Here is a 72,089-nt window from a genome sequence, read left to right on the forward strand (position 1 = left end):
TGGCTTGGGTTGTTTGTTTTTTTTTGATATTGAACTGCATTCTCCTTTTGCTATGTAAGTGTTTACTGAATGACAGATAGATAGATGGTAGATAGATCAATATAGATATATCTAAAATAAACTAATCAAAATCAGATTAAAATAGCTCACTGTTACGTGATGGAAATTGAGCCTTGTATTTCTGAATGAACCTTGAATGAAACTTGAATGAAACTAAATGCATATGAAAAATGCATATAGTCCTGCTTGGAATAACAAAAATTAATCTGTTTTAACTATTGAGTACATTGAATTAGTATGCAATTTCAAGCCTAATTCAATAGATAATTATTATAAAACTTTTTGAAAAATCTATATAAATATTTACACAACTATCAAGAAAAAAACTGCATAGTAGGTAAATTTTGTTTTGAACAATAATATCATATAATAGTTTTTCAGTAAAATTTACAAAAGTGTCTGGTTCTCATTCAAACAGAGTGCAAAGAATTATTGATGACATGAGTAGAAACAAATATCATTTATCATTCTAAAATAATATTCATTCAGAATACAAATTTTTAAAAATTAAAGTTAATTCCTCTGTACAATTTTCAGCAACTAAAAAGCAAGGGAACACACAAATCTTGTGGCAAAATTAAGTAAGTTTCAAAGATAGGATAGGTCCATCTGTTTAAGTGAAGTAATTTCATATTTACAGGACACCACGTCTTATGGATATTAAATATTATGAAAGATCATTTTATTTATAAATGAACAATTTATAGCAGTGCAAAAGGAGCTCTGAGCCTATGCCTTTTATTATCTCCATCAAATTCTCAAAAATGATCAAAATTTAATATCAGTGATATAAATCATGGTAAGATTCCATTCATACAACAGAAGATTCAAATACATTTTGCAGTTGTATTGTGTGGGTAAATCTGGGTTAATTTAAGTGCTAATGAAACCATGACTAACTAGATGTGAGAAATAAGTCCAAAACCACATAAATTTCAGGATGCCTAAGTCAATCCGTGCTTATTTAGGCAACAGGAGATATTACTGTTCTAAGGAGAAGGAGGATAGTGTGTGTGATCACACAGGTACACCTAAAACTCCAAAGAATGGAAAAGCCCTTTGTATTCACATGTCTGTACATAGAGATTTACCTCATTGATTTTAGTGGCTTCAAAGTATGACATGGTAAGTTTATATTAAAACCATTTCCTTATTTAGAAACAATTTTTTTTCAGTAGATTATATTCGTAGAGGAAATTGAAACTAAAAGAACATCCTTGAAATTTTACTCTATGTAAGCAGTTAAGATTTGTTTATAAGAAGGAATTGTAGACTCTACTGCCTGGGTTTGAAAACTGTCTTTGCCACTTAAGAGTTGTGAATTTCTGGGCAAATTACCTAAGTTCTTTGCCTCAGTTTTCTTACCTATAAAATGAGAATAATAATATTGATATCTAAATAACAGAGTGCATATGAGAAATAAATACATAAATACATGTAAGGTTCATAGATAATAAATACTATGTGATGATTTGCTATTTTTATTATACATTATATATTTGCATTTATTTGACATGCCCAGAATGATTGTCTTTTGTAAACTAGGTTTTGTGCTACATTGTGGGACATAATGAGATTTGCTAGTTGCCTCCTAAGCTTTTTTTCTCCCTTTCCACTCAGCCAAATGATTTTGGTAGGATTACCTCACTCCAAGAATAAGAATGGACCTTGATTCACTTTAAAATACTCAAGTCCATGATCACAGCATTTTTTCAGTTTATTCATGGTCTACTTCAGGTCAGTGGGATGTGCTATGTGTTAACTGATGGTTTCAGAGAATGAAGCTCACTGTCTTTCTCCAGTTAGACGTAAATGACCAAGCCTTTTGCAATCAGTAGCCTTCATGTAACACTAAAGAAGATAGTCTTCAAATGATAATGCTGCGCTTACTGTGGAAGTCAGAAGGAGGAGATGAAAAAATCCTAACAAATTCATTTGCTAATATTGGTAACATAGTTCGAACTTATAAATGATAAGAATAAAAATAAATTTTTAAGCTAAAATTATATTCAGTTCAAATGAATAAGATACATTTGAAAACGTCAAGATATGTGGTGGTCAGATCAGCTCTACATCTTCTAGGAATATTTTTCTGGAATAATCAGGCACAAAGAATAAATATCCAAAGACATCCAACTTGGAAAGTGGACAGCAAAGTCCCAGCAAATAAGATTGGAATGCCGTTGGTCTCAGTTGTCTTCTCTTCTTAATTTTCTCTGAAAACTCTCTCACTTGACTTTTTCTTTTCTTTTTTTTTTCTTTTTTTCTTTTTATGGTGAGAACACCAGTTCTACTCTCAGCAAATTTCAATCATGCAGTACAATACATTATTATCAACTATCCTCACCATATTATACGTAGATCCTCTGACATTATTCATCTTATAACTGAAAGTTTGTACCCTCTTATTAGCCTCTCACTATTTCCACACAGCCCTCAGTCTCTGACAACTATCATTCTATCCTCTGATTCTGTAAGTTTGACTTTTTTTATTCTACATATAAGTGATAGCATGCATTATTTGTCTTTCTCTGTCTAGCTTATTTCACTCAGCACAATTCCCTCCGGGTTCATCCTTGTTGTCACAAATGGTAGGATATCCTTCATTTTAAGTGTAATAATAGTCCATTGTGTATGTATACCACATTTTCTTTATACATTCATCTTTTAAAAGACATTTCAATTGCTTCCATACCTTGGCTATTATGAATAGTACTGCAATGAACATGGGAGTACAGCTATCTCTTCAAGATAGTGGTTTAAATTCCTTTGGATATATATTCAGAAATGGGATTGCTGGACCACATGGTAATTCTATTTTTAATTTTTTGAGGAAATTCATACTGTTTTCCATAGTGGCTATACAAGTTTACATTCTCATCAACAGTGTACAAGGATTTTCTTTTCTCTATAACCTCATCAAAATTTGTTATCTCTTGTCTTTTTGACAAGACATACTAATAGGTGTGAGGTGATACTTCATTTTGGCTTTGATTTCAATTTTCCTGATGATTAATGATGTTGAGCACCTTTTCATATATATTTTGGCCACCCTTATGTCTTCTTTGGAAAAATGTCTTCTCAGATGCTTTGCCCAATTTTTTGCTATTGAGTTGTTTGAGTTACTTATATATTTTAGATATTAACCCCTTTTGGGATATGTGATTTACAAATATTTTCTCCCATTTCATAGGTTGCCTTATCATTTTGTTGGTTTCCTTTGCTATGCAGAAGCATTTTTGTTTAATGTAGTCCAATTTGTTTATTTTTGCTTTTGTTGTCTTTGCTTTTGGTGTCAAATCCACAATCATTGCCAAGACCAATGTCAAGGAGTATGCTCTTTGTTTTCTTCTAGGAATATTATGGTTTCAAGTCTTATTTTTAAGTCTTCAATCATTTTGAATTGATGTTTGTATATGATGTATGATAGGGATTCAGTTTCATTCTTTTACATGTGGATATACAGTTTTTGCAGCACCATTTATTTAAGAGACTATTCTTTCCCCATAGTAAATTCTAGGCTTTTTGTCAAAAATTAATTGATCAAATATGAATGGGTTTATTTCTTGGTTCTCTATTCTATCCCATTGGTCTGTGTGTTCTGTCTCAATTATTGTAACTTTGTAATATAGTTTAAAATCATGAAGTGTGATACCACCAGCTTTGTCATTTCTCAAGATCATTTTGACTATTCTGGGTCTTTGGTGATTCCATACAAAATTTAGGATTGATTTTCCTATTTCTGTAAAAATTGCTATTGGAATTTTGATAGGGATTGGAATTGAATCTGTAGATTGCTTTGGGTAGTATGGAAATTTTAACAATATTAATTCTTTCAGTCTATGAATATGGAATATCTGTCCATTTATTTGTTTTTTCTTCAGTTTCTTTCAACAGTGTTTTATAGTTTTCAGTGCACAGATATTTCACTTCTTTGGTTAAAGTTACTCCTAAGCATTTTATTCTTTTTGATGATATTATGAATGGGATTGTTTTCTGACAGTTCATTGTTAGTGTAAAGAAACCCAACTATCCTTTGTATATTGATTTTGTGTCCTGCAAATTTACTAAATTTATTAGTTCTAACAAGTTTTTTTGGAATCTTTACGATTTTCTATATATGTTATCAGTTCATCTTCAAATAGAGAGAATTTTACTTCTTCCTCTACAATCTGGATGCCTTTCATGTCTTTCTCTTGCTTAATTGCTCTGGCTAGGACTTCCAGTGCTATGTTAAGTAAAAGTGTCAAAAGTGAGCCTCCTTGCCTTGTCTTTGACTTAAATGAAAAGCTTTCAACTTCTCATCTTTGAATATAATGTTAGTTGTGGCTTCTTATGTGGTCTTTGTTACGTTAAGGTACGATTCTTCTGTATCCAGCTTGTTGAGAGTTTTAATCATAAAAAGATATTAAATTTTATCAAATGCTTTTTCTGCATCTGTTGAGAAGGTCATATGATTTTTAGCCTTCATTTTTTTAATATGGTGTATGAGGTTAATTGATTTGTGTATGTTAAAACACCCTTGTATCTATGGAATAAATCTTATTTAATTATAGTGTATGATCCTTTTAATGTACCGCTGAGTTTGGTTTGCCAATATTTTTGCATCTGTGTTCATCAGAGATAATTGTCTGTAATTCTCTTTCTTTCTTTCTTTCTTTTTTTTTTTTTTTTTTTTTTAAGTGTTTTTATGTGTCTTTGGCTTCAGTGTAATGCTGGCCTGGCCTCCTAAAATGAGTTGGTAGTGTGGCTTCCTATTCTATTTTTGGGAATACTTCAAAAAGCAGTGGCATTAATTTTTCTTTAAGTGTTTGGGAGACTTTACTAGTGAAAACTGTCTGTCCGTAGATTTTCCTTTGTTGGGAGGCTTTTTGATTACTGGTTTAATCTCCTATTACTGTTTTAATTTCCTTAACAGTAATGGGTCTGTTCATATTTTCTACTTCTTCATGATTTGATCTTGGTAAATTGTATGTTTCTAAGAATTTAACTTATTTTTCTAGTTTATCTAATTTGTTGGCATATAATTTGTTCATATAGCATCTTATGATTTTCAGTATTTCTGTGTTATGAGTTAAAATGTCTCTTCTTTCATTCCTGATTTATTTATTTGAGATTTCCCTCTTTTTTTTCTTTGTCTAGCTTAAGGTTTTCAAGTTTGTTTATCTCTTCAAAAAGACAACTTAGTTTCACTGATTTTTTTCTACAGTTTTTAAGTCTCTATTTTATTTTTTTCTGTTCTGGTCTTTGTTATTTCTTTTTCTATTTACTTGAGGTGTAAAGGTAAGTCATTTATTTGAGATTTTTTTTTAATGTAGGTATTTTTTACTATAAACTTCCAGCTTAGGACTATTTTTGCTGTATTCCAAAAGTTTAGTATGCTGTATTTCTATTTGCATTTTCTTAAGATGTTTTTCTTTATACTTCAAGTTTTTCTTTGACATATTGGTTTTTCAGGAGCACACATTTAATCTCCACACATTTGTGAATTTTCCAGTTTTCTTCTTGTACTTGATTTCTGCTTTCATATTGTTGTGGTCAGAAAAGATTCTTGATATGATTTCAGTCTTTTAAAATTTACTAAGACATTTTTTGTGCCCTAACATAATGATCTATCCTAGAGAATATTCATGTGCTCTTGAGGATAATGTATATTCTGATGTTGTTCTATGGAAAGTATGCACATGTTTGTTAGGTTTGGGGTTCCCATCTGATTGTATGGTGCTGTGCTGCAGGTGGTATTTATGGCAAGAGTGTGTCTCAACCTTTCCTACCTATTTGGATGTGGGTGGTCTCTAAATGCTATGTCTGAGAGAAGGTCTGATCATGTAAATGACAAGTGCACAGAAAGTTTTACTTTAGACTATTTGGCAAGGGAATAGTGTACCAAGCTGTCATCTAATCCAAGGGTCCTCCCTTCCCCTCAAACCATAAGATAAAATAATGAAATTATCACAGGTTTCTGTACATGATTTTAGGGTTAAGAGAAGAATCAGATTGGAGGGCATACCATTTCTTAACAGAAATTCTTCAAGTCTGTTTTCTGATAATTGCCTCAGGGTCAAAATAAGAACAGTGAAACTGCATTGTTGTATCACCATCAAATATCTCCTATGGTGATTTCAATATGAAAGCGTCAGGAGACACTCTGAGCTAGTGCTATAGGCCAAATTGTTGTGTCTCTCCAAAATTCATATGCTGAAATCTTAGTCCCCAGTGTAACAGTATTTGGAGATGAGGACTTTGGGAAGTGATTAGGTCATGAGGGTGGGGAGCTCATTAATAGGATTAGTGCCCTTATACAAGAGACCCCCAAAGAGCTACCCCTTCTACCATGTGAAGACACAGTGAGAAGAAAGATTGTTTATAAACTAGGAAACAGGCTCTCCCTCACCACACACTGAATGTGACGGTGCCTTTATCTTGGACTTCCCAGATTTCAGAGCTGTGTTTACTGTTAAGCCACTCAGGTTATGGGTATTTTTTTATAGCAGCTAGAATGTACTCAAGACAGATGATAGAAAATGAAATATTTGAGGAACGAGGTGATATAGCCATATAGTACAAGAGTTTGATGGAAGAGAAAATAACATAGGTGAAAGGTGAGATGCAAGCAGTATGAATATTTATGCCATAAATAGTGGTGAATTACAGTATCCAGTTCTAAAACTAGGGATACTGGAAAATCATTTCTGAGGGAAAAAAAACAATTAATTCAATTTACTTTATGTTCTGATCAGAGATGTCATATAGCACTCCAATGCCTAAATCCAAGATATATAATTGTTTAGCTCATGAGAAATGGAGATAGATTTGAAATGTAGAATTGTAGTTATTAGCATATAGAACATGGAGTCAGGGAGTGGATCACCCTGACAGGAAGAGTAGGTGCAGAGAGAAGAGAAATGAAATAAAGGCAAAAATCCTGGCAAAGTCAACTTTTAACATTTCAGTGCAGCTTGTGACCTTCAGAAAGACTGAGAAGAAATAGCCAGGGAAGTAGGAGAATAGTGTCAAGTGAGTCAAGAGAAGAGAGAACTCTAGGTGGGGAAGCAATACTAAACAATGAAAAATACAACTGAGTTGCAATAAGAAAAAAATGTGCATGCTTATAAGATTTAGAAACAAAAGTGTCATTAGTGACCTTGGCAACTAAAGTTCAATAGATGGATAGGACTGAAGTAATAATTCAACGAGTAAAGAAAAGGTAGGTGTTGAATACAGATGCTTAAGTAAATGCATATAAAAGCATTTTAGAGAAAATGTGCTTGAATATGCTGAAGCAGGTGGAGATAATAAAAAGGGAGCAAGAGATCTAGTCTAAACAACAAAGAAATGGATCCATTTTAGAAAAGGAGTTGACACCATTCAGTGGGTGCATGGAAAATATATCAGAGAGGAAAGGAAATCTGGGAGGTCCACCAAATATTTTCTAATTTGTCTGTGAGAAAGTCACTAAATCTTATTTTATGACTGAATAGATTAAAGATTATGGAATATACATTTTAGTCAATTTCCATCTATAGAAATAATTTATATTATCTTAATAATATAAATTCATTTTGCATTAATACTTTTATTAATATAAATTCTATATAACTTATAATTATTAAAATAATATGGCTTATGTTATAGGAATTGTCTAATTAAAAGAACATTTGAGTAAACAATTCACTTCATCTCCTGACATGACTACATAAGAGTTTGCTTTTCCTGATATGAGAAAATCAAGCTTTTACTCTTTTCTTCTTCTTTTTTTTGTTCCCAACAAATCAAAGTATTAAACTACAGCAGTTGGCTTATAGAAGCTCAGGTCAGAGGAAAGTGGATTGCTCTGGATTGCTGATGTTTCAAAAGTTTTTTTCAGTCTTTGAGAGATAAGGAAATGATCTCAAATAAAACTTTTCACAACCCTATTGTACTTTATCTTCTAAGTAGAGCCCCTTGTCAGCCTTTGATCCTACTCCACTAAAGTTTCCAGTAATTCAGTTGTCCCAGAGAGATATGTTCTACAGCATTTCTGTAATTGCAAACCAGCTGGTAGAACTTCAAGAGACCAACAAAAATATCATAAAAGACTATTTTAAAAACTATTAGTTGCTAAATTACACTCGTTTCCCTCACCATTTGAAGTATTCTGCACATTAAATATGTCTGAGATTACCTAATTAAAATACAGAAGAAAAAATGTCCTTGCAATTTACCTTTAAGCAAAAGCATATTTTTATAATAACCCTGCAGCTGCATTTTTCTCTCTAGTGCTTTTTCCTAACAAGATGTATGCCATATTCAGTAATCCTTTCACCTGTAGGTCTATTGGGCACTGCTAATAATAACTAGAACTTTTCTATTTGTAGAGAAAGTAGCCCAGTGGAAATGGGGTCAGGAAAATCTCTTTTTCAATGGATGCACAGCTTTCTGTAGAAAAGGAAGGAATGTATGTAAGGTTGTCTTCCCAATATATAGAAACATAATTTCTAACAATTTAAATTCAATAATTTTTATACAAATAAATATATTTTATAACTTTACAATTACATTATGGAGAATCATGTTTCAAACAATATTTAGATATAAAGGTTTGTTTAAAATATGTGTGGTAATTTCTTTATTAACATCATGTAAAGGATCTTTAATTTTATGCTTTTACTTAAGTCAAACTTTTCTTTCCTCACTGAAGTTTTAAGTTAATGTTACGTTAATAGCAGTTAGAATATAGTATGATTTTAACCTGAGGGAGGATGGGGTACAATTTGATATAATTTGATACTCTGATGATATTTCTCTGTAAAATTTTCTGATGATATTTTTTTTTTCAACTTAAAAAAATGTTTTAAACATTTCATAATGCAAATGTACGACATTGGTGCGAATTTCAGGGTCTGATGAACAATTAGGTCTGAACTAAAAGGACTGATCAAGTCAAGCTCAACCTCAGAAACTTTCGTCTATTTGAAGCATTATTCTTCCCATCTCTATATATTTACATATGTACTATGTAAACATACATTTTTGACAAATATAATTTTAGCTAAGTCACATTCTTAAAAATTCAGGTAACTCTTGCTCAATTAAGTGGACAGTTTAACAGTTTTATGAGAAATTTGAGCAATGCAAATAAAATTTCTTTGTCCTTAAATATACTTTTTCTTAAAGGCAGATTTCTTTCACATGCATTTGTCAGATGATTTCTCAATTTCTTCCTTGGATATTCTTTAAGAGTACTGAAATGTTAGCTTTGGAGATAAGCAATTTGTGTCATAAAAAGGACTGGAAAAACTAATAATTTACTTCAACAAGAACAAAAATTAATTTTTAGCACACATTTTATTATGATGCTTAGATTAACATCCATCATAACTCTGTTGGCCAAATATGAGTAAATAGGGGTCAAGAATATAAATATAGAAGTTAAATAGCTCTAGATTCCAATTCAACCTCACACAGAAAACATAGCTTACTACAGAACCTCTCACATGATATGAAAAATTGTATGGTGATTATTTTCCAAATCAATGATGAATGAAAAGGTGAAGAGGTTATGATCTTTGTTATCATTGAGCTCAGGAAATTAAAACTACATATGTGAGCCAAAGTTATTAGTTGAGCTATTTTTGATTACCTTTTATAGGCAACCAAAGATTTCTAATGTCATTAGACAACTAAAATTGCAAATGTGTCTCTGTGCCCTGTTTAGCATCTTGTACAAATAAATGAGGGAAAATTTGGAGCATCCACCAAGTTCCTCTCTTCTCTCTCGCTTTTCTTTTAATTTTGTTTTTCTTTTTCTTTCTTTCTTGACTCTTTCTTTTTTCCTTTTAATTTTGAGACTACCATGAAAATGAAAGGGTTATGGCTTTTTACAACACCCCCTTGAGAATATGGTCATGGAGTAAAAAGGACTAACCTGTGGTCCTTGAAGAGATAAAAACAAAAACAGATGGATTCAGAAAATAGTAATACAGACAACCCTCTGTATATGCAGGTTCTGCATTGTGGATTCATCCAACCAAGTATCAAAAATATTTTTAAAAATTCCAGAAATTTCCAAAAGGCAAAACTTGAATTTACAACTATTTATATAGCATTTACATGGTATTAAATATTATAAGTAATATAGAGATGATTTAAAGTATATGGGAGGATATGTGTAAATTACATGCAAATACTAAGACTTTTTATATGAGGGAATTAAGCATCCACAGATTTTGGTGTCTAAGAGGGAATGCTGAAACCAGTCCCCCATGTATGCTGAGAAACGACTGTAAAGTTCCATTTGGGATAAGTGGTCTTACTTCTCTCGCATATTTCAAAGAGATCTTGAGCACATTCTTTGGAAGATACATGATTAAATATCTTATTTTTTGAATTTTTATCAAATAACCTGCTATGAACTTTGCAGTAGATGGGGGATTTTGTGTGTGTGTGTTTGTGAAACAATGAATTTTACCATTAAAGAAGAATTCAAGGATAAAGACCTAATTTGGAATGTAAATATAAGCACATAGACAGAATGTTAAATGATCAGTTTATTACAAAATCTACTGGGTAGTTATAATGATGCCAACAAGAATAACTGCTTGGATAGCTACTACAAGGAGATCCACCATTCATTGTATCAATGATTTTTTGCTGGTCTGTTAGATTTCGTCACATAAATTTAATTTCAGAGCAGGTGGGTTTGAGTGGGTATCTATTCAGTTTCAGGCTAGAGACATTAACCTTCCTCTAAGTGTTCAAAATATGTGTGTATTTTTTAGCATTTGTACTTACATAGACCTTTCTTCATACCTCAAATATTATAGTCAACACCTAGATTTCATTTGTATTTTTCTTCTCCTTTCCCTTGCCCTTTCTCTTCCTCTTCCACCTCCTCCTCCTCCTCCTCCTATGTCACTTCCTCTCCCTCTCTCTCGGGAGTGAGTCTGGTAAGGATAAGGGACTGAGCAGAGATAGAATTTGTGCACAGTGCTGGGTATGCTGAAAATAAGACCAGTGACAGAATATGTTAAGAGCTAAAAACTTTAGTCAACTTTAATGCATTTTGCCTCTATATTAAGAGGAATGAGAAGCTCTGATGGCTTTAAGCTGGGAGAGTAAAGTACTCTGACTTGTATTTCAAGAGATCTTTCATACAGTAAAGAAAATGAGCACCAGACAGAGAGGCAGAGCAGACTAGTGTAGACTAGTTAGGAGGTTATTTTTGTGGTCCAGGAGACTGATGATAGCTTGTTCAGAGGTATAAATATAAGTTGTATAAGTGAAGAAAAGTAAAAGATGAAAAATGTTCATCATAAAAGCCATTGCTATTTGCTGATAAACTGAAAAAGGGCCAGACATAAGGAGTTTTATTTAAGAATGTTGCCATTTGGCTCCTTCAGGCTCAAGCCTACTAGAAAAGGGAATTTAATACTATCCTTTCAACATTCATGAGAAGGACTTCAGTGTTCAAAATTCAGGCATCTCTATGTTGTTAAAATTGTGTTTTATATTTTTATATAGTCTTAACTTCTCATTACAAAGCCTCATGGGATCTATTACAAAATAGCGTTGATAAGACATGATTTGGCAGGTGAAATTAACATCAACATTTAGTGATTAGATATGGATTCAAATTAGTAAGTGCTTCAAGGATGATCCCTCGACATGTGACCTCACCAGTAGAGTGGAAGACCAAGATTAAAGAGATTTTATGTTTATTTTAGAGTCCTTAAGATGCTTTTGAAGCATGTGATATGACCTTATTATGGGAAAACATGAACTCTCTTTCATCAAGCTTTCATATGAAACAACCAAAAATATATCACTTCAGGATTCTGTTCATCCCTTCATTCATTTCTAAGAGAAGAGGTATGATTTAACTGATTTATGCGTTTGTGAAAAAGAAAAAGTATAGATTACAAACATTACATGTCCTCTTTTGCATATATCTGCCTGCAGAAGTGTTGAATTCTGGTCTACTTTCCCAGCCTGCTGACAAGGGCCAGCCTCTCTGTGGTGCAGCACATGGTTTTCCTTACATAGTCATGTTTGAGTATTTAAAAGTGTCTTGTACACTGATCAAGAATGAGTAACACTACTACTTGCCCATGTCCTCCATGCTAGATTTTCCTTTTTTTTAAATTTTGAAATATTTCAAACATATAGAAAGGTTGAAAGAAGTGTATGAAGAATGCTCATATATCCACTATCTAGATGCAACAAATGCAAGGGTGGTTTAATATTAGCTTATGACTCAACAATGTTGCTTAGAGGTAACTACCCAAAATAAATGAGTATATGTGGCCAAAAACAGATATGCATAAGAATGTACATACGAATTCTATCTGTAATTTCCCCAAACTACTACAACACAATTATCCATCAAAAAGATAATTAATAAACATATTTCATTTTATTTGCTCAATGAAATACCACACAGAAAAGCAAACTACTGATACATACAATAGCGTGAAAAAAAACTTATAGACCTAACTTTGAGCAAAAGAAGCCAACTTCAAAAGAGTACATACACTATGATTTTATTTACATAAAATTTTAGAAGAGGCAAAACTAATCAAGGTGATAGAAGAGTGGTTTACATTGAGAAGGGCAGATGATGGGACGGGACACAAGTTAACCTTCTTTCATTTGTGTAAAAATGCTATAGATTTCCCTGTTTACACTGTGGTAACTTTCTTTGATTTTTTATCACTCAGTTCATTTTATGCACTTTATGCACATGACCACATCAATAAGCAAGTTAAGAGAAAGAGGAAGAAAGGAAATATAAGAAAATGTCTGACACATTGCAAAATAACCCATAAAATTTGACATTTCTTATGTAATCTTCATTTGGTTCGGGACCTAATTATTATGGGATATGTGGTATCTTGACTTTTGTTCTTTGCTTCAGCTTCTGGTAAGCAGTCCACCCTCTTACCCTTTTCCCACAAATAAAAACCAATTTGATTTTAGGCAGGAGAGAACTTTGTTAAACTCAAAATATAATGAGACAATAGTGTAAAAGCTGCTGCATTTCAATATTAAGCTGATAATATGCCCTTTGGCCTAGTATTTTAAAAAGGCTACAGCCAGAATCAGTTCTAAATGAAAATTGGTAAACAGATCACTGACAGTTTACTTTGTTTTCAGCAGAATCTGCAGACCAAGATAGATTTTGCAGTGAAAAGTGAGTTAAGTTCCATGTGTACCACAGAGCCCTAATGCATAAGGTTTGATTTCAGTTATTGTTGCCAGACTTGGGTAGACAGCATAAAAATTCATACAACAATTTCAGTAATTGCATTCAAGGCAATTGAACTGGAAGGATTAACTTCTCTAGAGGCATTTCCATATATCGGGTCTCATTTGGCTCTGGATAGGTTCATTTTATAAACTGAAAAATGTATGAAGGTAATAAAAATGCCTGGGCCAAGAGTACTCTGTCTCCAGGAATAAAGGATGCTCAGGACATCAAGAAGAACCTGTTATTATTAGTCATATGTTTGGGAGGAATAACCTAGGACCTAGGTCCAAATGGTAAACAAAGTGACAATAACAACAATAACAAAGAGACAAATAGGAAATAGTAAATGCTTTTTTTCATTTATCATGCTTCCATGTAAAGTAATCACAATAAAATAGCACTCCTGGACGTATAAACTTCCTAATTTACTCTTTCACAGGAAAGAAAGAGAGACTTGTCTAAATTTTGAGTAGCTTATGATCCAGATTTCAAAGATACTTGTTAAAGAGGAGGATCCATTTGCAAAACTCAAGATCATTTGCCTATATATCTAATCTTGTTCCTACAACCTGGCATGGTCAGAAATAAAGATGACATTTAAATTTCCATTTACCTGGATTTTTATCTATTTATTAATTTATTCACAACTCAATGGCTACAAAAGGGATATTCTTTTTCTTATCCTTTGAAAACCATAACAGAGGATATAACTAAAAAAGTGAATATGGGAATCTGGACTCAAAAGGAGAAGCTCAGAGTAACAATGTACATTTTTTCAATAACCACAAAATTATAGTCAATAAACAGAATGCTGTAAGGTTCAGAGTGAGAAGGGAAAAGCCTTGGATGATTCCAACTTTTAAATACCATTAAAATTAATCTGTTCAATAAATGGGAAATAGAAGCACTGCTTAAAGAGTAGGTAGAAAATGAGAATAGAGTCTGCTCTCCATATCTGTGGGTTCTGCATCCAACAATTCATGGAAGCAGAACCCACAGATACAGAGTATTGAGAGTACTATGTCATTTTACGTAAGGGACTTGAGCACCTGCAGATTTTGATGCCAAGGGAAGACATACTATTTTGTCCCTGAATTGAGAGAATGTGACAGTGTCAAGGAGGGAAAGATTACCATTGTGTTCATTCTGCTGAGAGGTCAAATAAGATGGCTCTGTTATGCATTAGAATTTGAACTTTATTGTTACATTAGTGAGTGCTCATTTGGGGGAAAGTTGTTGGTAGTCATTGGATAGATTTATTTGAGAAGTTAGTGGAAATGAGGAGATGGAGATAGCCAGTACAGAAAACTCCCTTAATAAGTTTGACTGTATTTTTACATTCCACATATAAGTAAAATCATACTGTATTTGTCTTTCTCCATCTGACTTTAATTTAACATAATACGCTAAAGGTCCATCAATGTTGTTGCAAATGGCAAGACTTCACCTTTTTTTCTGGATGAGTAATATTCCATTGTATATACATACACCACATCTTCTTTATCTGTTTATCTGTTGGTGGGCACTTGGATTGTTTCCATATCTTGGCTATTGTAAATGCTACAATGAACACACACCAATAAAAAGCAAACCAAAAAAACAAAAATAAATGAACAAATTAAACCAAACAAAACCAAACACAAAGATATTGAGAACAAAGTAGTGGTTACCAGAGGGGAAAGGGGTGGTAAAAAGGTGAAGGGGATCAACTACATGGTAACAGATGGAAACTAAATTTTTGGTGGTAAGCATGCTGTTTTATATACAGAAGTAGAACTATAATGTTGTACAGATGAAACATACACAAGGTTGTAAACCAATGTTACCTCAATAAAAATAAATTTAAATACTTTTTAGGGACTTCCCTGGCAGTCCAGTCGTTAGAACTCTGAGCTTCCACTGCAGGCAGCATGGATTCGATCCCTGGACATGGAACTCAGATCCCACATGCCATGTGTCACACGGCCAAAACATCTTAAATTAAAAAATGTGTGATTGTAAAGGGAGGAAAGAATGAAATTAATTTAAATGAAATTTAGATGAATTGGGATATGGTAACAGAGATTGCAATTTTTTTTTTTAATGGAGAAACATGAACGTGTTTACTAACCAATGAAAAGGATTCAATAGGAAGGAAATAGTTGAATATACAGGTAATAAAAAGGACACTTTAATCATTAGGCACAACTTTGCCTTTAGACTTCTCAGTATCTTTAAGCAAGTTCATAAATATCACGGAAAAAGTAAAGTATTATTTAATAGACATCTTCAAATTTTTAGTCTTCTTAAAACACAAGATTGCTTTTTCATTAAAATATTAAATATTAAAAAATATTCTAGAATTACTTGGGTAAATATATGGATTTTCTTCTTGGGTCTGATAAAATTCTGTAGTGTTGATATTTATAGCATGGACTTTAGACTCAAGCAGGCTGGATTTGGTTCCTTATAGTACTTAGTAGCTGCATGACCTTGAGGTCTTTACTTGTCTGTGTCTGATCCCATCTAGTCCAAACACTTCACTATGAAGATATTTACTTTCTGTTTACTAACACTCTTTGTCCAGCTTTATGGGTAGTTTTTCTTCTTTTTATCTCCTTGATTAAAAAAATTTTCTATAACAGTTTCCCTATCATTTCTACCAGATAGTGTTGCCTTATAATTATTTTGTTTGATAAATATAGTAACAAAACATTTTTATAGATATGTGTGCATTACTCACTATAATTTCTTCCCATAATTTTATTCTTATAAAAACTTCCTCATCCCAGTGAATCTCTTATATATTCTTGAAACAATTAAACACTGAAATTTATTCTGACATTGATCTCATGATTAATTTTGCCACGTATTGGTGGTTTGAGAACTCAGATGTTTATTTAGCTTAGAAAAATGTTAATTTACTATGTTCCTGATCCATGTATTTCTGTACCTTTTAAAAATTAAAAGAATAATCATAAAATGTACATAAGGAATAAAGAATGAGAACACAGAGAGTACACAGTACTCAAAATCCACCTCAAGCAAAAGAACATTTCCATTGTTTTTGAGGTCTCTATGTGTCCCTTTAAATACTATTAAAATCTTCTACCTTCAAACGTATTTTCTATCCAGAATTTTGTTTGTAAAATTCCCTTGTTGCTTTTGACAATTTTATAACCCGAGTTGGAATCCCTAAATATGTGTACTTTTACATAGTTTAGAATTTTGAGATTGGAATGTACTACACATATTTTTCAATACCTTTTGTTTTTTTACATATCGCATTACTAAAATTCAATTATATAACTGCATGTAACTATAATTGATTTTTACTGTTATAATGTACATTATGTTTATATTGCATTATGACTGTACTACAATTTATTGATCCATTGATTATCAGGGAACACTGGTAGAAATTTGAGTTGTACCTTTTTGTTTGTTTGTTTCTCTGCAAACAATTCATGCTTTACATGCCTGCTTTTACATGTTTATGGGTGAACATATGTAAGGTATGCTATAAGATATACACCTAGAAGTAAATTGCTGTATTTGAATTTTCAACTTTATTAGGTAAATCAATCTTTCCTCAAAGTAGTGGCCATTTATATTTTCATCTGAAGGGCTTGAAAATAGAAGTATAAAGACAATTCTTTCAAGAGATATTTTCATTAAAAAATGGAACAAATATGCATGGTAGCAGCTGGTCAAAAAATAAAATTATGAAAACTTTTTTTTAAACTTTGTATATGATAGAAGAAATAATGCCAAGTACATAAGCTAATTCAACCCCTCCACACCCCCCCCCCCAGAGCTTTTAACATGATGATAAAGGAGTAAAGGTAAAAAATATTTCTGGCTTATTGATCTTTTATAGATGAAAGGGTTATAGTTTAGTGAATACCTGGTGGGACTAGCTCTAGTTAAGAGTATGGACATTTCACCCAGAGTAAGAGGATGGAAAATAGAGTGTGTGGATACAGATTCTGCTTAGGTGGGTAGAAATCACAGAAGAGGTCTGTAGAATTCAATCGACTCCTTCTTCTTGGCCCCAGTTAAGTAGTAAGCAAGATCATTAGCTGAAATTTTATAGGCCTGTTTTCTTTAAGTTAAAATAAAACAGTATCAGTGATTAATCTCCTTAACTTTTACTTTTGCTATGATTAACTTTATCACCAAATCTCAGCTCCCTCTTTAGTTTCTCGGAGATAACTACGAATGTGTCTGGTTTCTTATCAGCCACCATGAAAAAAAAATTACCAACATGTAGGAATATAAGTATGTGTTATGTGTCTCTATATACAATATTTTTATATAACACTTTAAAATATTTATAATTGAGATTCTATGAGTAACATTCTTCCATTTATTAATGTTATACAAATGTGTGTGTGTATGTGTGTGTGTGAAGATGTCACTGAGTCCAAGCACATACTTCTTACTGCATGACAGGCCAATAAATCCAGAGATAAGTCCTTGGGGCAAGGAACTGTGACTTTATTCAGAAAGCCAGCAGACCGAGAAGATGGAGGACTAGTGTCCCAAAGAACAGTCCTACCTGAGTTAGAATTCAGGCTTCTTTTATATTAAAAGGAGAGGGAGTGTGGCTGGTTGTTACAAACTTCTTGGTAACAGAATCCTTTGTTCTTGCAACTGTCCACATAAGTCTGGTTACAATGTTCCTTATAAAACTCCAACAAGACAATTGTTATTTTCTGTTCCACAATTTTTTATTATACCTTTAAAGGTCAAGCCTGGGAGACAGAGCCTTGAGAATGTTATCATATGTATTTTAGGCTACCGGCAACATTCTTTTACAAAGGTGCCCCAACATGACTAAACACAGGCAACACAGCACAAGGGTTAGAGCTAAAGGAATAGAGCCAATATGGAGTCAGGTTTGTTCTTCTCTATTACAAACATAGCACAATGGTTGAGAGCAATTAAGATCCAAACTGCTTGGATCTGGATTTCAGCTCCAACTTTTAATAATTCTGTGACCCTAGCCATGTTTCATAAACTCTTCCTGATGAAGTTTTCTCATCTATAAGTGAGGATAGAAGTGTACCTATCTCATAAGGTTATCAGTATTAAATACGTTAATATTTGTAAAGTGCTTAGAAGAATGTCTAACAAATATTAGATACTATATAAGTAATTATTAAATAAATATACAAATGTATGAATATTGCTGCATGCAATTTCTGGTTATTAATTTAACTGCAATATAGTATTCCATCATAGGTATGTATTTAACCTTTCCCCTTTGATGGCTGTTCAAGTAATTTCTTATTACATTTCTCTACAAACAGAAGTATATAAAAATTTCTCTTGCTTGTCCCTTTCTATACCTGTGCTAGTTTTTACTTAGACTCAATATCAGAAATTAGAACTGCCTAAGTAACTATATTGGATGAATATTTCCAGTTTTAATAAAGATTTGATCTTAGTGTAATTGTTTTAATATGTGTACTTTCTTGCAATGCGGACACTTTTCATGACATTCTCACTAATATAGGATATTGTCAAACAAACTTTTGCCATCCTATGCCAGCTTAATTCATATAAATATGTTCTTATCATAACATACATTCTCCTGATTACCACTTAGATAGATTACTTCATTTAATGAATATCTATGTAGTCTATATCATTTGCCAGATATTATTCTAGGCACTGTGTGTACAGCAGTGACAGAACTTTCACTGAACATTTAGGGCTCATTTTTTACCTCTGTGGATGGTGGAAAGGAGTTGAAATTGGTGATTATTTTACGAGTGTGCAGATAATTGTTTTATATATTTATTTTCCATTATCATTTCCTCTTACATGAATTGTCTAATCATATATTTTGCCATTTCCACTATTGATTTTTTATGGGTATGTAGGATTTTATTACTATTATTTTTAAATCTGTAAACTATGTGCCAATATTTTTTGCTCATTTTAGTTAAAATATCATTCTCAGTTTGTTGTTTTACTCATTTTCACTTGTGTTTTAACTTTGTTTATCATGCTTTTAAAAACTTTTTGTTTTGAGGTATTGTATTATAGATTCACATAAAGTTGTAAAATATAGAAGACATCTTATGTAACCTCCAGCCAGTTTCTTCCAATAATAACAACTTGTATAACTGTAGTTCAGGAAATTAATATTGATATTGTCCATCAATCTTATTCACATTTTGCACATTTTATCTCAAATCAGTTGTTTGTATGAGTGTGTATTTAATTCCACAATTTCTTTTTTCACTTGTGCACATTCATGAAACCACCACTATAGTGAAAATACAGACAGTATCATCACAGGGATCCCTTATGCTGCCCTTTTATGGGCAGGCCCACCTGCCTTCCTCCCCTCTTCCCTAATGCCTGCCAACAATTGATCTGTTCTGTATCTTTATAATTTTATAACATTAAAATGTTACATAAATAAAACCATAAGGTACGTAAACTTTTGAGACAGACTTTTTAAAATCAGTATCCTCTTTCACTGATTTTCCCCTTGTTGTCCTGTTTACAATTCTATTGAGTATTTAAAGATGTATCCTACTTTTTTTCCCTTCTACTTGCTTTCCTTTGTGTTTGTTCTTTTTTTTTGTTGTCTGCTGAAGTTGGAAGTTAAATTATTAATTTGAGAACATTCCTCTTATCAAACATAAGAACTTAATGCTATAAATATCCTTCTCAGTGTTGCTTTAAGTTGGGTCACATATATTTTTGACATGCTACATTTTCATTTTCATTCAATTCTACGAATGTTTTGTTTCCTTTCAAATTTCATCTCTGATTTATGGATTATTTAGCAGTGTGGTTTTAAATTGCCAAATACTTAGGGATGTTACTTATGTGTTTCTGTTATTTATTTCTAGTTTGATTCCATTAGGAACAAAAAAAATATACTCCACATAATATTGTTTCTTTTAAATTTACTGAGGTTATATTATTTCTCAGGATATGAAGTAGTTTGACAAAGGTTTTATTTTTTTAAAATGTGTCTTCCTGCTGAATAGAGTGTTCTATATATGTCAATTAAATCCTGTAGGTTGACTATGTTTTTCAGATCTCTATATTCGTGCTGATTTTCTGTCTCATAGTAATCTCAGTTGCAGAGAGTAGGGTATGGAAGTCTACAAATATAATTGTGCATCTGTCAATTTTTTATCAACTCTTTCAGTTTTTTGCTTTATATATTTTGAGGATCTGTTGTTTACTGCTTACCCATGTCAGATTATTATGTGTTCCTGGTGGATTGATAATGTAATGTCCCTTTTTGCTTGTAGTAATTTTCTTTGCCCTGAAGTCTACTTTATCTGATATTAATATAGTCATTTGTGTTTTCTCTTGCAATTAATGTTTTCATGGTATATCATTTTCATTCTTTTATGTTAAACCTACATACGTTGTTAAATTTGAAATGATCTTGTAAGCAACAAGATGATGTGGGTTTTTGTTTGTTTATTTTTTAACCCATTCTGTCCATCTCTGCCTTTTAATTGCTATTTGGTCCATTTATGTTTAGTATAATTGTTTATTTGGGTTTCTGCCTACCATTTTGTTAATTATTTTCGTTTTGTTTCCTTCATTTCTCTTTTCATGTCTTCTTATGGTTTATTTGAAGATTTTTTAGAATTCCATTTGATATATTTAAAGTGTTTTTAAGTGTATTTTTGTACAGTTTTTTAGTGGTTCATCTATGTATTACAATACACATATGTGGTTTATTACAGTCTACTGGTATCAGTGTTTTATCATGTTGTGTGAAGTGTGGGAACTTGGATTCTATTTAAGTCCCTTTAATTTTCCAAATTGTTCAATATTGTTTTGTCTAATATATGATGTTATAATTGCTACCTCAATTATCAACATTTATTTAAAAAAATATATTTCTTCCTGATGATTCAAGATTTTCTCATAGCTTCCTTTCTACTTGAAGAATTTGTTTAGCTATTCTTCAAGAACTTCTTTTAACCTTTCTGTTGTTGACAAATGGTGGCCAATTGTTTTAGTTCACTTTTATCTCTGAATATTTTGTATCCTTTTTATTGTTGAAGGATAATTTTGCTACTGTCATAGTTCATTCAAGCTGCTATAACACATACCACAGACTGGATAGCTTTAAAAAACCAGAAATTTATTTCTCACTGTTCTGGAGGCTGGAAGTCCAAGATCAGAGTGCCAGTGTAGTTGAGTTTTTAAAATTTGTTCAAGAGAATTTTTAAGTACTTGTTGAATTATTTTTATAATAACTGCTTTAAAATCCTTGTCTGATAAATCCAATATCTGATGTATCTCTGATTTCATGTCATTCAATCATCTCTCCTCATTCAAATTGTGATCTTTCAGTTCTTCTTTTTTTTTTATGATGGGTGAATTTCAGTTGTATTCAGGACATTTTGGCTAACATTTTAGGAGATTCTGGGTAAAATTTGTTGTATTTTAGAAGGCTGTCATCCAACTTAGTTTTATCACACAGATGATGGCCAGCGTTTTTGGGCTGTGGATCCAATAACAATTTGATTTTCAAAACGTTCCCTGTGCTGTTTTGGTATTCTTGATTGCACTATTTCATCTGCAGTGTCCATTTTTTCCCACTTCTGCTTTTTGATGCAATAAAAGGAGTTGTCCCAAGTCCTGATGTTTAGTGGCTTTGGGTTGGAGGAATTTTGTGGTTTGTGAGGACAAAGAGTACATCCTAGACCTGGTGCCATTGGGAAGGAATTAGCCATGTCTGGATCCTTTGGATGACTGTTTACTCTCATTGATGGAAAGTGTTATTTGTCCTATCTAGATGAAGACTAGATCCCAGGCTTGATCACCTGTTCTGGGGTATCTTAACTACCAGTCTTGTCAGGCTACTTACTGGCTCTAGCTGGATGACAGGATTCTATGGTCCATGGGAACAAAGAACATTTCCCAGCCTTGGCCTCTTGTTGTAGTAGATTCCTTCTATTGAAGTTGCCTAACTGCTTCTTTGTCTCTAGTTGGGAGAAAGGGCTATTTGATTCACAAACAGGAAGAGCACTTCCTAGCTAGGCACTTATTGTGGTGTAATTTCCCTTGCTGGTGTTTCCTGGTCATCGCCATCTGATGTTTAGGTTGAAGAGTATGCTTGTGGCTGCTTTGTGTTAGCTGCACTTGTGACTGATACTTCTTAGTGGTATCCCTGGGCTTACGAGAACATCCATTAAACCTGATGGTGGAATGAGCCTAACTAGGCCAACTTCGTTTGCTAGATTTGGAGTAAGGAGACACTGGACCTTCTGCTTTTGGATGATGGGTTATAACAGGCTCTGTCTAAATGTTGTTCCTCCAGTCTTAGGGTCAATCACCAATGTGTCTTTCTCCTCCTACTTTACAGAATACTTGTTTGGCTGCATTTGGCCTTATTTCCATACTGTTTACAGCAGTACATGTTGGGATAGATAAATCTATATGCCAATTTGTCTAGACTGACTTTTTGATTAGACTTCTCAATTCTTTTGCTTTATCTTTGCTTATATATTTTATATCAAAGCAGTGTTTTTTGTAATTTTGAAAACATATGTCATATTTTGACATTCATTATTCTAAAACAGAGCTATAATTCTCTTTACATTCTTTATCTCTTGCCACAGTAATTACTAAATGACTCTCCTAATCATTTAGGTAACAGTGGAGGTTTCACATGCTCTAAATAGACAAAGTAATCAATATCTCACATGCTGCTCATTAAAAAATCTAGTTCTTCATATTTTCTTGTTTTATATAGTTTGTCTTGCAAACATATCTCCAATTAAATTATGCCATAATATATTGCTTTTAAATTGCTTCACTGCAATCTCCCCTACTGTTTTCATAACTTTACTTGGTAATTTTAGTGATAAAATATAGTGTCTGTGTGCCCTTTGCACTTTATAAATATTTAACATTCTACATCATAAGATTTTCCTCTATGTAATTTATCAATCAATTTGACAATCTATTTATTTTTGGATTTATTACCTGACAGGTGTCTGTATAGTTAGAGATCCATATGAATACTGTATCATGGGGCTTACAATGCATTTCAGGTGATCAATGATGGCTAAGACTAAAAGACTTTTAGTGTAGAAGATAATTCAGTGAGAGATTAACTCTAGTTGGTGGAGTAGAAGGACATGAGCTCACTCCATTCTTATGAAAACACCAAAATCACAACTAATTGCTGAACAACCATTGACAAAATAATGCTGGAACCTACCAAAAAAAAATTACCCTACATCCAAAGACAAAAAAGAAGCTACAATGAGATGTAGGAAGGGTGCAACAACAATAAAATCAAACCTCATACCCATTGGGTTTCCACAAACTTGGAAAACAATAATACCACAGAAGTTATCCCACAAGAGTGAAAGTTCTGAGCCCCAAGTCAGGCTTCCCAGCCTGGGGGTCCAGCAATGGGAGGAGGAATTCCCTGGCCTTCTGACTTTGAAAGCCAGTGGGGTTTGATTCTGGGACTTCCACAGGACTGGGAGAAAGACAAACTCCACTCTTGGAGAGTGCATACAAAGTCTCATGCTCACAGGACCCAGATGAAGAAAGCAGTGACTCCATAAGAGACTGTGCCAGACTTATTAGTAATGGAAGTTCTACTACAGAGGAGAGCAGCATCTGTGGCTCACTGTGGGGACAAAGACATGAACAGCATCAGTTCTGGGAAGTACTCATTGGTGTGAGCCTTCCCAGAGGCTGCCATTAAGCCCCACCAAACAGCCTGTAGGCTCCAGTGCTGAGTCACCTGAGGCTAAACAACCAACAGGGTAGGAACATAGTTCCCATCAGGAAGCCTGCACAAGCCTCTTAAACAGCCTCATCAACCAGAGGGAGACAGCAGAAGCAAGAACTACAATCCTGCAGCCTGCTGATCAGAAACCAAAATCACAGAAAGTTAGACAAAATGAGATGGCAGAGGAATATGTCCCAGATGAAGGAACAAGATGAAACCCCAGAAGAACAACTAAGTGAAGTGGAGATAGCCAACCTACTGGAAAAAGAATTCAGAAACATGTAAGTGAATATGATCCAAGATCTCAGAAAAAGAATGGAGGCAAGGACTGAGAAAATGCAAGAAATGTTTAACAAAGATCTAGAACAGATAAAGAACAAACAAACAGAGATGACCAACACAATAACTGAAAAGGAAAATACACTAGAAGGAATCAATAGCAGAATAAGTAAGGAAGAAGAACGGGAAAGTGACCTGTAAGACAGAATGGTGGAAATCACTGCCATAGAACAGAATAAAGAAAAAAGAATGAAAAAATATGAAGACAGTCTAAGAGACCACTGAGACAACATTAAACACACCAACATTCACATTATAGAGGTCCCAGAAGGAGAACAGAGATATAAAGGATGTGAGAAAATATTTGAAGAGATAAAAGGTGAAATCTTCTATAACATGGGGAAAAGAACAGTCACCCAAGTCCAGGAAGCACAGAGAGTTCCAGACAGGATAAACCCAAAGAGGAACATGCTGAGACACATAGTAATCAAACAGACAAAAATTAAAGACAAAGAATAAATATTAAAAGAAACAAGGGAAAAGTGACAAACAATATACAAGTGAACTCCCATAAGTTTATCAGCTGATTTCTCAGCAGAAACTTTGCAGATCAAAAGGGAGTGGCATAATATATTTAAACTGATGAAAGGAAATAACCGACAACCAAGAATACTCTACCCAGCAAGGCTCTCATTCAGATTTGAAGGAGAAATCAAAAGCCTTACAGACAAGAAGCACTAAGAGAATTCAACACAACCAGACCAGCTTTGTAACAAATGATAAAGGAACTTCTCTAAGCAGGAAAGAGACCAGCAACTTAAAACAAATTTCTACATATAGAGACTGCTGTATCAAAACCTCATAGGAACAGCAAACACAACAACTACAATAGATACACACACAAATAAGAAAAGGCAAACCAAACACAACACTAAAGATGGTCATCAAACTACAAGAGAAGAGACCAAAGAGGAAGGGAAGAAAAAAGACCTACAAAACCAAACTCAAAACAATTAAGGAAATGCCAATAGGAACATATATATCAATAATTACCTTAAATATAAATGGATTAAATGCTTCAATCAAAAGGCATAGGCTGGCTGAATGCATACAAAAACAAGACCCATGTATACACTGTCTACAAGAGACCCATTTCAGACCTAGGGACACATACAGACTGAAAGTGAGGGGATGGAAAAAGATATTCCACACAAATGGAAATCAAAAGAAAACTAGAGTAGCAATACTTATATGAGACAAAATAGACTTTAAAAAAGACTGTCATAAGAGACAAGGACACTACATAATGTTCAAGGGATCAATCCAAGAAGAAGATATAAGAATTGTAAACATATGTGCACCCAATATAAGAGCACCTCAATATATAAGGCAAATACTAACAGCCGTAAAGGGGGAAATCAACACTAACACAATAATAGTGGGGGACTTTAACACCCCACTTTTTGATGATCAATGGACAGATCATCCAGACAGAAAATCAATAAGGAAACACAGGAATTAAATGACACATTAGACCAGATGGACTTAATTGATACTTATAGAGCATTCCACCCAAAAGCAGCAGAATACACATTCTTCTCATGTGTACATGGAACATTCTCCATGACTGACCATGTGCTGGGCCACAAAGTGAGGCTCGGTAAATTTAAGAAAACTGAAATCATATCAAGCATCTTTTCCTACTACAACGTTATGAGATTAGAAATCAAGTACAAGAAAAAAAAAAACTGTAAAAAAACACAAACACGTGGAGACTAAATAATATGCTTCTAAACAGCCAGTGGATCACTGAAGAAATCAAAGAGGAAATCAGAAAATACCTAGAGACAAATGAAAAAACACAATGATTCAAAACCTGTGGAAAGCAGAAAAAGCAGTTCTAAGAGTGAAGTTTAGAGCAATAAAATGTTACCTCAGGAAACAAAAAAAAATACCAAATAAATGACTAAACTTACACATAAAGCAACAAGAGAAACAAGAACAAATAAAACCTAAAGTTAGTACAGGAAAGAAATCATAAATTTCAGAGCAGAAATAAATGAAATAGAGATGAAGAAAACAGTGGAAAAAATCAGTGAAACTAAGAGCTGGTTATTTGAAAAGACAAACAAAATTAATAAACCTTTAGCCAGACTCATCAAGAAAAAAAAGGGAGAGGGCTCAAATCAATAAAATTAGAAATGGAAGAGGAGAAGTTACAACTGACACCACAGAAATATAAAGGATCAAAAGAGACTACTACAAGCAACTGTATGCCAATAACATGGACAACTTGGAAGAAATGGACAAATTCTTAGAAAGGTACAAGCACCCAAGACTGAACCAGGAAGAAATAGAAAATATTAACAGACCAATCACATATAATGAAATGGAAACTGTGATTTAAAAACCCCCAACAGGGGCTTCCCTGGTGGAGCAGTGGTTCAGAATCTGTCTGCCAATGCAGGGGACACGGGTTTGAGCCCTGGTCTGGGAAGATCCCACATGCCACAGAGCAACTAAGCCTGTGCACCACAACAACTGAGCCTGCGTGCCACAACTACTGAAGCCCATGTGCCACAACTACTGAAGCCCATGTGCCTAGAGCCCATGCTCCACAACAAGAGAAGCCGCTACAATAAGAAGCCCGCACACCCCAACAAAGAGTATCCCCTGCTCACCACAACTAGAGAAAGCCCGCATGAAGCAACAAAGACCCAACACAGCCAAAAATAAATTAAAAATTAATTAATTTTTAAAAAATTTAAAAAATAAAAATAAAAAATAAAAACCCCCAACAAACTGATGTCCAAGACCAGATGGCTTCACAGGCAAATTCTATTAAATATTTAGAGAAAAGTTAGCACCTATCTTTCTGAAACTGTTCCAAAAAATTGCAGAGGAAGGAATACTCCTAAACTCATTCTACGTGGCCACCACCAGTCTGATACCAAAACCAGACAAAGACACCACAAAAAAAGAAAATTACAGCCCAATATTATTGAGGAACGTAGAAGAAAAATCATCAACAAAATACTAACAAACATAATCCAACAGCACATTAAAAGGATGATACACCATGATCAAGTGGGATTTATCCCAGGGATGCAAGGATTCTTCAATATACGCAAATCAATCAATGTGATACACCATATTAACAAAGTGAAGGAAAAAAAAACATATAATCATCTCAATAGATGCAGAAAAATCTTTCAACAAAATTCAGCACATATTTATGATAAAAACTCTCCAGAAAGTGAGCATAGAGGGAACCTACCTCAACATAATAAAGGCCATATATGTCAAATCCACAACAAACATAATTCTCAATGGTGAAAAACTGGAAGCATTTCCTCTAAGATCAGGAACAAGACAAGGATGTCCACTCTCCCCACTATTATTCAACATAGTTTTGGAAGTCCTCACCATGGCAATCAGAGAAGAAAAAGAAATAAAAGGAATACAAATTGGAAAAGAAGAAGTAAAACTGTTTTCAGATGACATGATACTATATATAGAAAATCCTAAAGATGTCACTAGAGAACTACTAGAACTAATCAGTGAATTCAGTAAAGTTGTAAGATACAAAATTAATTCACAAAAATCTGTTGCATTTCTATACTCTATCAATGAAAGATCAAAAAGAGAAATTAAGGAAACAATCCCATTTACCATCACATCAAACAAAATAAAATACTTAAGAATAAACTACCTAAGGAGACAAAAGACCTATACTCCAAGAACTGTAAGACATTGATGAAAGAAATTGAAGATGACACAAAAAGATGGAAAAGTATACCATGTTCTTGGATTGGAAGAATGAACATTGTGAAAATGACTATACTACCCAAAGCAATCTACAGATTCAATGCAATCCCTATAAAATTACCAATGGCATATTTCACAGAACTAGAACAAAAAAATCTTAAAATTTGTTTGGTGACAAAAAGGACCTCGAATAGCCAAAGGTCTTGAGAAAGAGAAAAGGAGCTGGAGGAATCAGGCTCCCTGACTTCAGACTATATGACAAAACAATTGTCATCAAAACAGTACTGTACTCACACAAAAATAGAAATATAGATCAATGGAACAGGATAGAAAGCCCAGAAATAAACCCATACACTTACGGACAATTAATCTACAGCAAAGGAGGCAAGACTATACAATGGAGAAAAAGCAGTCTCTTCAATAAATGGTGCTGGGAAAAGTAGACAACTACGTGGAAAAAAATGAAATTAGAACACTTTTTAACACCACACACAAAAATAAACTCAAAACTGATTAAAGACCTAGAAGTGTGACTGGACAGTATAAAACTCTTAGTGGAAAACATAGGCAGAACACTCTCTGACACAAATCACAGCAATATGTTTTTGGATCCGTCTCCCAGAGAAATGGAAATAAAAACAGAAATAAACAAAAGGGACCTAATTAAACTCAAAAGCTTTTCCGCAGCCCAGAAAACCATAAACAAAATTAAAAGAAAACCCACATGATGGGAGAAAATATTTGCAAACGTTGCGACTGACAAGGGATTAGTCTCCAAAATTTTCAAACAGCTCATGTGGATTAATATCATAAAAACAAACAACCCCATCAAAAAAAATGGACAGAAAACCTAAATAGACATTTCTCCAAAGAAGACATACAGATGGCCAAGAGGCATATGAAAAGATGTTCAACATCACTAATTATTAGAGAAATGCAAATCAAAACTACGATGAGATATCATCTCACACCAGTCAGAATGGCTATCATCAAAAAATCCACTAATAATAAATGCTAGAGAGGGTGTGGAGAGAAGGAAACTCTCCTACACTGTTGCTGGGAATGAAAATTGGTACAGCCACTTTGGAGAACAGTATGGAGTTTCCTTATAAAACTAAAAATAGACCTACCATAAAATCTAGCAATCCCACTCCTGGGCATGTATCTGGAGAAAAACATGGGTCGAAAGAATACATGCACCCCAATGTGCATAACCAAGACATGGAAACAACCTAAATTTCCAGTGACAAATGAATGGATAAAGAAGATGTGGTACGTATATACAATGGAATATTACTCAGCCATTAAAAAGAATGAAATAATGCTATTTGCAGCAAAGTAGATGGATATAGAGATCGTCATGCTGAGTGAGGTAAGTCAGACAGAGAAAAACGAATATTGTATGGTACCACTTATATGCAGAATCTTAAAAAAATGATAAAAAATGAAATTATTTACAAAACAGGAACAGACTCACAGATTTAGAGAACAAACTTATGGTTACCAGGGGAGAAGGATGAGGAGAGGGATAGTTAGGGAGTTTGGGATTGACATGTACATGCTGCTATATTTAAAACGGATAACCAACAAAGATCTACTGTATAGCACAGGGCATTCTGCTCAATATAATGTAAAAACCTAAATGGGAAAAGAATTTGAAAAAGAATAGATACATGTATATGTATAACCAAAACACTTTGCTGTGAAAAAAAGGAAAGAATAAGAGAAGGATATACACTCTTCCCCTATCTATTCAGCATTATACTAATGCAATATAGGAAGAAAAGGAAAAATAAATAAAAGTCACATATTAGAAAGAAAACAATTGAATTAATTATGATCCTGAACACAGAAAATCCTTGATAGTCCACAATAAAAGCAATTAGAACTAATAAGTGAGTCTAGCAAGGTCATAGAATACAAGAGCAATGTACAAAAATCAATTATACGTTCATATACTATCAACAAACAGCTGGATATTGAAACTTACAGAAACAATGCCATTTATACTATTTAAAACATGAAATAATTAAGAATAAATATGACAAAGTCTGCATAAGACGTGCTGAAAATTCAATACCAGTTGACCTAAAAATTCTACCTCTAGATATACACCCAAGAGAAATTAGAACATATACCCACACCAAAACATGTACATGAACATTCATATACATATATCAGCATTATTCATAATAACCAAAAAGTGGGAACAACCCAAATACTCATCAACTGATGAATGGGTGAATAAAATAGGTTTATATCCATACAATGGAATATTATTCCACAACAAAAAAAATAAACTACTGATATATGCTACAGTGTTGATGAACCTTGAAAATATTATGCTAAGTGAAATTAACCAGTCACAAAAGATCACAGGATTTGAGTACATTTATATGAAATGTTCAAAACATGCAAATCTATAGAGACAGAAAGTAGCTTATTGTCTGCCTAGACTGGGAGGTATGAGAGATAATGTTGAATTGAGAACAGAGAATGACTGCTGATGGTTACAGGCTTTCTTTTAGGGTGAATGAAAATATTCTAAAATTAGATTGTGGTGACAGTTGCACAATCCTGTGAATATACTAAAATGTCATTGAATTGTACTTTACAGTCTGAATTGTATGGTATATAAGTTATATCTCAATAAAACTATTAATAAGAAGAAGGCAATTTATCAAAATCACTAATAATGGTGAAATAACAATTGAGTTTTTGACATTATGTTGATGATTCTAAAACAAATTTATGTGTATGTATGCAGAGCTAAATTAAAGAAAAAAAGGTGTGTACAACTTTTTTATTATGATCTAAATTGTTAAAGTTTAAATGATTGAGAGATTGGTTCAAGATGGCAGAGTAGAAGGACATGCTCTCACTCCCTTTTTTGAGAACACCGGAATCACAGCTAACTTCTGAACAGTCATCAACATGAAGACACTGGAACTGACCAAAAAAGATACCCCACATGCAAAGACAAAGGAGAAGCCGCAATGAGACAGTAGGAGGGGCACAATCACAATAAAATCAAATCCCATAACTGCTGGGTGGGTGACACACAAACTTGAGAACACTTATACCACTGAAGTCCACCAACTGGAGTGAAGGTTCTGAGCCCCACGTCAGGCTTCCCAACCCGGGGGTCTGGCACCAGGAGGAGGAATTCCTAGAGAATCAGACTTTGAAGGCTAGCAGGATTTGATTGCAGGATTTTGACAGGACTGAGGGAAACAGAGACTCCACTCTTGGAAGGCAAACACAAATTAGTGTGTGCCTTGGGACCCAGGGGAAGGAGCAGTGACCCCATAGGACACTGAAGCAGACTGGCCTGCTAGTGTTGGAGGGTCTCCTGCAGAGGGGTGGGGTGGCTGTGCCTCACCGTGAGGACAAGGACACTGGCAGCAGAAGTTCTGCGAAGTATTCCTTAGCGTGAGCCCTCTCAGAGTCCACCATTAGCTCCATCAAGGAGCCTGGCTGTCTCCAGTGTTGGGTTGCCTCAGGCCAAGCAACCAACAGGGAGGGAACCCAGCCCCACCTATCAGCAGACAAGTGGATTAAAGTTTTACTAAGCTCTGCCCACCAGAGCAACAGCCAGCTCTACCCACCAGCAGTCCCTCCCATCAGGAAACTTGCATAAGCCTCTTAGATAGCCTCATCCACTAGAGGGCAGACAGCAGAAGCAAGAAGAACTACAATCCTACAGCCTGTGGAAAAAAAAACACATTCACAAAAAGACAGACAAGATGAAAAGGCAGAGGACTATGTACCAGATGAAGGAACAAGATAAAACACAAGAAAAAAAAAAACTAAATGAAATGGAGATAGGCAATCTTCCAGAAAGAGAATTCAGAATGATAGTGAAGATGATCCAGGACCTTGGAAAAGGAATGGAGGTAACGATCGAGAAGATGCAAGAAATGTTTAACAAAGATTTAGAAGACTTAAAGAACAAACAAACAGAGATGAAAAATAAAATAACCGAAATGAAAAATACACTAGAAGGAATCAATAGCAGAATAACTGCGGCAGAAGAACGGATAAGTGACATGGAAGACAGAATGGTGGAATTCACTGCTGCAGAACAGAATAAAGAAAAAAGAATAAAAAGAAATGAAGACAGCCTAAGAGACCTCTGAGGCAATATTAAACACAACAACATTCACGTTATAGGGGTCCAAGAAGGAGAAGACAGAGAGAAAGGACCCGAGAAAATATTTGAAGAGATTATAGTCAAAAAATTCCCTAACATGGGAAAGGAAATAGCCACCCAAGTCCAGGAAGTGCAGAGAGTCCCATACAGGATAAAACCAAGGAGAAACATGGTGAGACACATAGTAATCAAACTGGCAAAATTTAAAGACAAATAAAAATTATTGAAAACAAGGGAAAAATGACAAATAACACACAAGGGAACTCCCATAAGGTTAACAACTGATTTCTCAGCAGAAACTCTAGAAGCCAGAAGAGAGTGGCATGATATACTTAAAGTGTTGAAAGGGAAGAACCTACAAGCAAGATTGCTCTACCCAGCAAGGATCTCATTCAGATTCGATGGAGAAATCAAAAGCTTCACAGACAAGCAAAAGCTAAGAGAATTCAGCACCACCAAACCAGCTCTACAACAAATGCTAAAGGAACATCCCTAAGTGGGAAACAAGCGAAGAAAAGGACCTACAAAAACAAACCCAAAAACATTAAGAAAATGGTCATAGGAACATACATATAGATAATTACCTTAAAGGTGAATATATTAAATGCTCCAACCAAAAGACACAGGCTTGCTGATTGGATACAAAAACAAGACCCATATATATGCTATCTTCAAGAGACCCACTTTAGACATAGGGGCATATACAGACTGAGTGAGGGGATGGAAAAAGATATTCCATGCAAATGGAAATCAAAAGAAAGCTGGAGTAGCAGTTCTCATATGAGACAAAATAGACTTTAAAATAAAGACTGTTACAAGAGACAAAGAAGGACACTACATAATGATCAAGGGATCGATCCAAGAAGAAGATATAACAATTATAAATATATATGCACCCAACATAGGAGCATCTCAATACATAAGGCAACTGCTAACAGCTATAAAAGAGGAAATCGACAGTAACACAATAATAGTGGGGGACTTTAACACCTCACTTACACCAATGGACAGATCATCCAAAATGAAAATAAATAAGGAAGCAGAAGCTTTAAATGACACAATAGACCAGATAGATTTAATTGATTTTTATAGGACATTCCATCCAAAAACAGCAGATTATATTTTCTTCTCAAGTGTGCACAGAACATTCTCCAGGATAGATCACATCTTGGGTCACAAATCAAGCCTCAGTAAATTTAAGAAAATTGAAATCATATCAAGCATCTTTTCTGACCACAATGCTATGAGATTAGAAATCATTTACAGGGAAAAAAACGTAAAAAACACAAACACATGGAGGCTAAACAATACGTTACTAAATAACAAAGAGATCACTGAAGAAATCAAAGAGGAAATCAAAAAGTACCTAGAGACAAATGACAATGAAAACACGATGATCCAAAACCTATGGGATGCAGCAAAAGCATTTCTAAGAGGGAAGTTTATAGCTATACAAGTCTACCTCAAGAAACAAGAAACATCTCAAATAAACAATCTAAACTTACACTTAAAGGAGCTAGAGAAAGAAAAACTAACAAAACCCAAAGATATCAGAAGGAAAGAAATCATCAAGATCAGAGCAAAAATAAATGAAATAGAAAAAAAGAAAACAATAGCAAAATCAATAAAACAAAAAGCTGGTTCTTTGAGAAGATAAACAAAATTGATAAACCATTAGCCAGACTATACAAGAAAAAGAGGGAGAGGACTCAAATCAATAATATTAGAAATGAAAAAGGAGAAGTTACAAAATACACTGAAACATAAAAAGCATCCTAAGAGACTACTGCAAGCAACTCTATGACAAAAAAATGGACAACCTGGAAGAAACGGACAAATTCTTAGAAAGGTGTAACCTTCCAAGACTGAAACAGGAAAAAAATAGAAAATATGAACAGACTAATCACAAGTAATGAAATAGAAACTGTGATTAAAATTCTTCCAACAAACAAAGTCCAGGACAAGATGGCTTCACAGGTGAATACTGTCAAACATTCAGAGAAGAGCTAACACCCATCCTTCTCAAACTCTTCCAAAAAAATTGCAGAGGAAGGAAAACTCCCAAACTCTTTCTATGAGGCCACCATCACCCTGATACCAAAACCAGTCAAAGATACGACAAAAAAAGAAAATTACAGACCAATATCACTGATTAATGTAGATGCAAAAATCCTCAACAAAATACTAGCAAACAGAATCCAACAACACATTAAAAGGATCATACACCATGGTCAAGTGGGATTTATCCCAGGGATGCAAGGATTCTTCAATATACACAAATCAATCAATGTGATACACCATATTAACAAAGTGAAGAATAAAAGACATATGATCATCTCAATAGATGCAGAAAAAGCTTTTGACAAAATTCAACACATATTTATGATAAAAACTCCCCAGAAGGTGGGCATAGAGGGAACCTACCTCAACATAATAAAGGCCATATATGACAAACCCACAGCAAACATCATTCTCAATGGTGAAAAACTGAAAGCATTTCCTCTAAGATCAGGAACAAGACAAGGATGTCAACTCTCACTACTATTATTCAACACAGTTTTGGAAGTCCTAGCCACAGCAATCAGAGAAGAAAAAGAAATAAAAAGAATACAAATTGGAAAAGAAGAAGTAAAAGTGTCACTGTTTGCAACTGACATGATACTATACATAGAGAATCCTAAAGTTGCCACAAGAAAACTACTATAGTTAATCAATGAATTTGGTAAAGTTGCAGGATACAAAATTAAATCACATAAATCTTTTGCATTCCTATACACTAATGATTAAAAGTCTGAAAGAGAAATTAAGGAAACACTCCCATCTACCATTGCAAAGAACAGAAAAAAAAACCTAGGAATAAACCTACCTAAGGAGACAAAAGACCTGTATGCAGAAAAATATAAGACACTGATGAAAGGAATTAAAGATGATACCAACAGATGGAGAAATATACCATGTTCTTGGATTGGAATAATCAATATTGTGAAAATGACTATACTACCCAAAGCAATCTACAGATTCAATGCAATCCATATCAAACTACCACTGACATTTTTTACAGAACTAGAACAAAAAATCTTAAAATTTTGTATGGAGACACAAAAGACCCCGAATAGCCAAGGCAGTCTTGAGGGAAAAAAAAAGGAGATGGAGGAATGAGACTCCCTGACTTCAGACTATACTACAAAGCTACAGTAATCAAGACAATACAGTACTGGCACAAAAACAGAAATATAGATCAATGGAATAGGATAGAAAGCTCAAAGATAAACCCACACACCTATGGTCAACTAATCTATGACAAAGGAGACAAGGATATACAATGGAGAAAACACAGTCTCTTCAATAAGTGGTGCTGGGAAAACTGGACAGCTACATGTAAAAGAATGAAATTAGAACACTCCCTAACACCATACACAAAAATAAACTCAAAATGAATTAGAAACCTAAATGTAAGACCGGGCACTAAAAAACTTTTAGTGTAAAATATAGGAAGAACACTCTTTGACATAAAGCACAGCAAGATCTTTTTTGATCCATATCCTAGAGTAATGGAAATAAAAACAAAAATAAACAAATGGGACCTAATGAAACTTAAAAGCTTTTGCACAGCAAAAGAAACCATAAACAAGATGAAAAGACAACCCTCAGAATGGGAGAAAATATTTGCAAACGAATCAACAGACAAAGGATTAATCTCCAAAATATATAAACAGCTCATGCAGCTCAATATTAAAAAAACAACCTCATCCAAAAATGGGCAGAAGACCTAAATAGACATTTCTCCAAAGAAGACATACAGATGGCCAAGAGGCACATGAAAAGTTTCTCAACATCACTAATTGTTAGAGTAATGCAAATGAAAACTACAGTGAGGTATCACTTCCCACCAGTTAGAATGGGCATCATCAGAAAATCTACAAACAACAAATGCTGGAGAGGGTGTGGAGAAAAGGGAACCCTCTTGCACTGTTGGTGGGAATGTAAATTGATACAGCCACTATGGAGAACAGTATGCAGGTTCCTTAAAAAACTAATAATAGAATTACCATATGACCCAGCAATCTCACTACTGGGCATATACCCTGAGAAAACCATAATTCAAAAAGAGTCATGTACCCAAATGTTCATTGCAGCTCTATTTACAATAGCCAGGGCATGGAAGCAACTTAAATGCCCATCAACAGACAAATGGATAAAGAATATGTGGTACATATATACAATGGAATATTACTCAGCCATAAAAAGAATGAAATTGGGTCATTTGTAGAGACGTGGATGCATCTAGAGACTGTCATACAGAGTGAAGTAAGTCAGAAAGAGAAAAACAAATATTGTATATTAATGCATGTATGTGGAACTTAGAAAATGGTAAAGATGAACTGGTTTGCAGAGCAGAAATTGAGACACAGAAGTAGAGGAAAAAAGTATGGACTTTTGTGATTACATTAGGCCCACCTGGATAACCCAGGATAATCTCACTATTTTAGGGTCAGATGATTAACAAACTTAATTCCACCTACAATCGTAGTTCTCCTTTGCCATGTAACAGAACACATTCACAGGTTCCAGATATTAGAACATGGACATCTTTGGGGGATGGACATGTTATTCTGTCTGTCACACTTGGTAAGGCCAAAAGGCACCTCCTTGTTTTAATTTGCATTTCTTTTTTTGCCTACTGGTCTTTTTTTCCATTGCTATATTAAAATTTTTCTTATTTTGAATGGGTGCTTAATATATTTATGTGAATTATTTACCTGGTCTTGCCCTTATTTTGACAAATATTTTCTCCTGTTGGTCAATTTTGTTTTAAGCTTAACAATTTGTACACTGAACAGTTTGTAAGTGGTCAGATCAATTTTTCTCTTTGTAATATTCCTCTGCTTTTCATGCTTTAGAAAAAAATTCCTATGTAGAAATCAGATAAATATTCCTACATATTGTTTTCGAACTAAATATTTAACCATTTAATTCATCTGAATTTATTTTGATGCATGATATAAAATGAGGATCTAAATTGATCTTTTCCTCCTAAATAGCCAGTTTGCCTGTGGTAGAGACAATAAACTATCCCCCAGTGTCAAAAAAGGAAAAAAAAAGTTTAAATGATTGAGCAAGCACCTATTGTGTAGCTTCCTCTGTGGCTCTACATGCATTTTTATTATTAATAATAATTTAACATAATAATAGCAATGGCCTTCAGCTACTGAGTAACAAGAAGAGAGAGAGGATATATGTATACATAGAGCTGATTCACTTGATTGTACAGCAGAAATTAGCACAACATTGTAAAGCAACTATATTCCAATAAAAAAAAATCAGTACTATATTTTATTTAAAAATATCAAAAATTTTAAATTTATGATAATTTTATTTGATGTTTTTCTTTTTAACTATCATCATGAAATTGTGTGATGGAGAAGCATACATTTTCAAAAGTTATTCAGAGTTAATGACCAAAACAATTTGAAAACCACTCAGGCACATTGTATCCTAGAAATGATTAGCTGAGGAGGAATTATTGTGATTTTGTACAATATTTTGATCAAAATATTGCAATGACAAAATTGAGTTCACATGGAAAAAATAAGAATGTGATGGAGTGATGTATGAAAGGATTTATAGAAAAGGGGAAAAAAGGACAAAACTGTACAGATTAGAATAAACAAGTTTAGGGAAACCTTTAGCAGAACCTGTTTCCTTACATAATGTTTGATTTATAATTTTTGAAGGGCAGTGTGAGGATTTTATCTGAACAATTATGTATGATGGAGGCTATGGAAGAAATTGGAATGCCAGATTACCAATAAATTAATGTTAAAATTTAAATGTTACATCTAAGAATTAAATTGTATAATTAATTTATAAAATGTATTGGATTTTATAACTAAGAATTAGAGAATAATTTATAGTCTATCAAGAAAGACATGAAGACATGGTAAACATTTTTCTTTAAAATATTAATCTGGGACATTAGCAAGATGGCAAATAGGAGTCTTCAGACCCTCCTTCCTCCCATGGAGATATCTACTCAAGAACAATACACAGACCAGTTCTCTTTGTGAGAAATTCAGAAACAAGTTAAGAGGCTCCTCTGCCTCAGGCAAGTGCAAAACCAGCTCCATTGAAGCTAGTAGGAAAATGCATGGTAACTTGTCACCATAGTCCCTCCTTGCAACACAATTCCATGTGATCAGGGGGAAACTTCCACCTCCCAACTTAACCTTGGTGTTGGAAAGAAAAGACTGGTCAGTAAATATTCTGATGTTTTGGGAGGTTCCCTGAGGGGCTTGTTTCTGTATCATCTGTTTCAGAATGTGGACAGGACACAGCATACTCTAGGTGCTTGGGTGCCACTGAGAACAAAAAAAAAAAGAGCTAGGTGGTGTGCTGCTGCTACAGAGCATTATGGTACAGCAGACAGACACTAATGGAGCAAGACGTTATAAGCACCTGTCACTACTTTTATTAAATGTAATAGCACTGGAAGTCCTAGCCACAGCAATTATGATAAGAACAGAAATAAAAGGCATTCAAATCAGAAAGAAAGAATAAAATGATCTCTGTTCACAGATGACATGAACTAATATGTAGAAAAGCACTAAGAGTCCACAAAAAAGGAACTATAAGAACTAATAAACTTATTCAGTAAAGTTGTAGGATACAGAATCTGCATATAGAAATCATTGGCATATTTATACTCTACCAACAAATTATCCACCTACAATAACATCAAAATGAACAAAATATTTAGGAATAAACTTAACCAAGGAGCCAAAAAGCTTGTACATTGAAAACTACAAAATATTGCTGAAAGAAATTAAAGAACACACTGATAAATGAAAAGGTATCTTGTGTTCACTGATTGGTAGACTTAAAGTTTTTAAACTGTCCATACTACTCAGAGCAATCTATAGATTCAATGCAGTTTCTATCATGATTTTATTTGCATTTTTCACAGAAAAATAAAAAGTAATCACAGACATCCATTCTCATATGGAACTAAAAAAAGACCCCCCAAAAGCAAAACAATCTTGAGGAAGAAGAACAAAGCTAGACGGCTTGCACTTCCTGCTTTTAAAACATATTACAAAACTACAGTAATTAAAGTAGTATGATACTGGCAAAATGATAGACATGTAGACCAATGAAACAAAATAGAGAGCCGGAAATAAACTCACACATATATGGTCAACTGATTTTTGACAAGATTGCCACAATAGGAAGTACACAATGGGGAAAAGATAGTCTTTTCAACAAATGGCTTTGGGAAAACTGGATATCCACCAGACACAATTATCAAGTCAAAATAAAGACTTTAAGTAAGATGTGAAATTGTAAAATTCCTGGAAGAAAACATAGAGGAAAAGCTTCATGACATTGGTGATGGCAGTAATTTCTTGGATTTGACACCAAAAACATAGGCAACAAAAGCAAAAACAAACAATTGAGAATATATCAAATTTAAAAATTCCGCACAGCAAAGGAAATATCAACAGAATGAAAAGGCAACATATGAAATGGGAGAAAATATTTTCAAACCATACTCATGATAATAGGTTAATATTCAAGATATATCAGTCACTAATATAACTCAATAGCAAAATAAACAAATATCCAGATTAAAAATGGGCAAAGGATGACCTAGAGGTGTGGTATGGGGAGGGTGGGAGGGAGGCTTAAGATGGAGGGGATATAGGGACATGTGTATGCATGTGGCTGATTTGCTTTGTTTGCTTTGTGCAACAGAAACTAACACAGTATTGTGAAGCAATTATACTCCAATAAATATCTATTTTAAAAAATGGTCAAAGGACTTGAATCAGCATTTCCTCCAAGAAGACACACAAATGTCTAATAGGTATATGAAAAGATGCACAGCTTCACTATTTATTAGGAAAATGCAAATCCAAGGCACAGTGAACACCTTATACCTGTTAGGATTGCCATTTGTCAAAAAACCAGAAAATAACTAATATTGGTGAGTGTGTGGAGAAATTGGAAATCTTATACATTTTTATGGGGAATGTAAAATGATTCAGCCCCTATGGAAAACAGCCTCAAAAAATTAGAAATGGAACTGTCATGTGATCTAGTAATCTCACATCTGGGTAATTAGCCAAAAGAGTTAAAATCACAATCTTGAAGAGATATTTGTATGTCCATGTTCATTGCACCATTATTCACAATAACCAAGAAGTGAAAACAACCCAGATGTCCATCAACAGACGATCAGATAAAGAAAATGTGGAATATACATATAATGGAATATTATTCAGTAATAAAATTTTGAAATATGCTACAACATGGATGAATCTTGAGGACATTCTGCCAAGTGTAATAAACCAGACACAGAAGAACAGGCAAGTATTCATGATTCTACTTATAGGAGTTATCTATAATCAAACTCATTGAAGAAGAAAATAGAATGTTGGTTTCAAGCAGCTAAGGGGAAGAGAAATGGAAGCACTTGTTCAACTGAGTATAAAGTTTCAGGAACAAAAGAATAGAAATTTCTAGAAATGTACTGTACAATATTGAGTTTATAGTTAATGGTACTATACTTACTATACACTTCAAATTTTATTAAAGGGTAGATTTCATATTATGTGCTTTTTCACTACAATATTTATCTGACATGTAAGTGGTGAGCAGATTGAAGAAAGGAGTTGGGATAGTTAGTAGGACATCTGAGAAATACAGAAAGAAATGAAAAAGACCAATCTAGGATGGTAACAAATAAAAAAAAAATCATTTGTCTTAGCACTGAGAGAAAGAGTAATTGCTATTCTACTGTAGATGCATGATAAATGTAGAAAAAATGAAAGAAGGAGAATACCAATAACAGAGAAAGTTTTCAGGTGAAAAGAGAAATGAGACAAATGTAAAAATAATGAAAGAAAAATTGCAGAATTTTAAGTCTGTTTTGCCATCTACTGTCTACTAGAATTTGGTAATTTTGTATCATTGGCATTTTAAAGATAGGTAATATTTGACAAATAATAAGTGTATATTTTTAGATATACATTTTATGAAGTACTACTACAAAATATTAGGGCATTTTGGAAGAGTTCATTCATTTGAGGTATTAAGACACTTGCTTTTAAAAGTAGAATATAATATTTATCCTTTTGTTCTATCTCTACTCTTCAAACCCTTTTTCCTTTTTTTGCCCTAAAATACAAAGAATTAAAAACAAACAATAATACCAAAGTTTAGAAATAGATATTTCTAAAAATCTGCCCAAAGAAAAAAACAGAACAAAAAAGTCTGAACAGATCAAAAAAGATATTTAAGATTCAATATAGAAAAGGGACACAAAAAGTTTCTCAACATAATTTTCCTTAGGGAGGTGCTAATTAAAAACATCAAGAATTTACTGCTACCCACCTATTATAATGGCTAAAACCCTAAACACTGAAAATAACAAATGTTGGTGATTATGTAGAGCAACAGGAACTCTCATTCATTGTAGGTGATAATTAAAATTGGTACAGCCACTTTGGAAGTCAGTTTGGCAGTTTCTTACCAAGTTAAACATAGACACACCATATGATCCAGGATTCACACAATTAAGTATTTATCTAACGGATTTGAAAATTTATGACCACATAAAAATCTGTGAATGAATATTTATTGTAGCTTACAGAGATTACTATTATTTATAATCAACAAAAATACAAGCACCAAAGATGTTTTCAATAGGTGAAAGGAATTTAAAAATAGGTACAAACTATTGGGTATAAGACAGGCTCAAGGATGTGTTGCACAATGTGCGGAATATAGTCAATATTTTGTGATAACTGCAAATGGAAGGTAACCTTTAAAAATTATATTAAAAATTAAAAAATAAAAACAACTGTAGTACATACATTCAATGGAATAATATTATTCAGTGATTAAAGTAAATGTATGGTTAATCCACCCAACAACATCAATGAATTGAATGCATGTTGGTAAGTGAAAGAAACCAAATCTAAAAGGCTATATACATACAGTAACACCATTTATTTGACATTATTGAGAAAGCAAAAGGATAGGAATCTTGGGAAAGAGTTGCCAGTCTTGGGAAAGAGTAGTGTTTGAAGAGGAGAAGAACAGGGGAAGAACTTGAGAAAGTTGCCAGTCTTGGGAAAGAGTAGTGTTTGAAGAGGAGAAGAACAGGGGAAGAACTTGAGAGCAGTGCAACTAATCAGTACGTTATTGCAGTGGCAGATAAATGATGCTATGCGTTTGTCAAAACCCATACAAATTTACAACACAAATAGTGAAACTTAATATATGCAAATTATAAAAAAAAAAAGGAGGTAGGAGAACCTCAAGATAGAATGCAGAATGACGAAAATATTTAACTAAATTAACAATGTACATCATATTCTCACTGGACAGCTTCTGTTAAAACTGCTGACTTAAGTACCTTTGGAAAAAGATGTTTTGACAGGAAACTGTAAAACTAAAGACAAAAGAACTACACATAAACATTGTACGTTAGTTGCTAAAGTTGTTTCTCACAAGGATATGAATTAACAATTCTGAAATTTCTATATATACATAATGGAATTTTAAAAATAATAAGTGAATGTAGGATAGTGAAAGTCAGTTGTCTTACTGTTGGAGGAGGAGGTTACAGACAAGTAAGTGGGGAGGAGACGTTCGTATGACTCGTGGTACTGGATTAGAGTGGGAGGCATAAATATGAACTCAATATTTAGCATATATAGATGCATCTAATTGCATTAATAGTTATAGGTGTGTATACATATGGGTTAGTAGACATGCATGTATTCCCTACCCCTGCTCCCTGAGAGGGTCTAGAAATAAGCACACCCAACACCTAGAATTTGGTTTCTAATGGCATTCTTCGATGAAAAGAAGCAGAGCTTCTTGGAGGTAATTGTTGATTCTAGGGCTGGGCAGCAAATATGCAAGATGAGCCTGGAACATCTTGTACCAGAAAGTAAGGGGATATTCAAATGCAAAAATATAAGATAACATCAAAGGATACCAACTGTTAGAGCTCCCAATGGCCAAAACTGCAGCAATTTGAGCACCAAGATAAATAACATTATATTTGATTATAACCCAAATTATACAATGGATATAAGTCCATATTGATATAAATAAATGATTGATACAGGAGAGACAAATCTTTCATACAGAAATCCTGGTAATTTATGTAGATACTTCCCCAATAGGTGTTTTCAAGCTAAAATGGTGTTTAAAAGATGCCTTGAATTGAAAAGAGAGGATAGAGACATTGCATTTCCCCATTAATAAGTCACTGGTTATAGAGTGGCCCTGGATATTAAGCATGACCTTAGGGGAGGCAGCTCCTTGTGATAGACCATAATTCCCAGAAAGGGATGTAACTGCAAGCCACAAGCAGCAAACATTCCTGGAAGTATGGAAAATACATTCCTTAGTCATTAAGTTGGACTCTATCCTGGAGGCAAGCCAAATTATCAACTAACTCTTGTTTTCCTCTTTACAGCTGTGGGTCTCTTCCCTGATTTAGAATAGTAGGTGGATTGGTGGGTTTTGTCAGAGATTTTGTATGTCCTTATTCCATGTTTTCCTAGTTAATTATCCATATATATATATATACACACTCATATATATTCATTTGCCACAATATTAAGTATTACATAAACTTTTCTTAGTAAAATAATGATATTATTACTGTAACTTCATTTTGTTAGGTTGTGGTTCCAAATAGGTCATTGAAGTAAGGCCTATATTAATGGAATTTTAGTCACTTGCAAGGAAGTTCACTGATTTTAGACAATTTTATTTTAGAAACTCCACTTGTGGATTCTGGTTAATGAATTTATTAAATCTCTTCTTAGGTTTTAATTTTTCCCTCTACAAATTCCTTCATATTACCAACTTGCTTTTTGTGTCTTTTTTAAGTCAGATCTTGTACTGTTGGTGCCAAAAAGAAAAGGAAATATTTGACAATTTACTCTACATACCTTTATAATCCAATATTGTGACAAGTATGTTCTCCACTGTTTGACAAAATACATGTGTTACGCGTTCCCTCTATAGTTGGGAAGATTTTCCCTTTTGAGATAATTTATGAGAAAGCACAGTTCCAATGTTTGATGCCCTTCATGAAGTCAATCATAATTCCTGATTCCATGACTGTCAAAGGTTTACATGACTCAGTTCAAGAGAGCAGGAAACATGTTATTAAATCTAATCTCCATATTCTTGTTTTCCTCTATAAATTGTGCAATAGAAATCATTTGTATGCAACTTCTGATAGGTTCCCCCTCCCCCATATTTGTAGTTCTTAAGCTATGAAATAATGTGTGATATATTTCACAATATTAAATATTTGCAAAAGAAAAAAAAGTAAATAACACAAGAACACAAGAGCATTGTAGAAGTCTCTTCTACTTCCCCATTTAGTGTCAGCCAAAGGTACTCAGAGTGAATCCACAATCCTAACAGTGGCCTAGAAGTATTCAATATTCCTTAGGCTGCATGTAGGTTTTAACTGTATATCTTGACATTATATGCCTTATCTCTTAAAGAAATCTTTGTTCTCCACATCTTTTTGCTGATATCCTTTACATCTCTAATAGGAGCTTAACTTCTTGCCATGCATAGGCAACTTGTAATATTCAAAAGTAAAGTCTTGATCATGTCTCCAAGAAATATTAAGATTTGTTAATCATAGGGATAAGTATGTCTGAAAAATAAACATTAAAATACCAAACCTCCTCCTCTACTCCTTTATGTACATAAGGAGATTTGTTAATGGTAATTGTAAAGTCTAGAATATAGTATATATCTTTAAATGAACTTGAAATGTCACATTAATCACTCTGTTTTAGCCCTTATCTTAAAATTACTACTAACCAGCTAGTTTAGCTAGGGATACAGAGATGATCTCAATTTCTTGGAGAAGGTGAATAAGAACAGTAAATACAAGATAATATAACACAATAATAAACATTAGTATTATATTAGTTAGATATTGTGTATATGAAATATATACCATCAAGAAATACATGTATAAAATACACACTCATATATGTAAAATATGTCTCCTACAATTCCAGGTCAAACTTTTATCTATTTTTGCTTTTATTAGAAACTAATAAAATTTTCTAATTTTCTGTTTGAGATGTGAAACATACACAGATTTATTCACACATTAAGCAGAACTGTTCAACAGCAGAATACCTTCTGGAAAAATCAGATAATCACGTCCATTTTTCCAATATAGTTCTCTTGGAAATAACACTGTATATTACTTATTTTTTGAGTGTTAAATATATTGGTTTTAAAATGATATATTTAAAAGTATTTAGGGGGGAAGGATCAGGATTAAAATAATATTTACGGAAGAAAAATAAATTTTATGAAATGATGAAACAATAGTTCTATATTTTTGGAAAGACTCTCCACAATTTATAGTTCATCCCATTCCAGTAGTTTTTGAAAATATTATTTTCCTTATAAACAGAAAAAGTGTTATCAATGGCTGCAGTTTTATTATAGGATATTATGGTGTAACAAGTAGTGTGGATTTAGTAATGTTATAAGGGAATAGGCCTTGGTTAATTTAGGTGGTGTGGGATTTTCAGTGTCTTCAAAATGCTGACAAAAGCAAACAGCTTGTCTCTGTCTGACCTTCTTTACTCAAACAGCACAATTAATTGCATTTCTGCATGATAGACTGTTACATTCTCTTTATCTAAACATGAACTTGCCTTATAGTGCATTTGACTTTGAAATGTTTTTGACACTTGTATACTGAAACTGTAGTGTCATACTGGTACTTCATTATCAGTCTCAGGGACATAATTAGAACCACAATGGGCAGGATGGAGGCTTTGAATACCTTATAGAATGAGCTCATTTGCATCAATATATTCAAGACAGTTTCCTGCTTTTTGCTTTTCACATTATCACACTTATAGTTTGTGTGTGAGTGTGTGTGTGTGAGAGAGAGAGAGAAAGACAGAGAGAAAGAGCAAAAGAAATCAAGAGAGACAGAGACAGAAAGAGAGAACAGGAGAGAGAGATAGGGAGAGTGACTTCATGGGAAAAAGACTAGAAAGAATTTAAGGATTTAAATAATTTTTTGGTGAGTGCTTGCTTGAAAAATGTCATAACATTTTCTTAGTTCTACTGCTCTCTTTGTACAGATGTGATGATATAATATCTGGTAGAAATTAGACTACGTGTATATATTTGAAATTATAATTCATATATCATTGATGGGGATATTCTTGTTCTGAGAGCAATAAATGATAAGGAATGGATCTCTCCCCTACATTAGGGAGATAAATTTGTAGAATTAAATGATGAAAATGTTAGCTAAACTGGTCAAACACAACAGTTTTCCCAATAACTCACTGTAGGACCTAACCAATAAAGTAGAATGCTTAAAATAACTACTTAGTTCCAGAAAATATTCTGACAAAAAACGTGGGTTAAGAGAAAGTCTTAAAATTTTTTACACTGGAGTAGGGATTGCAAGCTTTCACACCTTCAACGTTCTCTGGATTTAATTTTGTTCAAATGCCAGGCTGCCAGGATCCCTACATATTTATCAATTTCTAAAAAGAGAGAGAGGGAAAAACAGTATCACATATATTTATAGTGTAATTTATATTCTCCACCTATTCCACCAAAGGTTTTTTTTGTTTGTTTGTTTCACCAAAAAATCATTTAAACTGACTTAGTAGAGAGAGGAAATGTGAAGTTGGTTTCTATAGTGAATGGGATTTCATACATATCATAGTTCAAAAGCATGAAATAAAGTTTCAGGCCTTATATATATATTTGTATATATATGGAAAATACTACTCAAATTGGTTCTGAAATTCAATTTCCTTAAAATGCTTGGTACTTAATTGTTCAAGAACTCTCTGTTGCTTTTGGTAAAAAGTGCATTTGTAGCTCTATAGTCCATCATATGTGTCAGCAATTTACATTTAAAATAATAGTAATGGTGCCTTCAAGTATCTTTGAACACATAATATGTCCTACAGTGTGAGCTAAGGACTTTACATGTCTTCTGTCATTTAATCCTCTCAACTCTCACATGTGAGGAAGCTGAGGTGTTGAAGAGTTAAGTAATTTAATGCAAGTCTCACAGTTACCAAATGGTTTATTTCAAAACTGAAGCTGGGTTCTCTGAACTTGAAGCTCATGTTCTTAACCATTCTGTTATTTAATAATTACTCAACTCTACATATTTGTGAACAAAACAAGTAAGAAATCATTTTAGGAGGAGTTCAAATTAAAAAAATGACATCATTTTAATTGATATTGTGTTTTAAATAGATGGTTTTGCATTAAAAAATGCACACCCCTTTTTAACACAGATACAGTTCTGAAAGTTATGGAAGTACAACTTTTTTAATGGGCATAATGTTAAGTATACTTCAAAACCTAGCAGTAAGCCTTTTGTTCTATAAATTATCAAATTGTATACATTTGATTTTCAAACACTATGGTAACTTTGTTTAAAAGCAGGATAAAAAGCATCTAAAACATTATTATTTCCAGACTGTAAACATGGGAAGTATAGGGAAGAAATAAAGTTCGTGGAGTACAAAATCAAAAATTGGGGGGATTTCATCAAATAACGAATGTTAATTCGGTTGTGGTTTGTTTTATGCAAAAATACATGTCATTCATATCACTGGAAAATGTTTTTAAAAGTAACAGACTCTTTAGACTTAGAGCTTCCTAAAGAGTAAGTTGAACAATTTTAAAAATATTTCTCCTGACAATAGCTCAGTGGATAGAAAAGTTACATTATTTTCAATTATCATCTGTGAGCAATGAATTTACTAGAAACGTCTCTTTCCTTTCTATTTACTTGATGTATAAAAGGCAAGAACAGTAATTTATGGAAGAGAGGAATAAGGATCAGTGGGAGTAGCTAAGGTCCATCCAAGAACACTTGCAACTGGGAATACTTGCAGGATCCTCGTAAAGCGAGAGTTTTAAGTAACTTTCTTTCCCCCTGGAGATTCTACAAGGCAGGAGCAATGGGAACAGGATTTTTCTTGACAGTTTCAGAGCGATTAGATGCACAATGAAAAAGTGTTCTGTGGGGAGACTATCTGTTAAAATACAAATTATTCTCCAGTTATTTGATTGTTGGAGCTGTGTTTTCTTCTTTTCTCTCCATTTCTTTCTGTCCCTGTTTTCCCCTCTACTTCTTTCACTTCCTTCTTTTCTTTTGCTTACTCTCTGTTAGTATTAACTTCATACCAGCTTTTGTAAGAAAAATTAACATTTTTCATTTTATATATTGGGTGAATTTCTGGTTATTGAGGGATTAGTCAAGAGTGTAGAGAAAGGGAATTTATGTCAATCAAATGTTCAAAGTAATGTCAGGATTGCCTCCATCGGAGAAAAGTTTATCATAGATTTTTTTTTTAGCACAGTGGCCATCACTGAGCTCAATTCTTCCCTTTATTCCCCAAAGACAGTTAGCTATACAGTCAGACAATGATGACATTATCATTCAAAAAATAGCTATATATGTAATAGCTATATATATAGGCATATTTAAATATTATAAAAATCATGATGTAGAATGTCTTAATAAATTATTGATCTGTATAATTAATATATAGTAATGTTAAATTTTATAGATGAAATTTATAATGTTTTTTATATTATGTTACAACCTTTAAACTAAAGAAGTTATAATAAATATTTATAAAGGTGATTGCAGACTTCTGTCCATGTCCCATTTTCAGAAAATAAGGCCTTTATTTGTTCATTTCTCTCCATAAGAGATACATTTAATTTCATTTATATAGATTTTTTCACTACATCTCACTTTAATAAATATAAGATGAAAACTACATTTTTAACATTAACAGATATTTAATTTTAAAAACAATTTCAAAATGAAGTACGTCCATACATCTGTAAGAGTAACTGTTTAGTAGAATAAAGTTACATAGTCTAAAATTAATTAATTTGCATTTGTAATGTAATTCTGGAAAATAAATATATAATTATAAATGTAATTCCTTTAAAAATAAATAGCTTTTATTTAGGAGATAGGAATGAACCTTATTTTTTTCTATATCTCACATCTGTGACATTTCTAGAAAAAATGTTCATATTCTTCTATAAATCAGGAAACAGAAATATTTCACTATTTGCTGACAAACGGTGACAGAATATGCCACTGCAAAATATGCCACTTTGACATAAGGATTATTTTGAGTTAAAGGCACTTGAAAAACAGCAAGTGCAAGAAAAACACTCTGACCTTTCTTCTTTTTCTTAAAAGAAAAATGTCCTCCCTATACCAGAAGAAAAGTAACATTCTTATCATCAAGGACAAAAAGTTGAGACAGAGAGAATTTTATACAAAGAATTCTATACAAAAAGAACCTGTTAAAATAATTCTTATCTTCCTTTAGCCTCCCCACATAGATAGCTTAGTTACTTTTCCATAATTCTCTCTTTTTGTTCAACCTACTATAAAAGTATATTGGTTCTACCATTTCTTTAGGTCTTCATCTCTTATGAGGGCTCTGTGTCATGCAAAAGTTGTATGAATTTTTATGCATTTCTTCTGCTCATCTGTCTTATGTCAGTTTAATTCTCAGGTCCAGCTGAAAAACCCTAAAAGCGTAAGGGTAAAATTTTGCCTCCCCTACTCTAATAAGGTATTATTTTATTACTATTATATATATATTTATATCAGTCATCAATATTTTCTAGTTTCTTTTAAAATCCTCCAGTATTAAAGAAAATGGTGTTTAATTGAAGTTCACACTGTGCTCACAAATTGGAAGAAACAGTATTTTATATCACCATGTTTATAGAGTATCTGTAAAAAAAAATAAGGCGTTCTCAAAATGTGTAGAAACATATTGTTGAAATATTTAAGGCTTGTAAAGCTTTAGAGAGTGTTACTCTCACTCTTCTGAAGTTAGTAGAAATCATCATGAAAAGGTATCAGGAGAAGACAAAGAATGGTGTGGAATCAGACTTAATCACATAGCTTATAAGAGCTTTCTACTTTATCTGACAAAAATTCTAATAACATTTATTCATAATATTTTATAATCCCATTTTTTTCATGTATTGGAATGTCAATATTTATATTGATACACCACTCTTAAATGAATAATAATTTTTTTCTTACTAAAAATAAATTGAAAACAAGTTTACAACTGTAAGGGGTTTTTGAATCTTAGACTTCCTGTGATATAATTTTTTGCATAGGCAATGAGCCAATTTTATTCTTTTGTGAGGTGATACAAGTAATTTTTTGTTTAAATAATCAATTTCAATTTTTGACATATTTACATTATCATGAAAGTTAAAGTAAAATATAATAGAGGAAATAATATAAAATTCCTTTCCACAAAATCATTGCTAGAAAAACATTCTGTCATTCTACATTGCAGTGATAACAACTCATGATTTGTTTAGGTAACTACAAATTGCCAGCATAATATTTGCAGTTAAATATGGATGGTGATATCTGTCTGATGAAAAGTCTAAATAATTGACATACTTACTGAAGGATAATGAACTCCTAGGGTGCTTTTATTTATTTCGAATTCCAGATTTTTAATTAAGCTAAAAGTTTAAGACTAGAAGAGAGATCGTATCCAGAAAAATAAACAAGAACTTATTAATAATACAAAAATATTTTTAAAATGCTTACTGGTACTGTCTATGATCCTTTAGATAACAAGAGTTCAAATTATTAAAATGATGTTTTTTGGGATAACATTATCAATGTCCATTAGAAAGCTAAGTTCATTTGTTTTCTTAAAGTGAAGATTTTAATTTGGAATTATTTAAAATTTTTGGAAAAGCTGCAAAGATTGTGTAATGAATTCCAGTATATCTATTACCCAGTTTCATATAAAGTTATTATTCTATATAACCTGGATACAATTATCAAAACAAAGAAAGATTTTTACCTAAGTTACGATTTACTACACTCAAATATTTATTGTGATTTTACCAGGTTTTCTCATTATAGTCCTTTTTCTGTTCCAGGATCCCATCCAGGGTTCCATGTTCATTGAGGAATCCGTTGTCTTTGTTTCCACTGGTTTATGAAAGATTCCCAGTCCCCTTGTTTCTTACAATCTTTATAGTTTTGAAGAGAACTGGTCAGGTGTTTTATAGAATGCCCCTCAGTATGGGTCTGTTTTTTTTGTTGTTGTTGTTGTTGTTGTTCTTGGCTGTGTCAGGTCTTAGTTGTGGCACGCGGGCTCTTCATTGTGGCATATGAGTTTCCCTCCAGTGGTGTGTGGGTATTTTTTTCTCTCTCTAGTTGTGGTGCATGGGCTCAAGGGCACGTGGGATCTGTAGTTGTGGCACGCAGGGTCCAGAGTGCGTGGGATCTGTAGTTTGCAGCACATGGGCACTCTTGTTGAGGCTCCCAAGCTCAGTAGTTGTGGCACATGGGTTTAGTTGCCCTGGGGCATGTGGGATCCTAGTTCCCTGACCAGGGATGGAACTCATGTCCCCTGCATTGGAAGGCAGATTCTTTAGCACGGGACCACGAGTGAAGTCCGAGTATGAGTTTGTTTATTGTGTTTTCATGCTTAGATAGAGGTTATGGATTTTTGGAAATAATACCACAGGAGTGCAGTGTTCTTATCACATTTTATGAGGATTTACATGATACAGAAGGTAATTGGTAACATGAATCCTGGTCACTTGGTTAAGGTAGTATTTGCTTGGTTTTTCCACTAAAAGGTTACTATTTTTCCATTTCTGTATTCTTTGGAATCCAATCACTAAATCAAGCCTGCATTTAAAGAGAGAGAAGTAACTACCTATATTATCTGAAATTCTTCTGTAAGTTTTGTTTCATCTCTCTCATTTGTTTATTTATGCAATCCTGTATCCATATAAGTATGGATTGCTTATTTATTTAATTTTGCTTTATAATCCAAGACTATGTTATGTATTGTTTGTTCAAATTCTTTCATGCTTGACACAGAGTTCTCTTAGAGTATGGCACTTGAGTGTTTTGACATGCCCCACTTTTTTGTGCTTTGAGCACTTCATTTTTTCCCCAGCTTTATTGAAGTATAATTGACAAATGAAAGTTGTATATAGTTAAGGTGTAAAACGTGATGGGTTGATAGTACTTCCCTATTTCTGACATGACAAGATTCTCTAGGATCATCTTATGGTTTCTCTACCTCACCCTAGAATCAGCCATTTAGCCAAAGATCAACTTATATCTTTTTAGTGTATTTATTTTGAGCATGCTTTCTAGAAAAAAAACAAATATGACATATGACAAAATCCACAGAGGCTGAAAAATATGTAATGACATTTATTTAATATTTAGTGACTTTAATTTAAATACCCCCAAATTACTCAAAGTATTTTTCTAAGTTTAGATTAGAAAGCTTGTATTGATTTTTTTGTTACCAAAGCCGGTAGGATTTCCCACATGAATTTCTGCCTGGTAGAGCGACTTGCTGACCTCCTTCAACAGTTTCACTTGTCTCAAAGTCATGCATACTTCGTACCTACCCTATCATTTATATTACTTTATCTTTGTTTAGCATGTCTTTCAAGTGATATTACTTGCTTTTATGTTTTTATGTAACCAGTGTTTCAATGATTCTGTTTGTTTTAACAGCTTATTCATTAATTGCAAATTTATATTCATTTAACACATAATTAAAAATTTTTATCCTGTGTATCATTTCATGTATTATTTTAGCTACTTTTAAATTTTGTAAGTTACTTTAAACATATTGTATTTATTCTTTTAAAAAAATTGCTTCCCAAAGCATATTCCCAGAAACAATTTCCTTGAAATAATCATTTTAAGCAGGAAATAAAGTCTTTGTTTGATAAACAATGGCTAAAATAAATACAGTAGTTTCTTTACTTCAAGACTTATTAGCACCTTCACTATGTCTAGTAGGCCTAATAGTGGTGCTCCAAATATGTCCACATCCTAATTCCTAGAACATTTGAATATCTTACCTTACACTGTATAAGGGACTTTGCTGATGTGATTAAGTTCATTATATTGAGATGAAGAAATGATCTGGTTTTCAAGGTAAGCCCAAATGTAACCACATGTGTGCTTATAAGAAGAAGCAAGAGGGTCATAGGCAGAGAATGAGATGACAAAATGGAAAGACATGGAATGATGCAGGATCATGAACCAAGAAATGTGGACAGTCTTTAGATGCTGGAAAAGGCAAGTAAACATTTTTTCCCCTAGAGTCTCCAGAAGAAACCCAATCCTGCTAATATCTTGATTTTCACTCAGTGACCTCATTTCAAACATCTTACCTCCAGACCTGTAAGGTAATAAATTCATGCTCTTTCAAGTGACTAAGTTTGTGCTAATTTGTTATCACAGCAATCTGAAAACAATACACTATATTTATATTCATTTTAAGTTTCTAAGTGTTAAATGGCATCAATGAGGAGCATAGTTAAAATAATGTTGTTAGCTTGTTTTATATTATGTATTTTTTTCAATATTTCCACCTTCAAAGGTTTAAAAAAATTGAAAATAAAAGAAACTTTCAATGGAATTACAAGCAGTGTGTGTACAGTGATAATCTGCGGAAGTATCCTACAACTGATCTCCTGTTGTTCATGTAGATGAATGTTTTCAACACAACTTATTCAGATTAGTACAAAGGGACCCAAATGTCACAAGTGATTTTCTACAAACCGACTCATCCTGTTATGAGACAGAAAATATTGAGTAGTATAGAAGCTGAAAGATTCCTCCAAATATGAACAGACTTTAAAGCCCTACAGAAGACAGCATAAAGCTGAATTTAAAGAAAAATTAATTTTAGGTGACATACATCATGTCAATTATATTAAGAACACTAGTTTTTACATGTTTAATTTTAATATTTTAAAACCTCTTTATTAAGGTATGAAGTTAACAATATTGTATTATAGGGTCAAAAGATTTCTAAGAGGTTAGACCTTATAAATGTTTTTATCACACACACAAACTAATTTACTTTATTTTATTTTATTTTTTTTTTTAATATCTTTATTGGAGTATAATTGCTTTACAATGGTGTGTTAGTTTCTGCTTTATAACAAAGTGAATCAGTTATACATATACATATGTCCCCATATCTCTTCCCTCTTTCATCTCCCTCCTTCCCACACTCCCTATCCCACCCCTCTAGGTGGTCATAAAGCACCGAGCTGATCCCCCTATGCTACGCGACTGCTTCCCACTAGCTATCTATTTTACGTTTGATAGTGTATATATGTCCATGCCACTCTCTCACTTTGTCCCAGCTTACCCTTCCCCCTCCCCGTATGCTCAAGTCCATTCTCTAGTAGGTCTGCACCTTTATTCCCATCTTGCCCCTAGGTTCTTCTGACCATTTATTTTTTTTCTTTTTAAGATTCCACATATATGTGTTAGCATACGATATTTGTTTTTCTCTTTCTGACTTACTTCACTCTGTATGACAGGCTCTATGTCCATCCACCTCACTACAAATAACTCAGTTTTTTTTCCTTTTTATGGCTGAGTAATATTCCATTGTATATATGTGTCACATCTTCTTTATCCACTCATCAGAACATGGACACTTAGGTTGCTTCCATGTCCTGACTATTATAAATAGAGCTTCAATGAACATTGTGGTACATGACTCTTTTTGAATTATGGTTTTCTCAGGGTATATGCCCAGTAGTGGAATTGCTGGGTCATATGGTAGTTCTATTTTTAGTTTTTTATGGAACCTCCATATTGTTCTCCATAGTGGCTGTATCAATTTACATTCCCACCAATAGTGCAAGAGGGTTCCATTTTCTCCACACCCTCTCCAGCATTTATTGTTTCTAGATTTTCTGATGATGGCCATTCTGACCAGTGTGAGATGATATCTCATTGTAGTTTTGATTTGCATTTCTCTAATGATTAATGATGTAGAGCATTCTTTCATGTGTTTGTTGGCAATCTGTATATCTTCTTTGGAGAAATGTCTATTTAGGTCTTCTGCTCATTTTTAGATTAGGTTGTTTTTTTTTTGATGTTGATCTGCATGAGCTGCTTGTAAATTTTGGAAATTAATCCTTTGTCAGTTGCAAATATATTCTCCCATTCTGAGTGTTGTCTTTTTGTGTTGTTTATAGTTTCCTTCGCTGTGTAAAAGTTTTTAAGTTTCATTAGGTCCCATTTGTTTATTTTTGTTTTTATTTCCATTTCTCTAGCAGGTGGGTCAAAAAGGATCTTGCTGTGATATATGTCATAGAGTGTTCTGTCTATGTTTTCCTCTAGGAGTTTGATGGTGTCAGGCCTTACATTTAGGTGTTTAATCCATTTTGAGTTTATTTTTGTGTATGGTGTTAGGGAGTGTCCTAATTTCATTCTTTTACATAGAGCTGTCCAGTTTTCCCAGCACCACTAATTGAAGAGGCTGTCTTTTCTCCATTGTATATTCTTGCCTCCTTTATCAAAGATAAGGTGACCATATGTGTGTGGATTTATCTCTGGGCTTTCTATCATGTTGCATTGATCTACATTTCTGTTTTGGTGCTAGTACCATACTGTCTTGATTACTGTAGCTTTGTAGTATAGTCTGAAGTCAGGGAGCCTGATTCCTCCAGCTCCGTTTTTCTTTCTCAAGATTGCTTTGGCTATACGGGGTCTTTTGTGTTTCCATACAAATTGTGAAATTTTTTGTTCTAGTTGTATGAAAAATGCCTGTGATAGTTTGATAGGGATTGCATTGAATCTGTAGATTGTTTTGGGTAGTACAGTCATTTTCACAATGTTGATTCTTCCAGTCCAAGAATATGGTATATCTCTCCATCTATTTATATCACCTTTAATTTCTTTCATGAGTGTCAAAATTTTCTCCATACAGGTCTTTTGTCTCCTTATGTAGGTTTATTCCCAGATATTTTATCCTTTTTGTTGCAATGGTAAATGGGAGTGCTTCCTTAATTTCTCTTTCAGATTTTTCATCCTTAGTGTATAGGAATGCAAGAGATTTCTGTGCATTAATTTTGTATCCTGCAACTTTACCAGATTCATTGATTAGCTCTAATAGTTTTCTGGTAACATCTTTAGGAGTCTCTACATATAGTATCATGTCGTCTGCAAACAATGACAGCTTTATTTCTTCTTTTCCAATTTGGATTCCTTTTATTTCTTTTTCTTCTCTGATTGCTGTGGTTAAAAATTCCATAACTATGTTGAATAACAGTGGTGACAGTGGGCAACATTGTCTTGTTCCTGATGTTAGTGGAAATGGTTTCAGTTATTCACCATTGAGGACAATGTTGGCTATGGGTTTGTCATATATGGCCTTTATTATGTTGAGGGAAATTCCCTCTATACCTACTTTCTGGAGGGTTTTTATCATAAATCGGTGTTGAATTTTATCACAAGCTTTCTCTGCAGCTACTGAGGTGATCATACGGCTTTTCTCTTTCAATTTGTTAATATGGTGTATCACGTTGATTGATTTGTGTATATTGAAGAATCCTTGCATTCCTGGGATAAAACCCACTTGATCATGCTGAGTGATCCTTTTAATGTGTTGTTGGATTCTGTTTTCTAGTATTTTGTTGAGGATTTTTGCATCTATGTTCATCAGTGATATTGGCCTGTAATTTCCTTTCTTTGTGACATCTTTGTCTGCTTTTGGTATCAGAGTGATGATGACCTCGTAGGGTGAGTTTGGGAGTCTTCCTCCCTCTACTATATTTTAGGAGAGTTTGAGAAGCATAGGTGTTAGCTCTTCTCTAAATGTTTGATAGAATTCTCCTGTGAAGCCATATGGTCCTGGGCTTTTCTTTGTACAAAGATTTTTAATCACAGTTTCAATTTCAGTGCTTTTGAGTGGTCTGTTCATATTTTCTATTTCTTCCTGGTTCAGTCTTGGAAGGTTGTGCATTTCTAAGAATCTGTCCATTTCTTCCAGGTTGTTCATTTTATTGACATATAGTTGCTTGTAGTAATCTCTCATGATCCTTTGTATTTCTGCAGTGTCAGTTGTTACTTCTCCTTTTTCATTTCTAATTCTATTGATTTGAGTCTTCTCCCTTTTTTTCTTGATAATTCTGCCTAATGGTTTATCAATTTTGTTTATCTTCTCAAGGAACCAGCTTTTAGTTTTATTGATCTTTGCTATCGTTTCCTTCATTTCTTTTTCATTTATTTCTGATCTGATCTTCATGATTTCTTTCCTTCTGCTAACTTTGGGGTTTTTTTGTTCTTCTTTCTCTAGTTGCTTTATGTGTAAGGTTAGGTTGTTTATTTAAGATGTTTCTTGTTTCTTAAGTTAGGATTGTATTGCTTTAATCTTCCCTCTTAGAACTGCTTTTGCTGCATCCTATAGGTTTTGGGTCATCGTGTTTTCATTGTCATTTGTTTCTTGGTATTTTTTGATTTCATCTTTGATTTCTTTAGTGATATCTTGGTTAGTAAGTAGTGTGTTCTTTAGCTGCCATGTGTTTGTATTTCTTACAGATTTTTTCCTGTAATTGATATCTAGTTTCATAGCATTGTGGTTGGAAAAGATACTTGATACGATTTCAATTTGTTTATATTTACCAAGGCTTGATTTGTGACCCAAGAAATGATCTATCCTGGAGAATATTCCATGAGTACTTGAGAAGAATGTGTATTTTGTTGTTTTTGGATTGAATGTCCTATAAATATCAATTAAGTCCATCCATCTTGTTTAATGTATCATTTAAAGCTTGTGCTTCCTTATTTATTTTCATTTTGGATGATCTGTCCATTGGTGAAAGTGGGGTGTTAAAGTCCCCTACTATGATTGTGTTACTGTTGATTTCCCCTTTTATTGGTGTTAGTATCTGTCTTATGTGTTGAGGTGCTCCTATGTTGGGTGCATAAATATTTACAATTGTTATATCTTCCTCTTGGATTGATCCCTTGATCATTATGTAGTGTCCTTCTTTGTCTCTTATAATAGTATTTGTTTTAATGTCTATTTTGTCTCATGTGAGAATTGCTACTCCAGCTTTCTTTTGATTTCCATTTTCATTGAATATCTTTCTCCATCCCCTCACTTTCAGTCTTTATGTGTCCGTACGTCTGAAGTGGGTTTCTTGTAGACAACATATATACTAGTCTTGTCTTAGTATCCATTCAGCCAATGAATGTCTTTTGGATGGAGCATATAATCCATTTACATTTAAGGTAATTATCAATATTTATGTTCCTATTACCATTTTCTTAATTGTTTTGGGTTTATTATTGTAGTTCTTTTCCTTCTCTTGTATTTCCTGTCTAGAGAAGTTCCTTTAGCATTTTTTGTAAAGCTGGTTTGGTGGTGCTGAATTCTCATAGCTTTTGCTTGTCTGTAAAGTTTTTAATTTCTCTGTTAAATCTGAATGAGATCTGTGCTGGATAAAGTAATCTTGGTTGTAGGTTTTTCCCCTTCAACACTTTAAATATATCCTGCCACTCCCTTCTAGCTTGCAGAGTTTCTGCTGAAAGATTAGCTGTTAACCATTTGGGGATTCCCTTATGTGTTTTTTGTTGTTTTTCCCTTGCTGCTTTTAATATTTGTTCTTTGTATTTAGTTTTTGATAGTTTGATTAATATGTGTCTTGGCGTGTTTCTCCTTGGATTTATCTTGTATGGGACTCTTGTGCTTCCTGGACTTGATTAACTATTTAGTTTCCCATATTAGGGAAATTTTCAACTATAATCTCTTCAAATATTTTCTCAGTCCCTTTCTTTTTCTCTTCTTCTTCTGGGGCCCCTACAATTCTAATGTTGGTGTGTTTAATGTTGTCCCAGAGGTCTCTGAGACTGTCCTCAATTCTTTTCATTCTTTTTTCTTTATTCTGCTCCGCAGTAGTTATTTCCACTATTTTATCTTCCAGGTCACTTATCCGTTCTTCTGCCTCAGTTATTCTGCTATTGATCCCTTCTCGAGTATTTTTAATTTCATTTATTGTGTTGTTCATCACTATTTGTTTGCCCTTTAGTTCTTCTAGGTCTTTGTTAAATGTTTCTTGTATTTTCTCCATTCTATTTCCAAGATTTTGGATCATTTTTACTATCATTATTCTGAATTCTTTTTCAGGTATACTGCCTATTTCCTCTTCATTTGTTACGTCCGGTGGGTTTTTGTCTTCCTCCTTCATCTGCTGTGTGTTTCTCTGTCTTCTCATTTTGCTTAACTTACTGTGTTTGGGGTCTCCTTTTCGCAGGCTGTAGGTCCGTAGTTCCCGTTGTTTTTGGTGTCTGTCCCCAGTGGCTAAGGTTGATTCAATGGGTGGTTTAGGCTTCCTGGTAGAGGGGACTAGTGCCTGTGTTCTCGTGGATGAGGCTGGATATTGTTTTTCTGGTAGGCAGGTCCACATCTGGTTGTGTTTTGCAGTGTCTGTGGCCTTATTATAATTTTAGGCAGCCTTTCTGCTAATGGATGGGGTTGTGTTCCTGTCTTGCTAGTTGTTTGGCATAGGGTGTCCAGCACTGTAGCTTGCTTGTTGTTGAGTGGAGCTGGGTCTTGGCATTGAGATGAAGATCTCTGGGAGTTTTTCACCATTTGATATTTCGTGGAGCTGGAAGGTCTCTTGTGGACCAGTGTCCTGAACTAGGCTCTCCCACCTCAGAGGCACAGTCCTGATGCCTGGCTGGAGCATGAAGAGCCTGTCCTCCACATGGATCAGAATAAAAGGGAGGAAAAAAGAAAAAGAAAGAAGAAGATAAAATAAAATAAAATAAAGTAAAATAAAATAAAATTATTAAAATAAAAAATAAAACTAATTATTAGGAAAAAAATTTAAATAATAAAGATAAAAAAACAGAAAAAAAAAACGGACAGAGAGAACCCTAGGATAAATGGTAAAAGCAAAGCTATACAGAGAAAATCACACACAGAAGCATACTCATACACACTCACAAAAAGAGAAAAAGGGAAAAATATATATATATCATTGTTCCTGAAGTCTACCTCCTCACTTTGGGATGATTTGTTGTCTATTCAGGTATTCCACAGATGCAGGGTACATCAAGTTGATTGTGGAGATTTAATCTGCTGCTCCTGAGGCTGCTGGGAGAGATTTCCCTTTCTCTTCTTTTTTCACAGAGCTACCAGGTTTCCTTTGGATTTGGACCCGCCTCTGCATGTAGGTCACCTGAGGGCGTCTGTTCTTCACTCAGACAGGACGGGGTTAAAGCAGCAGCTGATTTGTGGGCTCTGGCTCACTCAGGCCGGGGAGAGGGAGGGGTACAGATGCATGGTGACCCTGCGGCGGCAGAGGCCGGAGTGACGTTGCACAAGCCTGAGGCGTGCTGTGCATTCTCCCGGGAAAGTTGTTCCTGGATCACGGGACCTTGGCAGTGGTGGGCTGCACAGGCTCCCGGGAGGGGAGGTGTGTATAGTGACTTGTGCTTGCACACAGGCTTCTTGGTGTCTGCAGCAGCAGCCTTAGTGTCTCATGCCCATCTCTGGGGTCCAAGCTGATAGCCGCGGCTCACACCATCTCTTGAGCTCCTTTATGAGATGCTCTTAATCCCCTCTCCTCATGCACCAGGAAACAAAGAGGCAAGATAAAGTTTCCTGCTTCTTTGGCAGCTCCAGACTTTTTTCTGGACTCCCTCCTGGCTAGCTGTGGCGCATTAGCCCCTTCAGGCTGTGTTCATGCAGCCAACCCCAGTCCTCTTCCTGGTATCCAACCAAAGTCTGAGACTCAGCTCCCAGCCCCCACCCATCCCGGCAGATGAGTGCTGGTCGTCACTGTTCCTCTGTGTGGGAATCTCTGTGCTTTGCCCTCCGCACCCCTGTTGCTGATCTCTCCTCCGTGGCTCTGAAGCTTCCCCACTCTGCCACCCAGTCTCCACCTGCAAAGGGGCTTCCTAGTGTGTGGAAACCTTTCCTCCTTCACAGCTCCCTCCCACTGGTGCAAGTCCCGTCCCTATTCTTTTGTCTCTGTTTTTTTCTTTTTTGTTTTGCCCTACCCAGGTACGTGGGAAGTTTCTTGCCTTTTAGGAGGTCTGAGGTCTTCTGCCAGCATTCAGTAAGTGTTCTGTAGACGTTGTTCCACTTGTAGATGTGTTTCTGATGTATTTGTGGGAAGGAAGGTGATCTCTGCGTCTTACTCTTCTGCCATCTTGAAGCTCTCCTCTCTAATTTATTTTAAAAAATAAAATAATTATGCTTTTGTACTTGCAGGAAAATAACACATTAATACGCATAGAACTTTAAATGGGTTTACATTTGGTTCAAATCACTGGGGCCTATTGAAATATTCTAAGTACACAGTCTTTTTTCTTTACATAATTTGTCTCAAATATTCTGAGGATGTGTTTGTGAACAATTTTTTTTCTTATTGAAGTATAGTTGCTTTACAAGAATATATTAGGTTCAAGTGTACAACATAGTGATACAATATTTTTATAGATTATTCTCCATTTAAAGTTATTACAAAATAATGGCTATATTTTCTTGTGCTTTACATATATCCTTGTTATTTATTTCATAAATAATAGTTTATATCCCTTAATCTCAACTTCCTCCCCTTTATTTTCCCCACTGATAACCGTTAGTTTGTTTCCTATATCTGTGAGTCTGTTTAACAAATTAAAAAAAAAAAAAAATAGTAGAAGAAAACATTCTAAGGATTCTTTGGGATAATATCAAGTATAAGGGTCCCAGGAGGAGGAGAGAGAGAATGGTGTTAAAATGTGCTTAATGAAATTATGGCTGAAAACTTCCCAAGCTTGAAAAAGGAAAGAGATGTCCAGGTACAGTAAGAACAGGTTCCCCATAAGTTGAACCTAAACAGACGTACCCCAAGACATATCATAATTAAAATGGCAAAAGTTAAAGAGAGAATTATAAAACATTCAAAAGAAAAAAGAGTTCATATCGAAGGGAATCCTCATAAAGCTATCAGATGATTTTTCTGCAGAAACTTTTCAGGGCAGAAGGGAGTGGCGTGATATATTTAAAGTGCTGAGAGTCAAAAACCTGCAACCTAGGATACTCTATCCAGCAGAACTGAAGGAGAGATAAAGAACTTCTCAGTCAAGCAAAAACTAAGAGTCCATGAACAAATTTAAATTTATATAATAGAACCAAGTCAAACCAGATATACTGAGTATCTAATTTTTATCTACTCCAATATTAAAGAGAAGGGTTTTATATTCATAGGTGGATGAAACAAGGAGAGAGTGGATATATTTTACAATCCAAATAAATTTACAAGATTTTTTTTTCAGTATTTGCAGAGTTACTCAACCGTTAGAAATTTGAGACTGTAAGTTATTTATTTTTAATATTTTAGCTTGAAATATCAAGTATGATATGATGTATTCTTTAGTCAAACACAAATCCACATAAATGAGCATGTAGATCTCTGATATTTATTGCAGTTCTGCCTTTACTTGTAAGTGAGCACTGAGTTGATTATTATAATAGGAAAATATCTTCTGTAACATGGAGAACTGATGGAGATACTTTGTTTATTATTGAGAAGAACATAAATGAATGAGAAGACAACTAATGGAGTTTAGTTATTGATCAGCATTTTGCCAACATCTTTAGAAAAAGAAATTATAAACCAATTTTTGAAGTATAGAAGTAATACTAATAGCAATAATACTGATGATGGTACATAATATAACAAAATGACAAATAATGACATTGAAAGTTGAAAAATCCAGTTTGGCAAAATAGATAAGTGTCATATTATTATGTAAGTGGTCTGATTATACACCTTTTAGTGAGATATTGTCCCCAGGAGGACAGATATTTTTGCATTGCTATGCATCTATTTATTATTTTATTTATTCAATAAATATATGGTAAGACTATGCTGTTAGCTGAGAATCTTACTATAAACAAACATGCCATGAACCCCTTTCACATTGAGCTTAAGTGGAGCTTAAGACAGAGAGTCAGAAAATAATAACTTAAATAAATACAAAATTTAAAATGGTATAAGTGAATTAGTGGCTATGTACATTTCCTAGTCAGGGAGATAAAGAAACCTGTCAGATAATGATTGACCTAATAGGCGACAGTGGAGAATAACTAACCCAACTTCACAGGAAAGATTTCCCTCAGGCAAAATAACAACAGCCTGGGGGCGGGGGTGAGGTACAGTAGTTTTTACAATTGGAAGGAAATTATATTATCTAGAGAATGAAGACATACGGTGCTGGATAAACGGAGAAGAAGGTTGGGTTGTGCAGGACCTGGTCTTCACCTTGAAAACATTTGGCTTTTCTTGATTCATTTTAATCTGGGAAGGCATAACCAATGGTTTTGACATAATAATTAGTTATACAGATGACTACAATTTAGAGGGAATGCAGAGAAGATAGAGTAAAACCGTTTAACACAATTGCAGTTGTCTAAGGGATGAGGTAGTTTACACTAGAGTAATATCAAGGAACAGGAAGAATTTGATTCAGTCAAAAGTTATATAGAAGGTGGTCTGAATTTGGTGACGGCTTCATTATGGGAAGCTATGATATCAAGGATGACTCTTATGTCGTTATTCTTTGTAATAGGAAGGATGTTGGTACCATTAAAAAATGCAAGCTACTTCATTGTATCACTTCTCTGCCTACTTGTGGTTGGTAATCCTGTTAAAATCATTGCTTCTTGGAGAGTTTTCTTTCCCTGTTATCTTAGAAGAGGACTGCTATTAGGAGAGGTTGCTATTGTATTTGAATATTAGGAGAGGTTAGGAGAGGTTAGGGTTAGGAGAGGTTGCTACTGTATTTGAATATTAGGTTAGGAGGTTTAGGAGGGTTAGGAGAGGTTGCTATTGTATTTGAATATTTTGACGTGAGCTAAATTTGTGCCCTCAAGTGGAAGCATCAAGTATAAACATTTATATATAGACATGAAATTCACTGAAGGAATTTCAAATGTCTAGACTAGAGACAATATATTTTATTTGGGAATGGTTTATGATACCTAGAGAGAGGACATAGAGTAAGAAAAGGAAAAGACATTTTATGAATCATGATTTATTTATATGACAGGAAATATTGATATCAAGAGTTCAATCTTATCCTGGGACCAGAAAACAATTAATTTGTTCTCTGGTGGTGTTGTATATTTGATACAAATGTATAGGCATGAGGAACCTTGAAGAAGTTGGACTTTTACATAATGCAAAGTCTTTAAATTATCATCTGTATTATAATTCCTTGACATTTTCAGTGAATGTTCAGTACATCTCATAGTAAGAGATTCAATTATAGAAACTAAGGAAAGGATTGTGCCCTTATAGTGAGACCTAGAGTCATGGTGGGAGGGTCAGTCACCAGGGAAAGGCAGATCTGCTCAAGAAGCAATTATTTCATCAGGACTACTAGCCACAAGTAAGCACAGAAGAGCTACATTGAAATTGTGAGTTTGATTTTCTTTTTAACTATAGTTTATGAGAAATTAGATTTTCTTGCAGCATTGCAAAACTTCAATATAGAACACAATTATTAGTTATCTAAGTAAGTTTATTTATTTATTTATTTATTTAAAGAACTCCTTTATTTATTTATTTTTGGCTGTGTTGGGTCTTCGTTTCTGTGCGAGGGCTTTCTCCAGTTGCGGCAAACGGGGGCCACTCTTCATCGCGGTGCGCGGGCCTCTCACTGTCGCAGCCTCTCTTGTTGCAGAGCACAGGCTCCAGATGCGCAGGCTCAGTAGCTGTGGCTCACGGGCCTAGTTGCTCCGCGGCATGTGGGATCTTCCCAGACCAGGGCTCGAACCCGTGTCCCCTGCATTGGCAGGCAGATTCTCAACCACTGTGCCACCAGGGAAGCCCAATCCTTTTTTTTTTTTTTTTCATTAGTCATACGATGTTTAATTATTTAGAAGTCCAGAGGGATCCCAGACTCTTGGAAAAGATTATCTACCCAACTGCCGTAAGTAGGAATCTAGAGTCCCATGTGCTCAGAGCAAGAAGGGCTTTCTGCTACTCTGTAAACACTTGCTAGTGGAGACTGTTCACTTCTGGCGAGACACCCCACACTTTTCTCCCTGAAACACTCAAATTCTTTCCTTTAATATCTGCTATGATTAACAAAGGACTAAAGTAATCTTTCCCTTTATCATGGTTTATGTCAGTTTATTACAAACTTTTCTAGGAAACCTTAACTGGTAATGTGTCCTTGACCAAGTTCGGTCACCTCTATGAAGACATGTCCTCACTTAAAATCATTTCCCAAGTAATATTATTAGAAGAATTAGAAACATTCAGGCAAATGCTATTCTTATGCTATTTTTGCTGTATAAAGTTATCAAAATGTTCCTATACTCTTGACATGACTGTGATATTTCAGTATGTGTTGCACATATATGTTGTGTATGTGTGGCTGCTGATTAAACTGAATCAGATTAACTGATTCAAATCTTACTTCTACCACATACCATTTGTGTGACCTAAACCCACTCTGCCTCAATTGTCTCATGTGCAAAATAGAGACAAAATTGTTCCCATCAAATGATCATTGGGAGAACTTAAGGTATTAATTTATGTATGGCTGTGTCAATTAGGGGGAAAATGTATACACTCAAGTTAGAATGATAGAGAATTAATATTATAAAGGAGTTATTTAAATGTGTGAAAATGATGAAAGAAACTCACAAGGGATATTTCAGTGCCCTAGGACCAGCAATAGCAGTGATGCTACCACTCCTCATGTGAAAGGACTGGGGTAAAGTACGGTTACTTCAGTAACTACAAACTTTTACAGAGAGTTGTTCAGACTGGCAGCCAAGATGGGATCTGTAAAGTAGAGGACTCAACCACTCCAAAGTGATCATACTGGAATGAAGCTATGAAGTAAATATTCTCTCCTTACTCTCTTCACTCTTTTCTATATAGTGCATACTTGTCCACTGGCTGAATCCAACTGGAAACCAAATATAACTAAGCCAATTGGTAGAATCCAAGAAGTTTAGTTTCCAGGGTAAAGAAGAGATTGGAGAATTGATCTGAAATGATTAAATGATAACTGGCATAAAAGCACTGAGAATCATGTGTGTTTTATAGTCTGCGATATGTATTAACTATTGTTTGCAACCTCTTGCACTAGAATTATAGACTTTTATAACTGCTTTGTCATTAGTCACTCTACCTCTATTTAAATGTACAGAAACATTCATAGTACACATGATTAATTGTGTTATAACATTTCATAACCAGCTTGGATAATATTATGGATTCCAAGTAAAATAATTTCCCCCTAGATGCTACTAATTTAAAAATAATTTAGCAATAAAAATGATGTAAGATTTCATTTGTGAGAAAGTCTACGCATTTCCAATTCAAAGAAAATGAGAATTTATTGAATTTCCACTTTTCCCTTCAGAAGTTATTACTTAAAATACTTAGTATCATTACATGTATAGAGAAATACATGTAATAGAGAAATAACAAAGTCAAATCAAACTGTCTATGCATTTAATGTTTTCTCACTAATTATCTATGACAGCATTTTTAGTTTAGAGACATTGGTTAGCTGTAAATCTAATATTTCAGATAACGGAAAAGGAATAGATATTCAGTTCAGAAAATGTACATATATCTAGGAATTATTTGAAATGGAAATTATACTTACATTGTTTTATTCAGAATGGCTATTAATTATGTTTTTATAACTGGCTAAGATAATAATTTGGATTCTAAATGACATATTTTAATATCAAGATAAGTAATTTAATGTAATTAGTATTAAATTACTTCTAATTTTCACCATTGATAGTTTGCACAGGCAGTTATATTAGGTTCTCAAGGCAAACACCAAACACTAACATAAAAATTGCTATTAGGAGAAAATTTACCTTACAATTTTCTGAGGGAGGTTTAACCTTTTTGTATTCTTTTATTATTTGATTTTAGTACATGTGAACCTATTCGCTATAATCATATGTGGGTACTGTGTGATTTCCTTGTATATTTTTGAGAAGCATCAGATCACAGGTGGCATTTACATCCATAGGAAGTGTGAGAGAGAGAAAATATGAGCAAAGTACTGAGAGTTGAGAAATCCCAACATTCAGAGAATAGGTGATGTAGGAGGTATAGCCAAAGTATGCTGAGAAGGCTGGACTATTTATTTATGGAAAGCAAAACAACAAACCACACATGATAAAGTGCTGTCAGAGTAGCCAAAAAAAAATGAAGGTGGTTCATAAAAGATGGTTTGATAAACCACATTTAAAAACATTGAAAGTATGAGAAAGAGATGACAGAAAGGGTCCATTGATTTTAAAACTTGGAAATTGTTGGTGACAATAATAAAAGGAGCTTTAACGGTTTACTGGGTACAAAGCCAGGTTATATTGTTTTATAAGATGATCTGGAGTTGGCCAAAAAGAAACACTCAGCAAATTACTAAAAAATAGATGACAAAAAGTTGTAGCTATTCAGAGATGTGGAGTTACAGTTTAAGAGAAGTTTATTTTGTTCCACCTATATCATTGTATTAATGTGAATAATACAATAGAAAAAGAAAACATGATAGAGACCATTGAAAAACTAACAGATTCAAGTCCTTCAGAAGGCAAAGGATAAGTCCCTGAGCATAACGGTTAGGCAACCTCTCTTCTCTCCTCTTTCCGGGAGAGAAATAAGTCCTCCCTTGAAATAGGGAAGGAAAAAATTGAAGTATAGTCAGTCAGTGGTTCTTAAGCTTGATGGGAACAAGATGAGAATGCTCTGTTAATCTTAACTTTTTAATTAATTTTAAATGCTAAGAAACATCTCTGAATTAAAATTTTAGAAGTTTAAGGAAAATGGGGAAGTATAAAATTGTCTTGCTCGGATGTGAAAAACAGGAGCTATATTTAATTGATTGAATACATCTGAGAGCCAATTTAAATTCCAAGACCATGTATAATATAAAAAACAGTCTGTTTAATATGGAATTTTCCAATAATTTAACAATAATTAAATACTTGCGTGTCAGAATAATTTAGTATTAAGGTTTTCAGGTAAAAGCCAATGTGTGCTAGACTGGATGAGGATTGTGCTTACAGATAGAAAGAGATATAATGGGTTAATAGAGAGATTTATATGGTTGAAAAGTATACCCATGTGATCATTTGAGCAAGGGGAAAATATTTTATTATAAAACATTACCCTTTATACTGGGCTTCCAGAATTCAATATATGTTCTGGCCAAGAAGCAAGCAATTTTTCAAATTTAAAATATACCATGTTATTATTTTCCCCAAAAATTTTAATGACATTTTATTTCTCCTGGAATATGGGACAATATTTTTCATATGACTTATGAATGCCCATGTAACCTGTCTCTTGCAAACTTTCCAATTCTTTATCACTTTCTCTAGATTTCTACAATTCTTCCATAATGACCTCTTTTAGCTTCTCAAAGTTCCATGTTCCTTGATTAATTTGAGCTTCCTCCTATCTACTTCAAGCTTACATGTGTTTGTAACCGCAGTAAAGATGTCACTTTCTAAGAGAAACCTTTCCTGAAGTTGCCCGATTTTTATATAATATAATAATGACAATAATGAGAGGTAACATTTGTATAGCACTAACTGTATGTCCTTGTATGTGCTCCAACTTTTTACGTGTTGTTTAATGCTCACAACTCTGTTGACTATAAAAAAAATTGAGGCAAGATAAGAAAATCAGGGCACAAAATGATGTATTTATTTGTGAAATTTCCCTCTTTTAGTAAGTGGAAATGCCTGGATTAAAACCAAGCAACCTAGCTCCAGGTAAACTATTTGTTTAAAGTAATTTTTTGCATACTATATTATTTATAATTGATTTATAATGCATTTATAATAGATTTTAAGATTCATGAGAGAAAAAAAAAAGATTCATGAGAGGATATCTCCAAATCAAGGTGACTACTAATGCCAAAGTCAGATAGAACATGACAAGAAAACAAAATTATAAGATAATATCCTGATAAGCAATCAAAAGTCCTCGATGAATATTAGCAAACTGAGTTCAACAATACATTAAAAGGATCATACACCATGATCAAGTGAGATTTACTCCAGGGGATGCAAGGATGGCTTAACATATGCAAATTAATCAGTGTGATACACAACATTAACAAAAGAAGGGAAAAAAAATCATAGCATCATCTCAATAGATATAGAAAAATCATTTGACATAAATCAACATCTTTTCCTGATAAAAATTCCCAACAAACTTGATGTCGAGGGATGATATATCAATGTAATAAAGGCCATATATGACAAGCCCACAACGCATGTCATACTCAATGATGAAAACAGAAAGGTTTTCTTCCAAACTCAGAAACCAGGCAAGGATGCCCACTCTTACCACTTTTGTTCAAAAAAGTATTGAAAGTCCTAGCCAGGTAAATTAGCAGGAAAAAGAAATAAAAGACATTGAAATCAGAAAGGAAGAGGTAAAATCCTCTCTGTTTATAGATGACGTGTATTATTTAGAGAAAACCCTAAGTACTCCATTCAGAAATTGGTAGAACTAATAAGCAAATTCAGTAAAATTGCAGGACACAATATCAATATACAAAATTATTTACATTTCTATAAACAAAAAGAACTACACATTATCAGAATGAGAAATTAATAAAACAATCCCATTTATAATAACATCTAAAACAAAAAATACTTAGAAATAAATTTAACAAAGAAAGTAAAAGATCTGTGCATTGAAAACTATAAAGCATTATTGAAAAAAGTTGAATAAGAAACAAATAAATGGAAAGATATCCTGTGCTCATGGATGGGAAGAATTGATATTGTTAAAATGTGCATCTGACCCAAAGTCATCCATAGATTCAATGCAATTCCTGTCAAAATTCCAATGGCATTTTTTGCCAAACAACTCTAAAATTCATATGTAATCACAAAAGACTCTGAATAGGCAAAGCAATATTGAGAAATATGAACAAAGCTGGAGGCATCACACCTCTTGATTTTAAACTATATTACAAAGCTATCATAATCAAAACAGTATGGTGTTAGTATAAAAACAGATACCTAGATCAATGGAATGGAAAAGAAACCCCAGAAATAAACCCACATGTATTGTCAATTATTTTAGACAAATGCGCCAAAGAATATACATTGGGGAAATTAGTCTCTTTCATAAATGGTGTTGGGAAAACTGAACAGCAACATGCAAAAGAACAAAACTGGATTCCTATCATACACAAAAATAAACTTGAACATAAGACCTGAAACTGTAAAAGTCCAGGAAGACAACATAGAAAGTAAGCTTCTTAACACGGGTCTTGACAATGTATTTCAGCTTTTACAACAAAAACAAAGGTAACAAAATCACAAATAAACAAGTGGGACTACATAAAATTAGAAAGCTTCCACAAAACAAAGGAAACAATCAACAAAATGAACAGGCAGCTTACAGAATGGGAAGAAATAGTTGCAAGCCATGTATCTGATAAGGGGTTAATAGCCAAAATATACACAGAACTCATACAATTCACCAACTAAAAACCAAATAATCCAATTTTTTTAAAAAAAGGAGAGGAAATGAATATACGTTTTTCCAGAGAAGAAATAGAGATGACCAACAGGTACATGAAAGGGTGCAAATCAAAACAATTATGAAATATCACCTCATACCTGTTTGGTGGCTATTACCATAAAGATAAGAGATAACAAATGCTGGTGAGGCTGTGGAGAAAAGGGACTCCTTGTATACTTTTGACAGGGATATAAATTGGTACAGTTACAATGGAATACAGTATGGAGGTTCCTAAAAACTGCAAAAATTGAAATTCCATATGATACAGCAGTCACACTTTTGGAGATGTATCCAAAGAAGATGAAATCATTATCATCTCAAAAAGCTATCTTCACTCCCATATTCATTGCAGCATTATTAGCAAGAGCCAAGACATGGAAATAACCTGAAATAACCTGTGTCAACTGATGGATAAATGGATAAAGAAAATATGATATATATATATAATGGAATATTAGTCAGCCTTAATAAAGAAGGAAATTCTACCACAGTGACAATATGGATGAATTTGGAAGGCATTACGCTAAGTGAAATAAGCCAAAGACAAAAACTACATTGTATCACTTGTATGTGGAATCTAAAAACAGAAATAAAAAGTTAAACTCATAAGTAAAAAATAGAATGGTGATTGCCAAGGACCAATGGTGAGTCCCAGAGTTGAGAGAGAGGTGGGGAATGGGGAAAGGTTGGTAAAAGGATACAAATTTTCATCTGTAATATGAGTAAGGTCAGAGGTTCTGATGTATAACATGGTGACTATAATTGATAATACTATATTGTATAATTTAAATTTGCTAAACGAGTAGAACTAAAGTGTTCTCACCAGAAAAAAAAAAAAATAGAAAGAAAAAGTTAAATATATGATGAGATGGATGTGTTAAATAACTCAATTGTGGGAATCTTTTCACCATGTATTGCATATATGTATATCAAATCATCATGATTTATACTTTAAATATGCCACAATCTTATTTATCAATTATACTTCAACAAAACAGAAAAATTAGGGTAACTGTCCAGCTCATAAAATTTCCTCATAGTGATGTCACTGCAACTCCTTCCTTCTTCTCAAAACAATTTTCCACATCCCAAGCCAGGTTTCAGCCCATGACATAAACTAGGCCAATCATAATTTCTTCTCTGACTTAGTGATTAAATAAGGCATGTGTGACTCAAGTTTTAACAGTTTAAAAAGTTTCCTGAAATTTTCCATTTTAGAATGGAAGATTACTTCCTTTTAAATTTTATCATTCTTTCTTGTATCAAAGAAGATATGTTGTATATACACTTGAAGATTCAAGTAGTTACATATATTTTCTTGATTCCACCTGATTTGAGAAATTACACTGAAAGATAGATAGAACAGAAAAGATGGTACTTGAGACTTTGAGTCAAATCATTCAGAA

This window comes from Balaenoptera borealis (genome assembly GCF_965194805.1).
Source record: "Balaenoptera borealis genome assembly, chromosome: 18".
Lineage (NCBI taxonomy): Eukaryota > Metazoa > Chordata > Mammalia > Artiodactyla > Balaenopteridae > Balaenoptera > Balaenoptera borealis.